Source organism: Mustela lutreola, chromosome 5 (genome assembly GCF_030435805.1).
Source record: "Mustela lutreola isolate mMusLut2 chromosome 5, mMusLut2.pri, whole genome shotgun sequence".
Taxonomy (NCBI): Eukaryota; Metazoa; Chordata; class Mammalia; order Carnivora; family Mustelidae; genus Mustela; species Mustela lutreola.
The window spans coordinates 160,874,541-160,945,789 of NC_081294.1; the positions used below are offsets into that span (position 1 = coordinate 160,874,541).

The following is a 71,249-nucleotide window of genomic DNA, read 5'->3' on the forward strand; positions in this document are numbered from 1 at the left end:
CACGCGTTCTTAAATTGAAAGCCAAAGAAACTCATTTCACACTGTATTTATGTAAGTGCAACCGCGTGTATGTGTCCAATGAGAACAAATGTCCCGGACTACCCTGACACTGAGGAGAAAAAGCAGCCCCTCCAACATCAGAACTAAGCCACTAGTTCCAAGAGTTGAAAAACCACAACAAAATTCCTTACATTCTCTTTGTTCTGAAGAAACCCCAGACTCCTCTCACTCCTCTTTGAAATGTATATTTGAATCGCTTTTTGGCGTTTGGCGACGTTTCTGGAAGAGGGAGGAGAGAGAAACAGCACTCTCGCTAGTTAGCAGAACCCGGGGAGCAGCTGTAGTTGAAGCCCGAGGGTGAGAGTTCGCAACTGCAGGCGATTCCCCCTGCAGCGAGGGCTCTCCAGCCTGGGACTGAGTTTGCATTTGCGAAGGTGCGGATTCTCTTAAGGCGCAGGAAGCCGGCGCCGCTCCGTGCCTAGTCGGGCCCCTTAGGACCTTAAATGGTCGCTAACAATGCATTGGAACAATCTCGCGCCAGGGACCCCCTAGCTTCCCTTCCAAAGGAGATGCCCTAGGAACAAGATTTTCTTGTACAATTTTATTTAAACCACCTTCGGCCCTAGCAATGGGAGAACTGACCTTTGGTTTACTTTGTATTTCAAATATCTGCATGACAATTTGGAATTAAGCACGCGCCCTGGGAGGCTCTGGGGCTCGTCTCTGGGGGAGGGGTGGAGCTATTTGAGACTTCCATTCCTGCCCTCAGACGGTGCTGGAGGCTGAGCCAGCCCCTACTTTCCAGTCCCGACACCGAAGTCGGTCGGTGATTGATGGTGGGTCCAGCCAGATGCCGAGTCACCAAAGAGAGCCTGGCAGAGATGCAAACATTACAGAGATGCTCCCACTCGCCGACCCTTGGCTTCCCAGGGAAGGCCCGCCCGGAGGAGGAGGTCTGCTTCTAGACACTCCCCTGGGCTCGACCACCGCGGGTTCCACCCCGGAGGCCCTTCGCCCTAGTGATGAAGTCCCAGAACCTAATTCAGGTTCGGTGGGGTGAGGAGGTTCGGAGCCGACGACTAAAGAAAGAATTCTTAAGACGTCATTGGTGCAAAATGGTGGTTTATTAAAGCACGGGGACAGGACCCGTGGGCAGGAAGAGCTGCTGCGCTGGGTTGTGAAGGTGGGCATGTTATATACCCCACGGTTGGGGGGAGGTGGTGAAGGAATGGGAGATTTCAACAGAGTTCTCACATGCTAGGGAGGGCCTACAAGGTGCCGGGGGTGGGGGGGGGGGAAGTCTTTGCCCTTATGGCTTGATCAATGTCGTCTTTAGGTCAGGCACTAACATCAAGATAATGGGGGATTCTTGGTGGGGCATTATGATCTGGCTATCATTTACATTCCCTTCTACCCCAGTCTCCTCCAGTTTATGGTGGGAGGGGGACATTAGGGCTTCAGGAACCAAGAGTTATTTGCCTCTGGAAATTTGTGCTATTGATAAGGTAACCTCCCTGTTTAGGTCTCTAGGACATCTTGTAGGGCAAGGGAGATTCCTGTTCTGCAGGACTGTGATCCCTGCAAGTTAACTATTTATCTTTTTATGGCAGTCAGGGGTGCCTGAGGAATGCTACACATATGGAGGGGAGCGGGTGAAGAGGGGGTGCAAGGCGCCAGCTTTTGCTTTGTCCTCAGCCAGCCTCCTGCTCCCTCATCACTAGGACGCACCGCATGCAGGGCGGGCCCCCAGAAACTCCTGGAGCCGGGGCAGGGACCCCGACTGTAACAGGGCCCCGCGTGGCAAAGGAACTGCCGAAGCCAGGCGTCCCGTGGAGAGGACAGGGGAGAGGAATGTCATGACGGGTTTGGCTCAACACACGTGTAAGGGTCTGGAATCCTAGAGAGACTACCTGGAAATGATCCCGGAACAGAGAGGGGAATCTAAAGTCAAAGGCACTGTGTGTCCCCAGAAATCCCTCGAAGTTTTCCAGGCCTTAGTTTCAACAGTTCAGAAATTTGATACTCGGCTAGTTGGTGAGGATTTATCATGGCATTAACTCTGTTAGTAGAAGCAGCAAATTAAAAATTAAAAAAAAAAACTGTTTAAAGAAATTGTATCATAGCTGTGGGCGTAAATAATTGATCTTGAAACATGGAGGTGTGTGTGAGAGAGAGGCTAAGGATACAAGTAAATTCTCAACTTCCACACAAGAATATGTAAAGAAAGATAACGAGAATGCAAAGGAACATTTAAGCTATCTATTCCCGGAGTTGGAAACCTGGATCATGGCAGGCATGGCTCACACGGAGTCCATTATAGCTAGCTAGCCAGCTGGTTCATCTGTCCCTCCTGCCCAAGCTGTGACCAGATCCAGAACCTGGGTGAGGGTTAAGGGCCAGAACTACCACATTTCCCACAATGCAGTCCTCACAAAAGGCTAAAGAGGTTTTGGCTCCCAGGCATCCCACAGTTCTGGGAGAGAATTTTTACCTGACACTGTCTTTCCACAACCTGTTGGTGGCTGAGACATATAAAGGGCCCCTTCAGGTACTGCTGGATTCAGTCCCAGTTAAGAAGCAGCTGTCTTTCCAGCCTTCAATTCCTGTGCTGACAATTGTCTATTTTCTTGTCAGTGAGCCAGCAACCCACACTTCTCTTCCCTGGCCTTTTCCAAAATGCTACCTGTCAAGATCCTCCCAGCCTTCTGTGAACCCATCATCAAGACCCCCATTATATTAAAAAGTGCGTTACAGTCAGTGCCAGTGTTAAAGGGAAAAAAAAAATCCATGACACTTGTTAAAACACTGTAAGGCAGTCTATTCAAAGGACTAGAGAGATAGTTGTAGGGGTCTGACAATGGAATCTCGCATTGGGGCAGAGAGATTGGGCTCCAGTCTGAAAACAACAAGGAAAAGTGGAAATTTATGGCCATAGAGCAGGGCGTGAGTCAGTGGATAGAAAGCTACTAAAAGGAAATTTTAGGAGTCAAAGGGGATCCTGGCCACAGCTACATGACCCAAGGGGATTCCCACAGCAGGGTGATCTGACATCACCCAAGGGACACCTCATCAGGCATCTCTGGGGTGATCAGGCATCTCCAGGGGCAGTTGCTAAAATTGGACGATGCAGACATGAACGGGGAAGGCCAGAAGCCAGGTCTACTTGAAATAATGCCCAGGAAGCCTGAGAGGAGTTGCACTGAGGAGAGAATGTTTGCCTACAACAGCCCAACCTTTTCTAGCAAAATAGAATGAAAATTATCAGAGTGCAACATGAGGCATGTGCTTTGTTTAGTCTTCCTGCAAAACAAACAAACAAACAAACAAAAACCAAGAGAAATGCTGACCCGCAGAATGAAATGCATGTTCTTTAACCTGGTGACTTTGTCTACGGGTCACAGAGTTCCATCCAAACAGCAAGAGTTTTCAGGAGACCTCACCTTTCTGTTAGCTTCCTAGGTACCCCTACCTCCTACTTTTAAGCTGTTGAGCTCCCCTGATAACCCTAAACCAAACATAACTGATGCCACCTTGGAGCCCTTATTGCAGGCCGACCATGGAGGGAAGTCTGAAGCTGGGAGGGGTGCACTTCAAAGTACGCTGGGCCCCTGGTCACCTGCAAGTTCCTTCTTGGCTGTGAACACCTCTGTGGGGGTTGGGGTGGGGAGGCTTCTGCAGACTGTCCTGGTTGGGCAAGAGGAGCCCTCAACAGGGAAGTATTTTGTTTCTCTCCAGGAAAGCTGATCACTGCCCTCCTCAACTAATGGCCCCGTGTTCCCTTAGTTCATCTTCGTGTCGTGCCTATGAGGTTTTCAGGTCATCCACTCTGAGTTGATAACCATAAATGACACTCATAAAATGCTCTGAATTAATCCATAGAGGATAGAGACAAAGAGGACAGCAGATGTGCTGGCAATAAGATCCCTTTTCCAAAGAGTTGGCTCTCAACCAAGATGGACAGGAATGCAAAGATGGCTAGGGGAACAGTTCTCAAGTCTGCCTGGTTAGATGTGGCAAAGAAAGGGCAGGAAAAAGCTGACAGTGAAAAGTTTCAAGTCCCACTGAAGGTTCTCATTTATCTACAAGAGACTGTGCACAGGAGACTGGAAATAATCATTATAAAACAAAGACGATCAGACAAAATTCCTAGTTTGGCAAGTCAAGTTAGTGGGTGTGTGTTTGGTGTGGGGGGGTCTTTCCAGGTCTTAGAAGCCCATCACCCCAATCTCAACCTCTGTTGTCATGAGGCTTTCTGTGGGTCTACTTACTTTTGTTGTTGTTGTTGTTTTAAGATTTCATTTTTAGGGGAGCTTGCTTGGCTCAGTTGGAAAGGCACCAACTCTTGATCGTGGGTTGTGCGTTCAGCCCACATTGGATCTAGAGATTAATCAATACAATAAATAAACTTTGAAAAGCTATTTTATTTTTAAATAATCTCTATGTCCAATGTGGTACTTGAACTCATGACCCCGAGATCCACAGTCACATGCCTCACCATCGGAGCCAGCCAGGTGCCCCACATGGCCTATGTGTAAGGCATCACTAGAATTAGGGTTCACCCTATGATGTCTGGGTAGTTCAGTCGGTGAGGCATCTGCCTTTGGCTCAGTTCATGATCCCAGGGTCCTGGGACTGAGTCCCACATCAGGCCGCCTGCTCTTTGGGGAGTCTGCTTCTCCCTTTGCCTCTGTTGCTCCCCCAGCTTGTGCCCCCTCTGTTGAATAAACAAACAAAATCTTTAAATAAAAGAAAATAAATAAATAAAAATAAAAATAAAATAAAATACTTAGGGCTCCGTGTAATTCAGTATAACCTACTCTGAACTTGATTACATCTTTGAAGATGTAATCAGATGAATCAGTGGATAGAAAGCTATCACATTCATAGGCATGAAGGGTCATCGCTTCAACCTATCTTGCTGGGGAGACACAGTGGTGCCCAGTCTGACCTCAGTGTCACCTGGACGTGCACATGAGGTAATGAACTTGAGGAAGAGGCCAGCACACGTGGAAGGGCTCGTATCTACAGTATCAGGAAATTCCGGAAGACGTGGCACTAAGTTCCCCTTGCAGTCATTCAGAATTCACATCTGGAGCAAAACTCTGTAGATAGATCCAGGGGTTTTCCACAGCATAAGAATAAACAGATAAACACTAAAATGAGAGGGTTCGAGGTTCACAGGCAGCTAATGGAGGAGAGGAAAAGTACCCACTTGGTATCACTGGCTTTGTGCTGGATACTTAGGTAACATTTTGTTGTTTGATCCATGGGAGCCAGGAGCTATATCACCAGATCTTCACAGAGAAACATCTCTACACCTCTCAGCAACACTTAAGTACCTTACACAGTGTGGGGGCAGGTACCGGATTTCCCTGGTCCTGGGACTGAAAGAAAACACCACAATTATAGGACTCAGTGCTCAGGGTGGATGAAGATGGAGGTGCCAGAATAGTGTCTGTGCTCTGAGAGGAGTTCAGGGTGTGGGTTCCAGGATGGGGTGTGTGCTTTGAGAGGAGGGTCGGGACACACAGGGGGTGGGATCCAGGATGGAGTGTGTGCTCTGAGAAGGGATCAGGTCACACAGGAGGTGGAATCCAGGATGGGGTCTAGGCTCTGAGAAGAGGACTGGGACACACAGGAGATGAGATCCAGGATGGGATGTATGCTCTGAGAAGGGATCATGTCACACAGGCGGTGGGATCCAGGATGGGGTCTGTGCCCTGAGAAGGATTCTCAGGGTGTGGGTTCTAGGATGGGGTCTAGGCTCTAAGAGGAGGGTCAGGACACAAAGTGAGTGGGATCCAGGATCAGGCTGTGCTCTGAGAGGGTCAGGATACACATAAGAATGAGGACACACAGCATACACTGGTTCCTCCTGTCCTGTAGGACAAACTATGCGGTTCTTTGGCTCCAGCTTCCTGGGATTCCAGGGTGCACTATGATAAAATGCTGGTGGTTCGCCTAGCAGATGCCAAACAGAACTTATACAATGTCTCTGTTCATCACTCCTCTCTCTCTCTCTCTCTCTCACATACACACACACACACACACACACACACACACCCCTGTCTCATCCCATGCGGCCCTTGACCACTTTCCTCTCCCTGAGTCTCAGGGGCCATCCTGAAATTCCAGCATTCTGGGATCCACCTGACTTGAGCAGACAGAAAGGAAACCTTCTAAGGGCCAAAGCATGAAAATCAACAGGACGGAGGTCCAGCAGGGAAGAGAGACCCAGCAGAGCAGCCGTGCTGTGTTCCCAGGAAACACGGTCTCGTGGCAGCCAGGAAACAGACCTGCAGCATCAGGTGTGTGTGGGTGGGGGGTAGAAGAGAGTGATTTAGGATACCTATGCAGAGAGATATGTAGGGTATGCATATAGAGATATTTAGGGTGTGTGTGTGTAGAGATATTTAGGGTGTTTGTTTAGAGATATTTAGGCTGTGTGTAGAGATATTTAGGGTAAGTGTGTAGATGGAGAGATTTAGAGAGACGGGGACTGGCTTTCAAGACTGTGGAGGCTGGATGAGGCCCACCCACATTATGGAGGGTAAGCTGCTTTACCCAGGGCTTACTGATTTCAGTGTGAATCTCATCTACAACCACCTTCACAGGGGCACCTGGGTGGCTCAGGTCATAATCTGAGGGGCTTGAGATGGAGTTCCGAGGGCTCCCCGCTCAGCAGAGCGTCTGTCTGCTTGAGTCTCCCTCTTCTTCTGCCCCTCCCACCACTCATGGGCACATTCTCTTTCTCTGAAATAAATCTTTAAAAATACCTTCCTAGCAAATCTAAACCAGTGTTTGATCACAATCTGGGCACCTGGGCACAGTCAAGCTGACACATAAAATAAGACATTACACCTGCTTCTGTTAGTGCAGTGTGTCACCGGGACTCCCAGATGGCCACACACCCGCAGCCTGTGAGCTCTCGGCCCTTCACGGCCTCCAGTCGGCTCAGGAGCATCTCTACCCAACCCCAGGCCAGTGTTTTCCTCACCCAATTCAGACTCCAACCACAGCCCTTCCATCAGTGGGAAATCTGGGCCACCACCGGCCCCGCCAGCCAGAGGCACCTCCAGCAGCCAATAAGGGAACCGCCACTTCCTGCCTGTGCTTCCCTGACAGCTTCGAACATAGCGTCTGCCTTCTCTGTCTCACTCCAATCGGCTCTGCACAGTGACCACAGAAGATGAAAGTCCCTTCAGCCTCGACCCTACTGGACCTGCTGAGTATAAAGAGCAGTCGCTCTGTTCCCCCACCTCCCTGCTCTCTCACTGTTCCCTCAGCTGGAATGCTCTTCCCCACAGCCCCTGCTCTGCTGTCAGAGCACCGGCTGAGCCCTCCCCCTGCTCTCTGTTAAAACGTGTCCTCATGCAGCTCCTTCCAGACTTCCCTGGCGGGCTCCTCCTCACCCTGCTGTATTTTACGCCTTTCATTTTCATGGCATGTATCACCAATGTTTCATTTTCTATCTGATTTCCCTTCAAGCCTCCAGAAGCCAGGATCTTCTGTACACTGTGGTCTCTCCAAGGACGGAAGAATTGGTGGCAGATGGAAAGTATCACATAGAAATATACATGCTCAGCAACAGTCCTGTAAATCAAATAAATGTTCACATTGGGTGCAAGATGATGGATGTTCCTTTTTTTATTATTATTCTTTTATTTATTAAATTTCTTTTCAGCGTAACAGTACTCATTGTTTTTGCACCACACCCAGTGCTCCATGTAATACGTGCCCTCCTTAATACCCACCACCCAGCTCTTCCCCCCCCACCCCCCGCGCCCCTTCAAAAGATGGTCAACGTTCCTTGAGCAGGGCCTCCACTCAGGCTCATCCCATGCTGCTGCACACTACTGTACCTGACAAACCCATCTGGGGCAGAAAGAGACGTGGCCCTGGCTCCAAGCCCCGCCTGCCCACGAAGAGCCCACTCTTCCGGCTCCCTGGCCACCTCCCTGTAGCTCCCCATTAGGCCTCCACTTGGGACACTGTTCTCACCCCTGCTTGAGCTTGACCAACTCAGATATCCCAGTCACACGGGATCCTGCCCTGACCTCTCCAATACCGCAAGCACCACCAGCCCCTCTCCAGCCCCACGTTCCTTGACACTGCTCACTTCTGCACCAGGCATCAAACACAGCAGATCCTGTTACAGAGTCTGCTAACTGCTAGCCAGCACCGTGCCCCTACGAACCGGTTGTGTTCATGGATGTGCCCCGAGTGCCAGGCAGGGGCTCAGGTGTTTATCGAGTGCCTTAAGGACCCCAAATGCACTAAGTGAGGTGGACAGCTTCATCTCCATCTCCTGGATGAAGACAAACTTGTCACAGAAAGGTGGAGGCGCACAGTTTACGAGGATGGGGAGGGAATGGGGCTAAGCAGCATTGATCTGATGCTGTATGCTAGCCATTTCTGGGCTCCACGTTTCATCTGGTGTGAGCTGCACTGGGCAGAGCCATGTGCACAAGATTCCCAGCCCTCAGCAGCTCGTTCCACAGCCAGTCACAGAGCTCGAACTCCTGAGGAGAATGTGGACTCCCCCTGAGGATGTGGATATCCAGAGCAGTGCCAGAGACCCAAGCCCAGCATACCTTTGGGGTGATCCTTGGTCCTTCCCTGGGGGCATCTCCCCTCCAAACCACGGTGCCTAGCTGGTGCTCCTGAGATTCCTGGTGTGCATGAAGCCTGCTCACGGGGAGTCTGGTCAAGTCTGAAGGCAGCGGCCCTGCCTGTGTCTGTCATTTGGGGGAGCACTCACTGTTCACAAAAAGCTCCACTCCTTCACTTTGGTGCATCTCCTACTAATGTCAGAATCCAGACGTTTGGCAAATGGTGGTTGCCAGTAACCCCACTAGTCAGGAGCAATTATTTGCAGTTTATGGGAAATGGGAGGCAGCCAGGCGCACCAACTGAGAATACACAGAAAAGGGTCCAGATTCTCATCCCTTCGCCTTCCTCTGCTCTGTTCTTCCAGACCACATGGTCTTTGGGCGAACTGGTTTTATTTCTGCTTGGCTTCAAACAGTGATCTGCAGTCAGGCGCCCCTCTGGGACGTGGAACCTTTCCTTTGCCTTCTCTTCCGTGGGAGAGGCCAGCATCAGAGGGGAGCAGGGTATGTGGAAGGGTTGGTGCCAGTCAGGCCTGCACAGGGACCCAACATGCTTTCACCCAAGCTAGGGAACCTGGAAGATGCGGGATGGACCCAGGAAGACCCTGCTGAGTCACTGGGCTATGTTCAGCATAGGGTAGAGGCCAAGTAGCCCTGTCTGGGGTACAGTGGCCCCGATTCCCGCTTGCCCCTCACTGCCACCGGACTTAAAAGGCCCATAACCTCTTTCTCTGCTACAATAGGAACGTCTAGCTGCTTCCTCCACTGAAACCAGCAGCCCACCCACTGGGGTCGAGACTGACCCCGGCCTCTTTGCGCATTCCACAGCGTTGTCCTGATGCTCAGAAGGGCCATACAACAGGCGTCCTTTCTTAAACTGTTAACTCTGAAAACCCAAGAAACCGCGGGCTTCATCCAGAGAAAGCCTGGCGTCCCAGAATGAACGAGGCGGGGAGGAGGGGTCTGTCGAGCGGCCGCGAGCCGGGCGGAAGGGAGGGGTTCTGGCGGCGAGGGGGTTGCATCCGCCAAGGCGTGGGGTCGGAAAGGTCACAGGCGGGCCGGGAGATGGAGTGGCCCAAGGCGCGCGGGAGCGGGGCGCACCTCCTTCCGCTCTCCGCTCCCACTTCCAGCATCTGGGCGCGGCTCGGGGGTCGCGCTCCGCCGTTCACGGCGCCCGCAGTCCCGGGAAAGGCCGGGCTGCGGAGACCAGCAGCGGAAAGAACCCCAACACGGCCCTTTCGGCACAAGCGCGCCCGGCCGCCGCCGCCCGCGTCCCCGCTCGCCCGCCCCCGGCGCGCGTCCCCCAACGGGCCCCGGGTCGTCCAGGCCGCCGCGGCGCGCTGGGCCCACAAAGCCCCCGGCCGGACGCCCAGGCCCGGACGCGCGGAGCCGGGGCGGGGCGGGGCGGGGCGCGCCGGCCGGGCCGGGCCGGGGGTGTCGGATGTCACCCCCCCGCGCACACCTCGGCCGGGGGGCGGGGGAGCGAACCACTGAGATGCGGAGACCTCCCCGGTCCTAGAGCGGAGCAGGAAGTGTCCCAGGGGAGGGAGCCGGAGGGCTCCGGCCTTTCCTTTCTTGCGCGTCCGGCGGGCTCCGCGGCGGCCAGGCTCGCGCGGCCCGCCACCGGGGACGCGCCGCGGGGGTGAGTGCGGCCTGGGCGGCCCGGCTACTCGCGCACCCCAGCCCCGCGCGCACGGCTCCCCGCGCGCCCCGGCTGTCCGCGCTCCCCGGCCGCCCTGCCCCGAGCCGTGCGGCGGGGACGGTGCGGGCGGGGCCGTAAGGCGACACAAATGCTGTTTTGCAGGCGCCTCCATTTGCTCCCACCTCTCCACTACCGAGCGCAGCCGCGGTTTTCTGAATGAGCCGGGGACGGCGTCGGCCCCTGCGAGGAACCGGCCGGCCTCAGGAGGGACGCCCGGGGGAGCGGGCTGGAAGGATGCGGAGCTGCTGCCGTAGGCTTCCGCCGCAGCAGGAGGGACTCGAGTTGGGCGCCTGGCAGGAGTTCCGAGCGGTGAGGTGAGCAGCCGGGAGCTGGCGGGATTGCGGTCTGGCGGGGAGGCGGCGAAGAAAGCTGGCCCCTGCGCCTGGCCTGGCCTGCGGTCCTCCTTCCTCGCCGCTGCTCCCGCGGAGTCCTCCCGGAGCTGCTTTCCGCACGCCCCGCCCCTCCGGCAGTGCCCCGGGGACGAAAGTGAGTTCATTCATCAGGCATCTTCTCCGAGCCGCCTGCGTGCCGGGTGCCCTGTTGACAAAAAGGGCCCCGGCTGTGCGCTTGAGGGTGCCCCGTAGCATCCTGAGCGGTGAAGGTGGGGCACGAGTCTGGGGCAGCCCTGAGCGCTCTAGAGACCCTGCAGCTGTGGGATGGCCGAGCTCCTGGGAGGTGGGGGCAATTCGGGCTAGGCTGGTGCTCCAGCGGCTGGTGTACACACCGTCAGAGCCCTTCGGTGTCCTACTCTGTTCTTACGTGAAGCCAAGAGGTCCAGAGCCTGGAGTCTGGTGGCAGGTCAGGGGCCTTTGCTGTTACTGTGGCCTCGCATGCTGTTGTGCGAAGCGTGGGTGAGGGGTAGCCTTATGCAGTCTGCTGTCCAAGAGTGGCAGAAGCCTGAGGATGAGGGAAGGGGCTATGGGCTTCATGCACCCTTCACTTTCTTGGAGTCCCCCAGTCTAGAGTAGCCTTGGCTGCTCTCGGATGTCCCTGGAGAGGTGTGGGGGCTCCCCGGAATCCCTGTGCCTGAACACTGTCCTGCCTGAGGAAGCTGGGAGCTGTGTGCTGTCGCCTTCACCATTTGGGGTTTGGGGATGACACGGGGGTGAGGAGCACAGGCTGATAGGCAGCACTGCTGTTTCTTTTCTTTTCTTTTTTTTTTTTTTTAAATATTTTATTTTTATTTACTTGACAGAGAGAGATCACAAGTAGGCAGAGAGGCAGGCAGAGAGAGGAAGGGAAGCAGGCTCCCTGCTGAGCAAAGAGCCCGAAGCGGGGCTCGATCCCAGGACCCTGAGATCATGACCTGAGCTGAAGGCAGAGGCTTTAACCCACTGAGCCACTCAGGCGCCCCAGCACTGCTGTTTCTAAATACACAGTTATTTTCTCTGGTTACATGCAGGATGTGGCTGCATCTCTCGTCTGCTGTCTTGGGGGCTGTCTGCTTCATCCTCTCCACGCTGCTGGCTGGGACTCACTCTGGCAGGTCCAGCACCGGTCCTTGGCCCTGGCCAGACATGGGGTTGACTTCTGGTCCTGGGTCTGCTATGAAGGCTCTTCCCAGGAATGTCTCTCTTTGTCTTTCCAGCTCTTTTTGCAAAAGTCTCAAGGGCAAGGACGGCGACTTTGGCTCCAAAGCCTCAAGATAGCGTCTTGCTTGGCGTGTGCGTCTCAGGTCCTGTCCAGGAGAACCTGGCTCCTGAAGGTACCACAGCACCTTCACTCCATCTGTCTCCTGCCTGTGGTCCATCCATGATTCTGGTTGCTTGAAACACTGGTGTCCTGTCCTGCTAGCGCTTTTCTTCCAGACTCCCCACCCCCCGCCCCCGCCTCACGTGTCTGGTCACCGGCTAGAGGAATCACATGATGGTGCTGTTGAGGGGCAGAGGGTGGTACTTCCCTCTCCCGCCTTGTGTAAGGAACAGCCATGCTGACCCCTCTCCCATGTCCCAGAACTCCTCCTGAGGGCTGGTCTCTGGGGGCTTTGCCACACTCCCCATCACCACCCCCAAAAACCTACCACAGGAGACCAGAACATTGAAGCCAGTGATTTCTGTTTGGAAATAGGGTCGTCTTCTGCTGCTGACCCCCATCAAATCCCATCATGCCCACAGCCCTGTGCCCCCGAGTCTTGGCTCCAAAGGAAAGTGAGGAACCCAGGAAAATGAGGAGCCCACCGGGAGAGAACCCTAGCCCCCAGGGGGAGCTTCCCAGCCCTGAGTCCTCCCGCCGCCTCTTCCGCCGCTTCCGCTACCAGGAGGCTGCGGGCCCCCGGGAGGCCTTGCACCGCCTCTGGGACCTGTGCCGGGGCTGGCTGCGGCCGGAGAGGCACACCAAGGAGCAGATCCTGGAGCTGCTGGTGCTGGAGCAGTTTCTGGCCATCCTACCCCGGGAGATCCAGGGCTGGGTGCGGGCCCAGGAGCCCGAGAGTGGTGACCAGGCTGTGGCAGCCGTGGAGGCGCTGGAGCGGGAGCCAGGGAGACCCTGGCAGTGGGTGAGCAGGGGTTGCTACGCCAGGCTAGTGGGTGTTGGGGGGTTGCTGGGTGGGAGAGGCAAGGAGCGGGTCTGGACAACATTTGTGGAGAGGGGCAGCCGTGTCCTTGGATGTTCGGCAGTATCACATGTTCTCTGGCCAGGGGTGAGAAACTGTGGAGCTCCAGGCTTCAGTGAGGCTCAGGTTGGAGTTCGGTTTCCTCAGAAAATGGGTTCTGTGACTTGTGACCTCACAGCCCTGTAGAAGGCCCTGTCTGAGCCTCTAGCGCTTCACCAGGAGGGTGTTCAGCAGGTCCAGGGATGGGTGGTATCGGTCCAGTCTCTGGCCGCCAGCTCTCTCCTGGCCGGGGACCTCTCCACCTGGCCCTGAAAAACCCTCTCTGGAACTGAAGCTCAAGCACTGTGAAGACCCTGTGGTGATCGAGGATGGGGACAGCCCTCCAGACCAGGAGCAGGAGCGGCTGCCAGCAGAAGCCCAGAGCGACCTTGCCAAGAGCCAGGACACGCAGTCTGTGGCCCTGGCGCCAGGCCCCGGGCTCCCGAGCAGACCACCAGGCCAGCTCAGTGGGGAACCAGGTACTGCCAAGGGGATGGGGGAGGGGCATGCATACCCCACCGTGTCTGTATTTCCTCCTCCTCTGCTGAAGAGCCATGAACTATGTTGGGGATCTGGGTCCTTTCCTAAAGTGATTCAGTTAGAATCTGATGAGCATGTCTGTCCTCTTCACTGTGTTAGGCCCTCCCAGGGGGACCACTGCCCATCTCTTGGAGGGTGCATTTCTGGATCTTGTAGGCTTGGGGGCCAGCCAGTCACCATCACCCAGCAGGGCCTGTGTGGGCAGCTGTGCACGGCCATGCCTTGTCTCCCTGAACCGCTCTTTCCTCAGCTACAGAACAGCTGCCCTCGGGATGTGTCATAGGAAATATAAAATTTGCCTCACAGGGAACGGGCTGGTGTTTTCAGGGTGCAGGGCCTGGGTGTCACCTAGGTGCATTTGGCTCTCTGTGGGAAGAGCGCCCATGGCTGGAGGCAGGTGGTTTTGACAGCTTTGAATCCTTGAGCTCTGACCTAGGGCATAATCCAAGTCCCGATTTCCAGTGAAATCTAGAGACATTTTTTAAGAGACATCTGCACAATTAGGAACTGTATGGCTTTTACTGGAGGCGCATCCCCAGTAACAAATCAAGCACCCTTCCTGGGTTTGTTGAGGATTGAAGGATGAGACTCACAGAATGCTGAGAGCAGGGACCCGAGCTGCCCATGATCATCACGGGAGTTGAGTGCCTTCAGGGTGAGGGAGGTGATATCCACGATGGGAGGGTCAGTTTGGGAGGACTTGCCACATTGTCCTGTAATTACAGCTGGAGAAAGCCAGGAGTGCATGCTTGTGATTCACACAAGTGGTCCTTTGAAATGTAGTAAGGTTTTTAGTTTCCAAAAAAAATCTTAAATTTCTCTCAGTGTGTAATTAATCTGCCTTCTGTGTAAGGTTTCATTTTTCTTTTTTAACATCAGGGCTGCTGGCCATTGGGGCTTGCTGGGGCTTCTGTGACCAAGCATCATCCACTGGGCAGTTCACACAACAGGAATGCATATTCTCACAGTTCTGGGGGGCCAGTGCCCTCCATCAGGGCATGGGTGTGTGGCTTTCTCAAGAGGCTCCTCTCTGTGGCTTGTAGGCTCCTCCCTGCGTCTTCACAGAGTTGTCTCTGAATGTCCATCTGTGTCCTAATCCCTTTTGATCAGGACACGAGTCACTGGATCGGGACCCACCCGTGGGACTTCACTGTAGCTCAGTTACCCCTTGGAAGACCTCATCTCCAAGTGCAGTCATACTCTGAAGTTACACGTTCATGATTGGTCACTGGGGGATGAACCTCCAGTAGAAGCCATATAGGTTCTAGTCTTGCTGGTCTTTCTAGAAAGGTAGATTTTGTTGGAGACTGAGAGCTCTCCAGTGATTCTCATGGCGTCCCTGTACTCATTTCTCTTGCGGACGAGTGAGGGAGGGCTGTAGTTAACCTGGAAGGAAGCACGTGTGAAACTGGAAATACAACGGTCCTCCCACATCCGAGCCCACGCAGCCTGCACTTGGGCCACTGGGGCGGTCACCTGTCACTGCTCTTGAGCTCTCCCTGTCTGACCCTCATTGTGTTGGAGGCTGGTATCCCAGACCTGCAAGAGGCACACCGGATGCTGGTATCAGCTTGGATGGGAGGGATTCAGCATGTGAGGTAGGCTTCTGGATTTGTTCTGACCCTGCAGATGCCGGCTTTCCAAGTCTTCCTTTGCGGAAGAAGCAGATTTCAAAACAACTCGTTTTTCAGGGTGGCCCCACAGGCCAGGCATGTGGCTCACCATCTGCAGTGTGGTTTGGTGTAGGCAGGAGAGGGGTCCTCCTGCAGCTGAGCGGAGGGGTTGGCCGGGCTGCTGGTGGGCCACGCTGCCGTGCCTGCTAGCCCTTAAAGCACTTGGCCCACGGCTCTGCTGGGAGCTGCTCGTGGTTGGTAGCCATCTTTCTTCCGGAGCTGTGTGATTTCTCAACTTGTAAATAAGTGACCACGGGTCATGCAGTGATGTTTGTTGCTGGCAGCTCTTAGGGACATCTCGATGCCGTAGAGCTTAAACCTTTATTTTCCCGGTATTGGGTCTCTCGACCTGTGGGAGGCAGCGGAGTGTGTTGAGTAATAGATTGTTGAATCTCGAATAGGTAGATGGTCCTCCTGATGCAGATAGAACAGTGTGTGTTCACTGTACTGGGAGGGACAGCAAACAAGAAGAGAAAGTAGGCGTCACTCATGCACGGAAAGCTGCCTTGAACCCAGGTATGCCCTCCCTGCTCAGGCCTCTCCTGGCTACATCGGAAAGCACAGTGACAAAGATTCCTGTGGTTTGCAGTACTCTTCATGTGCATTGTCTTGTACTCCCCCTTCCTGTGGATGAGGAAGGAGACGCGTTTTCCCTGTCTTTCAGTTCTGCAAGACACCCCCCTTCTTCAGGAAGCAAATTTGAGGGATACACAGCCCGTGGCGGAACTCCAGCTACCCCTGGTGAGTGACTTCTTCCAGAGCCCTTGAACTCCACAGTGCTGCCCCTCCCTTCTCCCACCGCACTATGTGAGCAGAGACAGCCTCAGGTCAATGTATGCCATCCTCTGGACACCTTAGGGTCCCCCTGGGAAAGATGGGGGAACCTCACAGCATATCCGTTTCTGTCCTAATCATCACAGTGATTATATTCCAGAAGTGTTAGGAGATGAGGGGAGAAGGCACATGTCATTTCAGTACTGTACACAGCCAGGCACACTCATCAGGACTTTTCGTGGTATGTTACCATGTGATACTGCACACAGCCAAGCAAGGAGTCCTTGCTCATGTGCCCTCGTGCAATAGAGAGCCCATCCGATAGGGGTCTCCCTCCCTTCTTTCCTGCCGTTTTGCTGCCTTTGGCTGCAGCTGCTCATCATGCCTCCTCCATTTTCCTGACACGTTCCCTGCCTGGCAGCCAATATGGTCTTGCCCCATGGAGAAGTGGGTGATGTGAGGTGTGGACCTGGCAGATAGAGGACTGTCTGGTGGTCCCAGGTATGCCTCAGCACCATGCATCCTGCAGGACTTGGGACCTGGGAGTGGGGTCGGCTCACGGTGGGGAGGAGCTGGCAGGTATGTGGCTTGGGATGTGTGTCTTCCCTTTCAAGCGGTATCCAAGGGCTCTTGTGTGCAACGTGCACTCCCATATCACCGATGTCCTGTGACAGTTGTGGAACAGACTGACCCAGAGGTAAAATGCCCAGTTTTTACTAAAGATAGAGATGTTTGACTGGTACGACATGCAGAGAAGCACTGTGAGCTCAGATCTGATGAGCCTGGTATCCTTCTGAGTCTCTACGTCCTCCTCTACAAAAGGAAGATGGATTTCGGTGAGTCGGTACCATCTTGTCACTCCCCTGAAGACAGTTTCTGCTCAGTGCACTGGAAGTCACCATCACAGAGGTCTTATTTTTTCAGAATCATTTTGAAATTTTTAAATTTTTAATTGTGGTAAAATACATACTACATAAAATTTACCATCTTAACTATTTTTAATGTAGAGCAGTGTCTTTAAGGGCTCAGGGAGTGTAGGTATGTTCACACCACTGTGCAGACAGCCTTCAGAACTTTCTTATCTTCCGAAATGGAAACCCCTTGCTGGTTAGGATGTTAGGATATAACTCCCCTCTCCCCCACACCCCCAGCAAAATGGCTGCTCTGCCTCCTTTGTGAATTTGGCTACTCCCTATAGTTCATGTAAGTGCAGTTACACCTTTACAGCATTTGTGTCTTCATGACTGGCTTGTTACACACAGTGTGGTGTCCTCAAGGTTCCGTCACACTTTTCTGTGGTGGGCTTTCCTTCCTTTCTGAGGCTGGATAAGATTGAACAGCGTGTATGTGATACATTCTGGTCAGCTGGGTAATACTGCACGGCACGTGTGTGAGAAATTCTGGTCAGCCGGGTAAGAGTGCATAGTGTGTGTGTGATGCGTTCTGGTCAGCCAGGTCAGAGTGCTTGGTGTGTATGTGATGCATTCTGGTCAGCCAGATAATACTGCATTGCGTGTGTGTAACGCATTCTGGACAGCCGGGTAAGAGCATGGCGCGTGTGTGACACATTCTGGTCAGCCAGATAATACTGCACAGCATGTGTGTGAGGCATTCTGGTCAGCCAGATAATACTGCACCACGTATGTGTGGCATGTTCTGGTCACCCGGCCAAGAGTACACAACATGTATGTGGCATGGTCTGGTCAGCCAGATAATATTGCACCATGTGTGTGTGATGTGTTCTGGACAGCCAGATAACACTCACGGTGTGTGTGTGACTTGTTCTGGTCAGCTAGGTAAGAGTGCACGGCGTGTATGTGGCGCATTCTGGTCAGCCGGGTAAGAGTGTATGTGATGCGTTTTGGTCAGCCAGGTAAGAGTGCACGGCGTTTGTGTGACTTGTTCTGGTCAGCCGGGTAACAGTGCACAGTGTGTATGTGATGAGTTCTCTTCACTCACTTGTCCCTGGTTTGCATCTGGATCTCGGCCCCTAGGAGCGGTGCTGTTGTGAACATAGGCAGACGCGCGTAAATGTGCTGTTGATCTTTTTCTGTCTGAGGTTAATTGCATTCATCTACAGCGGCCAGAAACGACAGAGCTCCCTTGTACTGTTCACACTATGCGGTCGTGTATGGTGAAAATACTGTAGAAAGTCGTGGCCAGCCTATTTGTGTGGAGGCACACAAGATGCAGACCATGCGCTTCCTCGGAACCATCCTTTCCTTTGCCCTTGACAGCGGCCTGTGTTCAGTCTGCAAACAGTGGAGCCGTGACGGGCTTTGCAGGTGTCTGGCTCGAGTCCTGCTGTGTGCGATGAGATTCCACAGCATGGATTCGCCGCAGTGTGCCTGACCTCTCCCCTGTTGAAACCTCTGGCTTGTTTCTAGTCTGGGGCTGCGTTGCATAAAGCTGATGTACATATCGGCTTGCGGGCTGTTGTAGGAGCGTCAGCTTCTTGCTCTGGGAGGAAGGCCCAGGTTTGCACTTGCTGCGTTGTATGGTATGTGCCTGTTTTATTTTGTGGGAAACTGCTGCGTCCTTTTCCAGAAGGAGTGCTCATTTCTAATAGAAAAAGTGCAGTTGGTTTTTGTTGTTTCTCTTGATTCTGTCACCTTGCTGGATCAGTTTGTTTTTAAACGGCATGCTCTAGATTTTCCGTGTACGCAGTCACACTCTCTGCCCATGAAGACAATTTTACTTTTTTCCAGTCTAAGTCTTTGTTCCCTGTCCTGGCTTCCTTTCACTGAGAACTCCCGGCACAAAGTTGGGAGGCAGTGCTGAGCTCCTTGTCCCTGCCTGTCCCCAGGATTCATGGGAAAGAGTTCATTCAGTCTTTCACTGTCCCTGACCTGGCAGCCTTAGGGGTTTGGAAATACTCTTAGAAAATTTTTTTTTAAAGATTCCTTTTATTTGACAGAGAGAGAGAAATCACAAGTAGGCAGAGAGGCAGGCAGAGAGAGAGAGAGGGGAGGAAGCAGGCTCCCTGCAGAGCAGAGAGCCCTACATGGGGCTCGATCCCAGGACTCTGGGATCATGACCTGAGCCAAAGGTAGAAGCTTTAACCCACTGAGCCACCCAGACGCCCCTGGAAATACACTTGATGCAGTTGCGAAAGTTCCTCGATCCCTGTTTTCCTGTAGTTTTTATTATAATGGGTAGCTGTTGAAATTTGTTGAAACTTTTTCTGTTGCTGTTGGTCAGGTGTATTTTCTGTAGATTGTTAATGTTGTGGATTATATTTATCGATTTGTGGATATCGAACCAGTCTTGCATCCCTGGAACAAAACCTCTCCTGGTCACAGAGTAACATTCTATGGGTATATTGCCATATTTTATTTGCATTTACAGGTGACCCTTGAACATGAATTTGAACTGTGCTTGTCCATTTACATTTTTTTTTTTTTTTGACATACAGTATAGTAACCTCAGTGTGCTTTCTCTTATGGTTTTTTAAATAATAGTCCTTTTTGTTGCTTAATTTATTGTAAGAATACAGCATGGAATACATATAACATATAAAATGTGTGTTCATCAACTCTTTATGTCAAGTTTTGGGGAAGTCAGAAGGTATACATGGGGTGTGTGTTGCAGGGGGAGGGTTGTGCCCCTGACCCCTGCATAGTCCAAGGGTCGCCTACATTTCGTTAAGGATTTCTATAGCTGCCGTTTGGGGAGAGAACAGTCTGAGTTTGGTATCAGGGTAATAATAGGTTTGTAAGACGAGTCTGATTGTGTCCACTCTTGATTTCTAAAGGAGATTGTTTAGAATTGGTTTTCATTCTTTGACATTTGGTAGAGTTCTCAGATGACACCATGGGAAGCCAAAGGTTTCATAGGGTGGAGGGGAAGTGGTGTTTTAATCATAGACCTGAGTTCCTTGGCAGTCCTAGAGCCATCCACGCTGCCTCTGTGATGGTGGAGGTGCTGGTCTTTCTCAGTCAGCTCCTTCCTTCGAGCTTGTCAGATCCATGTGCACAGACAAGCTCATGCTGTTCTGTATCATCCATCTGGTTTGGCTGCAAAACCCATTTCACTTCTGATACTGGAAATTGGTATCTTCTGTCTTTTCCATGTCAGTCTTATTAGAGGTTTTCAATGTTGGTGATCTTTTCAGAGAACTAGCTCATTGTTTCATTGATTTTTCTCTGTGATTTCTTTTTCTGGTTTCATTGATTTCTGCTGTCATCTTGACTGTTTCTTCTGCCTGCCTGCTTACTGTTTGTGATCTTGGCTCTTGAGGTGGGATCTTCGGTTATGGATCTGAGACCTCCCCTCACATGGAGGAATTTTAATATAAGTGTTTCCATGCAGTGACCATCCCCCTGAGAACTACTTCAGCTGTATCCCACAGATTGTAATGATGTAACTTTACTTTCATTCATTTCAGTGACTTTTTAAAATTTCCCTGACCCTTCTTCTTTGACCCAAGCTTTGTTTTAAAATGCGCTGTTTAATTTCCAAGGGCTTGGAGATTCTCCCTTTATTTTCTATCCCTGATGTCTGGTTTGATTGCATTGTGATCCAGGAATGCGATTCCAGGATCTGGTGAGCGCAGCATGTCTGGCCAAGCCGTGTGTGTGGGTTGGGAACAGTGTAGGTGCTGTGGGTGGTGTGGACTGGAACACACAAGTTGTGTGCTTCTGCTCTTGCGTATTTTCTTTCGCTTGACAGAAGTCAAATTGAGGCCCCCGTCAGTAATGGTCGATTCCTCTCTTCCTTCCAGTTCTGTCACTCTTTGTGTCCGTTTCTCAGCTCTCTGGTTTGGGACACACACAGTGAGGGTTGCTGTCCCTTCTTGGGGGACGACCCTTTTATTAGTATAAAATGTTCTGTCTCGTTTTCTTTGCTCTAAAGTCGGCCTTATCTGGCGTTTGACTCCTCCTCCTCCCTTTGATCAATGGTTGTGTCATACATACCTTCCATCTTTTTACTTCCAACCTGCCTGTACCATTATGTTTGAAGTGAGTTTCTTTTCTTTTTAAAGATTTATTTATTTATTTGAAAGAGAGAGGGAGAGCACACGAATGGTGGGGGGCGGGGATAGAAAAAGAATCCCAACCACACTCCGCCCACATGTGCAGTCTCTCTCAAATAAATCAATCCTTAGGAAGAAGTAACTACATTAAAATATATATGGTCTAAATACATCTTTAAGTGAAACTCTGCACCACACATGGGGTTTGAACACACGACCCTGAGATAAGAGTCCCATGCTCTTAGAACTAAGCCAGTTAGGTACCCTTAAACACATCCATTAAATCACAGCGAGTGATTGGCAGAGTAGACTAAGAAACCTGACCTAACTCTGCTGTCTCAAAGAAACTCACTTCTGGGATGCCCCAGTGACACAGTCGGTTAAGAAACAATTCTTGGTTTCGGCTCTGGTCGTGATCTTGGGATGGAGGGCTCCATGCTTCCTTATCAAAGCTCTGAAGGGTCTTTGCTCCTGCAGGAAAAGGATCTTCCTTCCCTGGCCACTTCTGGGTTGCTCGTGCCCATCCTGTCTCCAGAGTCCCCAGTCCACGTATGGTGTGTTTGCCACGATTTCTCTGGACGGCCTGTCTCCGGTTCCCTCCGCCTGGGTCTGCGGGGCTGTGTGTTTTAACATATACAGGAATTCTGGAGTTGGTTTCTCGTCCCGTCAATTCCAAGCACCCCCTCTGCCTGCAGGACTTGGCCAATAGGACTTCGGCTCTCCCGAGGCCCTTGCCCAGGCTCCTGACGCTCTGCTCACTTGTTCGCAGTCTGTTCTCTGCCCATCGTTCAGATTGCACGTCAGGTTTCTCCGTCTCCTCCCCACGGGCAGGTTCTGTCCTCTGTCCCCTTCTTGTTGCCGTCAGCAGTTGCTGAGCCCTCGTTCTGCAGCTCTGCTATTTCCACTTAACTCTCTATTCACGTCTTCTGTGTTCAGTCCGGTTCTTGGTACTTGGTGTAGGCTGATTTTCTACAGACACACGCACTCTTCCTAGGTCTCCTTGAAACCATCTGTCCAGCTGGGTTTTCCCTTCAGACACTGTTCCAGCAGAAGATAGGATCAAGCTGCCTCGGGGTCCCCACTGGCACAGCCATGGTGGGGCTCCTGCATGGGACTAGGGCATTGAGGGGGGCATAGCCATGGGGGGTTTCCTGCATGGGGCGCGGGAGTGGGGGGAGAGCACTGCCATAGGAGGGGCTCCTGAGTAGGGCTAGGGCACGGGGTGGGGGGGGTGGCACAGCCACGGCGGGGGCTCCTGCGTGGGTCAGGCGTGCAGGGGGAGAGGGGCTTTGGGAAGCTCACGGTGCCCCACTGAAGGCACAAGGCATGACTCCCATGTGCTCCCTGCTGGCACGAGCAGGGCTAGGGGCTCATTGCTGTAGTTCTTTGGTCCAAGGCCAAAAGCCCATCTTCTCTCCACCTTTCAGAGTCTTGAGTGTGGGTTTTAGGTATCAATGGCCTGGGATTTCTGTTCTGGAGGCAAGAGTTAGGGAAAATATATCTGTTCCATGTGTCAGAAGGACGCAGAAGTCTCTGAAAATCCATTCTCCTGATGAAACTTGGCAAGGTTGAGAAATGGAAAGCCTGTGATACATTCCCGGTTACCTGAGATCTCCACGTGTTCTATAACGTTCTTCCAGACTCTTCTGTGTCCTTTGTTTCTGCCTAGCTAGGATGATATGTGGGGTCAGTGTATACCACGGCTGCTGCCAACATGTGAGCACATGTCCCTGCAGTGCAGAATTCCCCAGGTCTTTGTGGCCGAGTCTGTGACCCCACCCACGTGGCATCGGGGCTCAGTTTTGCATCAGTGAGGCCATGAGTGTCTCTGCCCACTGTGTTTCGTTCCTTCTTCCAGGCTTTGGTCCATTCTCGGGCACTGATCCAAGGGTCAAGGGAAGGAAACCCATAACTCTTGCCTTGCTGTGTAGTCTGTTGTTTTCTCCAGAACCTGCAGAGCCAGCAGGCACTGCTGTAAGACAGCTCTGATTTCCTTCGGTCTCACCAGCTGTGGCGCTTCCCATGTCTTGCTCCTCCGCAGGCCGTCGGGAGCAAGCCCCTTCCTGTGCTCTCCTGGGCTCAGTGCTGGCCTGCACAGGGGCTGACGGGCGGAATGCAGGCGAGAAGGGGGCACTTCATGTGTCTGTGTGAGAACCCCAGGCAGGCAGGTAAGTCCGTGGCTGAAGGACTGTTTAGCCGGGGACCACACGGTTGGTGATGGACACTAAGGTGACGTTTGATGTTGTCTGAGCCAACCAGAATGCTGTCCTTTCTGGGGGTTAAGGGCTGTTGGCCCTTCCGGGCAGGGGAGAGTCAAGGGGGCTCTTGATGAGGAAGAACAGTGCTGGCTTTAGGCAGAGATGGGGCAAGCAGAGCACATTGTCTGTTCTCATTCTTCAGTTTCCCTCAGCTGGAAAGTCTTGATTCCAAAGTGGCGTCCCCAGGTGGGGATGGCCCTTTGTGACCCACTCTGAGACCAACACCTGGTTCTATGCTGCAAGCCCATGGCTTCCCCGCAGTCTGTCATCCGTTCTGTGGACTGTGTGCTGCCCCCACACTGGCCTCCTCTTCGTGGCCGTTGAGACGCAGCTGCTCAGGCTCTGTGGACCTCCTTAGACAAGGCGTGTTTGTATGGAGACACTGAGTGGTTCATCCATGTCTGTGAGATTTGGAAGCCGGTTCCCAACTCCTGTTCAACCCTAGACATTTCTGAACTATTCTGTTTATTTTAATTTTTATTGTGGAATGGACTCCAAACTTGAGGAAGATTGCGAGAGTAGGACAAGAGACTTGCAAATGCCCTTCACTTTAGTTTCTGTGTTGTCTCCCTGCCCCCACCTTCCCGCCTAGGCTCATCTTTTCCCCAACCCTGCAGAGTGTCAGACGCATCTTTACCTCTCCGGCCACAGCATGCCCAGCTGCATACATGAGTGTGATATATGTATCACGTTCTGGAAGTTTCAGTTGAGATAATGAGCAACCAGGGTTATGCTTCTGGGTTTGCGTCTGATGTCCAGCATCCCCCCTGCACCCCCGGTGAGCTTTCCTAGTCTGTAATGCCCATATTCCAACAGGTGGAGACTGGCCCTCCTCACTCAGCGGCAACTCTGCGCAGATGCAGGCCGCACACTATGGCAAACCCATGGGCTGCGCTGTGTCCACCCCGGCACACATGCCCCACAGGGTCATGTGGTTCTCTCGCTGGAGTACAGGTCTCCAGGGGTTAACACCTTGTACAGGGAGAGTGTGTGTATATGATTGTTCCACAGAGAGCTGTTCTTTTATATTAGAATTGTTTATCATCTTCACCAGAATGATGGTGGAAAATGCTGTCTATATTTGTACTTCCTTAAATCTAATTTTGAGGAGCACCAGGGTGATAACCTCAGGGTCCTGAGTTCAAGCCCTGATTTTAAAAAACAAGCTGATTTGGGGCTATAATCTGCATATAGTGCAGCTGTTTCAGCATCTGGCTTGCAGAATGTTGGACAAGTGTGTGCATTGCTGTCCTGGTTGCCCCAGTCAGGATAGGGAGCATCTCTGCACCACCTTTGAGGCTCCCTGGTGCCCCTTTGTGGTGGAGCCAGGCCCTCACGCCTGCGCCTCGCCTCTCTCCATTGCTACTGAACATGAGCTTCTCTCCTGAAACTGTACATGAACAGAATCCTATGGGATGTGGCCTAGGGGCGGCTCCTGTTACCAACCCAGTGATCCAGGCATGACTCACGTGCGCGAGTCAGTGGTGAGGCCCTGTTCATTGCTGAGTAGCATCGCATGTGGTGACAGCCAGTCTGTCGTCCCCTGTCCATGGGGATTTCAGTCACTTCATTTTCAGCATTACAAAGGATCTTCTAGAACATTTGCATGTCTTCATGCAGAGACACGTTTTTATTTCTCTGGGAGTGAAGTTGTTGGAGGGTAAGTGTGTGATCGGTTCTACAAAAGATGGCTGTTTTCCCTGGACCACTTAGGCTCCCACCTAGTGAATGCACCTCTTCCCCACTTTTCATTTTCTTAGAAAAAGTATGTTTTTGGTCATTAAAATATTCATTATGGTTTTCGTTTGCATTTGACTCAACGAAGTGTATCTATCTTTTGTGAAGTGTCCCATAGCCTGTCTATGACGGGGTTCCTTGTCTTACTGTGTAGTTTTAAATAAGCTGCACACTCAGCATGAGGCCAACATTCATGACCTGAGATCAGGACTCACCCTCTGTGACTGTGTACCCATCTTACCATGTTTTAAGAACTTTGTATAAATCATATATTCTGGAGGACAGTAGTTTGTCCTATACATGTACTGGAAGTTCGTGGTTTCCTTGTTTTAATGGTGTCTTTAATTTTCACGAGGTCAAGTTTATCACTTTGTTTTCTTTTGTCACTTAGCTTTTTATGTCCTAAGAAATCTTTGCCCCAAAATCATAAAGAATTTCTCCTGGAAGTTTTAGAGTTGTGGCTTAGTTACATTTTTAGGTCTTTGGTTCATTTCAGGTTATTTTTTTGTGTTTGGTATGAGGTGTAGAGTTATTTTTTTAATGTTGATATTTAGTTATTAATCACCACTCACTGAAAAGATTTTCCTGGGGTGCCTGGGTGGCTCAGTGGGTTAAAGCCTCTGCCTTCGGCTCAGGTCATGATCTCGGGGTCCTGGGATCGAGCCCCACATTGGGCTCTCTGCTCAGTGGGGAGCCTACTTCCCTTCCTCTCTCTGCCTGCCCCTCTGCCTACTTGTGATCTCTGTCTGTCAAGCAAGTATATAAAATCTTGAAAAAAAAGTGCATCTGAATGTTTAAAAAAAAAAATATTTTTCCTTTAGTGGCCTTGATACCTTCATCAAAAATCAGTGGTCTGGGAGCGCCTGGGTGGCTCAGTCAGTTAAGTGGCTGCCTTCGGCTCAGGTCATGATCCCGGAGTCCTGGGATCGAGCCCCACATCGGGCTCCCTGCTCTGTGGAGAGCCTGCTTCTCCCTCTACCTCTGCCTGCTACTTTGCCTACTTGTACTTCTGTCTCTGTGTCAAATAAATAAAACCTTTAAAAAATTTTCTTCTGATAATAAAAAAAACAAAATCAGTTGCGCACGTACATCTGGATATCCTGGCCGCACCGTGGTTTATCCGTGCTCTGATTCTTTACACCAAACCACCGTAACTTCATGGAAGGTTTGCAGCTGGGTAGTGTGAGTCCTCCTGTTTGATTCCTTATTTTCAGAATTCTTTCCACTGGTCTGAATGCTTGCTTGTCCACATTCATTTCAGAATTAGTACATCAGTTTCTATAAAACTGCCCCCTAGGGTTTTTGTGTGGGATCGCCTAGAATCTGTAGGTCATGGTGGGGTGAGCTGACGGTCTAGAAATATGTTCAACCCTTCCGTGTTCAGGCAACATGCAGAGTAGAGTTTGTATGTGTTTTCCTTAAGAAGTCCATGGTTTTGATTTTGTAAGTGGTCTAGCCTTTTTTTTTTTTTTTAATTTCATCTTCTAGTTATTGCTCATACACAGTGATATAGAAATACAGATGATTATTGTATATTGGCCTGCTGTCCAGAAACCTTGTTAATTTTACCTATCAGGATAAAACCTTTCCAGAATATTCCAGACCATGTCCTGTGATTGGGTGGTGGGAGTTTTGGCCTCTCCAGTGAGGCAGTGGTTCAAGGGTTTGAGAGGAGATACAGGTTTATTGAATCCAGGGCCAGGGAGTGGCGGGCTGGACGGCAGAGCCGAGACCATGTGCCAGGAGGGTGAGGGGTGGTTCAGGAGGAAGGTGGAATGGTGAGGAGGTTTGGGAACATAAGGAATATTCCCTTGTTTGTGCTCAGTGGTAAGTAGCCCGTTGGCCTACTCTGGCCTGTGGCTGTTCTGAGGTGGGCTGCCCGATGGCCCTGCTTGCAGCCAACCCAGGGGCTACCATGGGCCCTTCTGTCTTACTTAGCCTTCCTGAAGTAGCCTCTGCATGTCCCCCGACAGATAGATAAGGACAGATCCTTGGCATTGGTTGGAGGCCTCAGTAGCTGCTTCCTCCTGAATGGGGGCAGGGAGTGGGGGGCATCTGTCTAGCAGGAGTTCATTTATAGACCAGAGTGTGGTTTGAGGTTAGGAAGCTGGCGGGCCATTGGAGTGATATTACTTGGTGGTCAGGGCCATGGGATTTAGGGGAAGGGACCCTTCCAGTGGCATGGGCTGGAATCCCTGTTCAGCAGTCCTTCCCATACAGAATTGTTGGATTCAAGATGAGACCAGTTAACAAAGATTAAAGAGGGGACCAAAATGAGGAGTATGAGTATTGAGGGCAGAAGTGCTAAGAAGAGAAGAAGTGGGGAGAGCCGTAACTGGTTTCCAGGAAAAGCAGGCAGGTGATTGAAGGTGAAACAAAGGGACAAGGGCCATGGAAGAAGGAGCAAGGCAGCTGGGAACAGCAACCTGAGGACAGCGTCCCAGCCGGCTCCTAACACAGGCAGATTCACCCTGGTCCAGTTTCTGTGCACACTGGGAAACGGAGACTCGGGGGACCGAGCAGGAGAGCCAGGGAAAGCGGTCCTGACCCACCCCCCCGCCAGGGGCTCGCAGCCCACCTGTTTGCCCTGGCATCTTCAGACCACCCCATAGAGCCGCCCTGGTTGAAGAACAGTGGCTCTGCTGCTGCAGAGCTGGTGGGGAAAGGGAGGGAGGGAGGGTTCCCTCTGAAGGGTGGGAGGGGACACCCATCATCCTTGTGGGCAGGGGCCATGTGGCGGGTTCACCCCGGGCTTTGGGTCCTCACCCAAGAATCACCCAGACAGGAGGTCATCAGTGTACCAGGGAGAGTCCCTAGAGATCCCTGGGAAATCAGGGGAGAGTCCTAGGGCCAAGGTCCTCCAAAAGTGGGGCATCCCAGTTGGATGTGGGATGACTGGATTGGGTAGAGGGGACCCCGGCTGGCATAGGGGGGGTCCCAGCTGGTACAGTTGTCCCTGGCAGGTAGAGGTGACCCCAGCTGGTGTAGGGCAATCCTGGCAGGTAGAGGGGGACCCCAGAGGGCGGAGGCCAGCAGGAGGTGGTGAGGGGACAGAAGTTCTCTGGGTATAACTACAGGGGCTGTGGCTTCTGCCAGGAGTTTCCAGCATATGCTGAATGGTCAGGATTGCAGACAGATCTCCTCACCTGTCTTCCAGTCTTCATCAGATGGTTTCATAGGCGTGTTTTCATGCACGAGTCAAGGTGAACTTTTTCTCATACACTTCAAAGTATTTACTTTCTTGACTCCCTCTGTAACGGATATGGAAGGCTCTCTAGACAGGTGCTCTGTATATTCTCAGCCCCTCTTCTCGTTCATTCATGGTGGACCTGTGTACCCGTTTGTCATTTGTCTCATTCATGCTGTGTCATTACTGAGCATACTTCTAAGTTTTATGTGTCTGCCCATTATTTCTTTACATGGTCTTTATTTTTACTCCCTGGAAGCCATTTTTTGCCCTTCTGGTACTTTAAGGTTTTTAGGGGTTTTTTTGTGTGTTTTTGTTTTTGTTTTTAATTTTTAAATTTGTTTTCAGCAACCTATACACTCAACATGGGCTCAGTCTCACTGCCCCAGATGAGAGTCACAGGCTCCATCAACTGAGCCAACCAGGTACCCCTAGGGTTTTTATTTTTATATTAGTTTGGTCAAGGAACAGGATCTAGTTTTATTTCCAGTCAACCAACTATATCAAATACGTTAGATAAAAATTATCTTTTCCGGGGCACCTGGGTTGCTCAATCATTAAGTGTCGCCTTCAGCTCGTCATGACCTCAGGGTCCTAGGATTGAACCCCACAATGGGTTCTCTGCTCAGCGGGGGGCCTGCTCCCCCCTCTCTCTCTCTGCCTACTTGTGATCTGTCTTTGTCAAATAAATAAATAAAATCTTTTTTAAAAAATTAAATAAAATTAAAATAATACTATGCTTTCTTTTGTAAGAGTGAAGTATATCCACAATTATAAAGCAGACAAACACAGGTTGGCCACTAAACCGAGAGGAGAGGTTGGTGGAGAGCAGGGTGGGCCCCCACGAGGACAGCTACTCACCTGGTTATTGGAACCATGATAGTATTGCCGCCCAGTGCTGGCAAGATGGTGGGGAGACAAGACATAGGTGCGCAGTCTGGAGCAAGAACCATGCGGGGGTATTTAATATAGGGGAAGATACGTGTCAACAGGGTCCAGCACTCCTCTGCTGCGTGTCCCTAGAGTCCCTTGCCCATGGACAGGGGAGGCCCATGAGAGAACTCCCTGAACCATTGCTGTAGCAGCAAACTGTTGGGGGCCACCCAATGCTACTGACAGAAGAAGGGGTGAATCAGCGGCGTTCTGAAATCACACCTTTGGGTAAGTGCGTGGAGTAGACACACGTGCATGGAAATACAGCTGAATGGGAGTGCAAGCGAAAGCCAAGTTCAGCATTGAAGTGTGCAGAACGGTGCTGTGGTTTGATTTAAGGCTGGGTTCACCTCTGATGGCTGTCCTGAGGTAGGCACGGACCATGTAGCTCTAGGCCCACACTGTGTCCTCCCTCCACCAGCCCTAGGGGTGGGGCTTGGGGCCACAGCTGCACAGAGGAGACCACAGGCCCCTGTGGGGCTCACCGACCTGAAGCAAAGGCTATCAGTATTTGTAGTTTTTACACCTCTGTGCTGGGGACCTGCATATTTTGTCTCTTTGATCGTAGACGATGCATGCTCAGGGCCCCGTCAGACACGAGGGAAAAGCATGCAAAGGAAACTTCATGTGGTTCCACACAGTGGGTGTTCCACACACATTTTTGTGTTTGACACATTCCTTCCTGCGCCTCTGAATCTCCTGGAAACAGTGGGCGTGCTTGTGACATCTTCCCAGAGGTCCACAAACATGCGTTTCCACTCAGTGTGCATGAGGTCCTGTTTCCCAAATTCTTGAGGACACAGGGGAGCATGATACTTATAATCCTTTTCAATCAGCTGCTCCCTGGGGTGGGGGGGGGACCTGAAACAAAACCAAGTAAGCGCAAAACTGGGACTGTTTCCACTTGAACCCCTGATGGTAGATGTGTTTAGCATGTTTAGCATAGATGGTAGTTTAGCAAGGTTTCTGGGGTCCCCATTAGAAAGTTAACACAGCGGTTCCCCATCCTAACTGCTTGTTACAGGCACCTCTGCAACTCTTAATTTTTTTTTCCTTAAAAAGGAAGACCCATAATTCACACAACACAAGATGAGGTTACTGAACCCTGGGCAGTTTGGGGGTGTTGTGGAGTGGTCTGTCTGCTGTGGCTCTGTGGACATAGTGGCTGGGTCACTGTTTGCTGCGTGGGGCTGTCCGAGGCTCGGCAGTCGATGCCAGGGCAGCCCACCCCACGGTGGTGGGAGGCAGTCCCTCTGGGCTGGTGCAGACCAGCCCCACTGGGCCAGAGTCACCTCGCTCAAAGAATCACGCTGGTAGATGTTGAGTTGACACATGCCTGCAGTTCCTCGGTGGTCAGGGGAACGAGAATCTGGCACCATATATGAATGGGGGTAACTTGGTACATCTGCCTGAGTGGCTCTGTACCCCTCATGTTTGCTGCCTCAATCTCTTGTCTCCAGATTCAGTTTTAAGAATTAAGAAGTGTGTATGTGGGATGCCTGGGGTCTCGGTCAGTTAAGTGTCTGCCTTCAGCTCAGGTCATGATCCCAGGATCCTGGGATCAAGCCCCACATTGGGCTCCCTGCTCTGCTTCTCCCTCTTCCACTCCCCCTGCTTGTTTTCCTATTCTGTCTGTCTCTGTGTGTCAAATCAATAAAATCTTAAAAAAAAAAAAAAAAAGAAGTGTGTATGTGAGGGAATAATAAGAGGCATGTTACATGGATATGCCATCAGATTTTAGATTAAAATCAATTTTGACACATTCCTGGGGTCCATGACTCAAAAGTGTCAGAAATGTCTCCTTGCAGTAGTAACCTGCGGTCCCTGTAGCAGTTGCTGGCGTCCCAGATGGTGAGACTCCTCCCTGTGGGGACAGGCTGGACAGCCCTCTGCACAGGAGCTTTTCATGCACCAGCAGACCGTGGAGGGTCCCTTCTGTGTGCACTTCCTCACGGGTGTGTGCTGTGCCCGGCAGCTTGCCCCATTCAGAGGCCGTGTTCAGTATGCTGCTATTACCCAATATCACTAATGCTGCCATGAAAAGTCCCGCATGCAGAATGAACTCTGGAAGTGGGATGTCAGCATGGGTACTGGGGTTGGGCGTCCCGCGTCTGCCCACCTGACAGTTGCGGGTATCATGCACCGAGTTGGAGGTCTGTCCCTGTGCACCCCCAGCCACTCTGTGAGGCACCTGCCTGACGAGAGGGGCGGGAGGAGGATGCCAGCTGGAGCAAGGGAGGGGGGCGCCGGGCAGCCTCCCGGCTCACTTGTCTTGCTGGAGGCTCTGCCCTTCGCCCCGCAAGCCTGCCCGAGCTTGACCCAGGATTGAGGTATCGCCGTTCTGCGGTTTCAGAACCGGGTGTCCCCCTTCAAGGATATGATCTTCTGCTTCTCGCAAGAGGACTGGTCCCTTCTAGACCCTGCACAGACTGGCTTCTACGGAGAGTTCATCATTGGGGAGGACTGTGGAGTCTCCTTGCCTCCAAGTAAGGCTTCCTTGCCTCTGTCCTGAAATCAGAGAACTGCAGGGCCAGTCTCTGCTTCAGTGTTCACCCCTGAACCCTCAGGCCTACTGACTGCACATACATCAGGCCTAGCTGGCTGGTTTGCATACTAAGCCAAATATAACATGCTTTCCATGCGCCTGGTTTTCTGTTGTGTGTAGGCTATGGCTCGTTTTGCTTCTGTTTCCCTGATGGTCCTGAAGGAGACCCCCCTAACCACAGCTCCTCCCTTCAAATTCTCCTCCTGTCCCCTCCCTGTTTCCTCTCAGTGGCCCTTCCTGGCCCCCTTGGGGGCTGTGACAGGGTGTGCATGTCTCCGGCTCTCCTTTCTGGACCTGTGTGGGGTCAGCCCTCCACCCTCCCTGGCTTCCTGTGAGAACACATAGCTGATGGGTGTGTGTCCTCCCCTTCGTGAACAGATGACCCAGGCACCCAGCTGGATCTCTCCCAGGGAGAGGAGAATGAACCCCGGGTCCCTGAGTTGCAGGACCTCCAAGGAAAGGATGTGACCCAGGTCTCATACTTGGGTGAGTAATGGTTCCAGAACTGGGTAGAAGGTTGCCACCGGCCAGAGGCAGGCCTGCTCCCACCACCATCTCTCTGCAGCTCGGTGTTACTCCTACACCTTGTCTGGCCTCCTTCCTGACTCTTGCCAGAAAGCACGTTGCCATTCCCCTCAGCCAGAGGAGAGAGTATGACAGGAATCCCCTGTGCTGCAAGTGGGGCCTGGCTTATGCTAACTAGGTGGCCCATCCACAGGTGATCTTAGATCCTCTCCAGAAGTCAGGTTGGGGAGGAGGAGTGGATGCTCACTCAGACTGTCTGGCTCCCAGCCACACGGGGAGGAGCTGGGGCTCGGCCATGGTGTTTTTTCACATCCTCCTCCACGCCGTGTCCATCGAGCTCATGTCTGTAGCCTCCGTGCCCTGGAAATGTCTGCTCCTTCATGGGAATGGGCTCTGTGCGGTATCAACAGCAACCCCCATCCCCTTGGAACCCTAAAGCTGGCATGGAGCAGACCAGGTTTGCGCCCCATGCCCGCCTCGAACAAGCATGCACATGCCCTGGCTAACTCTGCACGCTGCGTATATGCAGCATCTGTGTGAGGCGGGGGACCTTGTAGACACCCAGCACAGAAAGTGGGAGTGAGCGCTGGGAGTTCTGTTGAGTTCAGCACCCAGGTTCGGGGAGTGACCTGTCTTGTCTACAACACTTGACTGAACCCAGGGCTATTCTCCAACCAATTTCTCCAGACTTCCCAAGCCTCCAGCCATTCCAGATAGAAGAGAGACGAAAAAGGGATGAGCTACAGGTGCCAGAGTTCCAGACCTGCCAGCAGATGACACTTACTCAGAACACCTGCCCAGGTACTGGGTTGGGGAGGCTGCACACCTGTGTGTGCGGTATATGTGTGTGTGTGTGTGTGTGTGTGTGTGTCTGTGTGTGTCTGTGTGTATGCGTGCTGCTCGGGGGAGGGCGTCCCTAGGTCTCTAAGATCCCTGCTGACGGCTCCTGTGGACTATATGCTATAGCGCTATTCTCCCAGTCTGGGACCCTCCCCTCCTTGCCTTCCCTCTGCAGGTGAGAGCCAGGGCTCCGCCAGTGGACAAGGGTTCTGTGTGCTGAGAGGGTGGTCATGGCTTGAGGAGTACCCAGGACAGGCCTTGGCATCCTTGCTGGCTTCTGCGTGCCTTCAGCACCTCTTTAGAAGGTAGATGATAACCAACCTGGGTTGTTCTCAGCTCCACCTCCTCCTCCCCAGGCCCTGTGGGGGATTTGGCTCTGAATGGGCAAGACACTGAGTGTGGCTGTCTGAGAACAAGGAGGGATGCTTGGTTTCCAAGCGCGTTGGTCGCCCATGGCCTCTGAGCAGGGGAGGGACTTGGTCCCCCGCCGTTCGCATGCAGGGTGCTCCAGGCCTGGTCGCTGTAATGCGTCACTGGACTCTCTCTTCATGCATTGCCTGCATAATACTCTGCAGTCCTGGTGTTGGCTTGTGTTCCTCTCCTCTCCCACGGGGTGAGCTCTGCTTGGACCCAAGCCTTATGGAAGCATGTAGTCTGTGTGAGGTGCTGTGTGTGCACCTTGTGTGCTGATGACACTTCCCAAGAGGTCTGCCGAGACAGCAGACATTTCCCTCCTCCCGGTCCTGGAATGGGGTCAGGGCCAGCCTCGGAGGTGCTGGCAGGCTCTGTGGATGGTGAAGACACGCTCTGCCATGGAATGCCTGCCCTCCCCCTGTGTGCTCACGTGGCCTTTCACTACGCCTGCTGTTGGAGACAGAAGTTGATGCTCTCCCATCTCTTCCTTTCCTTATAAGTGCTCATCCCAGCACAAGGCTCCCACCCTCAAGACTGCTTCTAGGCCCAGCTACCTCTCAAAGGCTCCAGTGCCTGATGCCCTCACACTGGGGCTTAGGGCCTCCTGGCTCTTGTCTGTACCTCACTGAGCCATTGCATGTCCTCTCTGGGAATATCCTAGAAACTCTCAGTTATGGGCCTGGATCTGTTCCTAGAAACTCTCAGTTATGGGCCTGGATCTGTTCCTAGAAACTCTCAGTTATGGGCCTGGATCTGTTGCCTCTTAGGTATTTGCACACAATTTCTCCCCATTTTATAAAACTTTATATGTCAGCCCATAACTTCTCCCCTACATTTATTTTTTTTTTAAGATCTTATTTATTTATGTGAGGGGGCACAAGGAGGAGGAGAAGCAGGCTCTACGATGAGCAGGGAGCCTGATGCAGGACTCGATCCGGCCGGGACTCTGGGATCATAATCTGAGCTGAAGGCAGATGCTTAACCGACTGAGCCACCCAGGCATCCCTTTCTACATTTAAAAAATGTAGAAAACCTTTCAGGTTTTGTGTCTTATAAGAAAGCCTCCCATTTTTTTAAGCTTTTATTTATTTATTTGACAGAGACAGAACACAAGCAAGGGGAGTGTGAGAGGCAGAAGCAGGCTTCCTGCTGAGCAGGGAGCCTGATGAGGAGCTCGATCCCAGAACCCTGGGATCATGACCTGAGCCAAAGGCAGACGTTTAATGGCTGAGCCACCCAAGCGCCCCAAAAGCCTCCCCATTCTAACATGACAAGAATGTATTTCTTATAACGCCTGGATTTCTATTTGTTTATTTTCTCATCTGTCTCTCTGACCCTGCCGTGACTCAGCCCTCCATCTCAGGGAGCGAGCGGTGCGTTTGCAGACCATGAGTGAGTGCCCTTCCCAAGGCAGGAGCTGTGCTCCCAGCACACCCCATGGTCTGGTATTTCCCACCTGCAGCTAGCCAAGCACAGGCTACATTTCTGTTCTTCTGAAACCCTGGGCAACTTTGTCTCTCCGAGATAACAGTCTTGGCTGCCAGGTGGTTTCTGTTGAGGATTAACTAATGGACGAAAGAGCTCTCAGACCAGTAATTTCTCCCGTCTTTCCTCCTGTAATCCTGTGCGCCCCCACTCATACACCCCGAGTTACTTCTCAGTGCTGAGCCCTGAGCTCCTGTCCCTCTTCCCCTGGTATTTGGGCACTCCTCTGAGTCTCAGCTTTTCTACTAGGAGTTCTTCACGTTGTTGTGTTGATAACATGTGACGGCATTATTGCTGATTTATTCCTCCCTCTGTAGAAGCTCTGCATTTGTTTCTGTTTACTCTGATTGGAGTGGATGTGACCCCATATGCATTATGTTAGTCTCCTAGGGCTGCATACCAAAGAACCACAGACGGGGAGGCTCAAGCAGCACTGATTTTCTCAGAAATCTGGGGGCTCAAAGCATAGGCTGAAGGGGGCAGCACAGTTACCTTCCCCTGAGGCTTCCCTTGGCCTGCGGACAGAGGTCTCCTCCCTGCATCTACACATGGCCCATCTCTGGATGTCTATGCCCTGATCTTTTGAAGGACACCTGCTAGAGTAGGACCTGCCCTGATGACCTCATTCTAACTTCTTTACCCCTTGAAATGCCTTATTTCCAAATAGTGTCGTATTCGAGGTACTGGGCTTAGGACTTCAATATACAGATTTTTAAGGGGATGCATTTCGGTTCATTGCATTCTGCCTTCAGGTGCCCCAAAATTCCTGTCCTCTTCATATGTAGCAGATAATCACCCTCTCCAAACATCCCTTAGTCTATTCTACATCCGTCCTATATCCATCTCACCTAAATATCCTGTAGATCAGGTGTAGGTAGGTGAAACCCAGGCATGTTCCTCTCTAGCTGTGAACCTGTGCAACCAGACATCATGTTATGTACCTCCCAAAATGCATTTGTGGGACAGGCATAGAATGGACCTTTTTATTTCAAAAGGGAGAAATTGTCAGTGCCTGGGTGGCTCAGTTGGTTAAGCATCTGCCTTCAGCTCTTGGGGTCCTGGGATGGAGCCTCGTGTCGGCCTCCTTGCTCAGCGGGGAGCCTGCTTCTCTCTCTCCCACTCCCCCTGCTCATGCTCTCTGTCAAATAAAATCTTGAAAAGGGAGAAATTAGGAAGAAGAAAGGCTGATGGCCCCCAGGCAAAGGTTGGAATTCCATGAGAAGGTACAGTTTACAGGTAGCAGTGGGCTCAGGGCTCTGTCGCTGTCGGGCTCAGGGAAGCAGTTGGAGTCCTGTCTCCCGAAGGACAGCCTTGGCGGCCAGTCTTCCTTGGGCATGAAGGATAAGTAGCTCTCTGGCCTATTGTGTAGAATGCCAGATGTCTGAACCCCAAGGTTCATCCATCTCTTGCTCTTTAGTCTAGGCTGGCAGTGTTTCTACTCAGACACAAGTCTCAGAACCAGTGTTGGGCCCTTGCAGTCCCCAGGAGCTCAGGCCATGCAACAGGAGGGTCCTTTACAGATCTTTCCTGGATTATTTCATCTCTGTTGCCTGCCTGGATCTGTGGCTCACATCCATAATCCCTTTACCTGGTGGTTCCCCAGCCCTTCTGTGTTCTCTCCAAAACATGCTTTGTCATCTTCAGTATGGAAGAAACTGGGAATTTTCCAGATATTCTCGTCTTTTCCCACCCCCTAGCCTCATATCAAGCTGAACCCCGTGACCTTTGTCTTCTGAGGAACAGATGCGCCCATGGCTCTGCTCTTGCCTGCTGTCTCCTGCTTTCTGGCTTCTCGGTCTCCCTGCCCTGCTTCTGTCTCTCTGGCTTCACCTGCCCTCAGGTGCCCTAACCTCACAGAACTCTCCTTGTTCCAGAGATTACATCCAGAACACCCGAGTGGTTGCTGTGTGTGGGCTGCGGGCTGGGACCTCATGCCAGGCACTCCACTGCCCGCCCACTTCTTCTAAATCACAGATTTGGGATTCAGTGAGTCTGCTTCAGACTAGGTTATAAACTCCAGAACCACTACTTATCCCCACGGTGGCTGCTGGTGGGGCATCAGAAGTGACATAGTTGACCTGGGTGGTAGGAACGCTCAGATAGTCATGATATCATCAGCACAGCGAGGCTAACTCTGTCCTCAACCCTGAGCCCGGAGTGTGTCACCCCAGTTGGCTTGTGTGTATAATTTGGCAAAGAATAGGTCATTGGGTGGTGTCCAGGAGCCAGTGGGGCTATTGGTGTCCGAAGTCTTGCAGAGACTCTGAAGGATTTCAGTGCTCAGCCCCTTAGTAGCTGGCAGCTTCCTGCCACTGCCTTTGTAGGATATAGGGTCTTTCTCTCTACCATGGTCTTTAAGGTGCCCGATTTCTGGTTAAGTAGGGCAGTGCTAACTGATGTGCATGGCCACGACTTGACTGACACTGATAGAAACAAGTCGTTAGGGCTTGAAGAGTCTTAGTGCCTAGAGAGGAAAAATAAAGATTGGGATTGGGGTCCTAGTGGGAAAGAATCAAGTGGAGCCTTCCGGGTTGGTGTTTCTAGGTGTGGGGATGTGACTGATGCAGCACCGCTGACCCTCCCTGTGGCTTTCCCATAGCTGGAGGTGACGCGCTGACCCCTGAGAACGGCCTAGATGAGGAGGTGACCATCGAGATCGTCCTGTCCAGCTCTGGGGACGAGGACTCCCAGCACGGCCCCTACTGTGCAGATGAACCACGGAGCCCCACAGAAAAGCCACGCAGTCTCCCCGCCTCCCACCGGAGTGGCGCTGAGGCCGGGGGCGAGGTGCAGACTTCGACCTCCAAGAAGTCCTACATTTGCCCGAACTGTGGGAAGATCTTCCGCTGGAGGGTCAACTTCATCCGGCACCTGCGGAGCCGCAGAGAGCAGGAGAAGCCACACGAGTGCTCAGTGTGCGGGGAGCTGTTCAGTGACAGCGAGGACCTGGACGGGCACCTGGAGAGCCATGAGGCCCAGAAACCTCACCGCTGCGGCGCCTGCGGAAAGAGCTTCCGCCTCAACTCACACCTGCTGTCGCACAGGCGCATCCACCTGCAGACCCGGGGACTGGAGCCGTCGCAGAAGCGAGAGGCAGCTGCTGCGGGAGCGGGGCCCGGCGGGCTGCTGGCCGAGGGACCGCCCAAGCTCAGCTGCCAGTGCCGCGAGTGCGGGAAGGCGTTCCAGAGGCCCGAGCACCTGGCGCGCCACCGCAGCAGCGCGCATGTGAAGGACAAGGCACGGCCCTTCCAGTGCCGCTACTGTGTCAAAAGCTTCTCGCAGAACTGCGACCTCCTCCGCCACCAGCGTCTGCACATGAAGCGCCGCTCCAAGCAGGCTCTGAACTCCTACTGAGAAGGCCTGCCGGACTGGCAGCATGTCCCCTCCCCCTTCCTGGGACAGGGCTCCTTCCCCAGGCAGGGCGGCCTCCCATCCAGTTCCCTTTCCTGATCCTGTCTCCCTCCTCCCACCCCAGGGCAGGGTGAGGCTCTCCATTCGGACTGGTCCCACACCCCGCCCACCACGCACCTCCCCCAGGACAGAGTCACACCTTCCTGCCCTTTGCTCTCAGGTAGAAACGAGATAGTGGCCGAATGAGCATTTGTTCTGTCTCTGCTGTGCCAAAAAGCAGGGAGGGCTTGTCTCCACCAGTTTTGACTTTTCCATCTTTCCAGGTCTTAGAGAACCCAGCACTGCTTTCCAAGCGGGGAAGGACCTGGGGTCTCCTCCACTATGGTGACCCCACAGGGGTCTATCCCTTGCCAACCAGTCTTCAATACACTCTTCATAAGTACCTATTGCACATCCTCCCTTCCCCCATCCTGCAGTCTGGGAGTAACTGTACTTCTGTGTGCCAACAAGAAGCTTCCAGTGTGGGGGTGGGCTGGGAGGAAGGCTGGGAGGCAGGTGTCCTCTGGTGCCTGTGGGCAGCAGGCCAAGCACTCCAAGCCATGTCCAATCCTCAGAAGTCAGTCCCTATCACCATCTGGCCCATAGGAGCAGTCCACCATCATCACGAGGCTTGGAGGGCGAAAAAGTCCCACCCTTTTATTTGTCATGGTGTCTGTGATTAGGGAATGTGAGTTCATTGAAGGCAAAGCCCACATTTTTACATTGTTGCACACTCTCCCCAAAATGTTTCTCTGTACCCTGGGAGGCCCTTGATAAAGGGTTGTGGGGTGGGAGCATGGTTATCGTTTGAAGAGCACTAAGGCACCCCATCCCACCCCACCGCATCTAGGAATGGGGTGCTCACCTGCCAGTCCCCCAGGTGGGCAAGGGACAGGATGTTCCATGAGCATTAACTCAGCCTGCCAGTCGTATCTGTAACAGTGGGATGGCTTAGACACATCTTCTGAGTTCTGGAGGAAGGAGTCCAAGATGGAGGTGTGAGCAGGCTTGGTTTTTTGAGAAGGAGGGTCTGTGTTACATGTCTCCTCTAGCAGGTAGTGGCTAGCAGTGGTTGACACTCTGTGACTTGTTGGAAGCATCACCCCATCCATGCTTTATCTTCACATGGTGTTCTGTGTATGTCTGTCTCCACACTTACCTTGTAAGGACACCAACCTAAGTCCTGCCCTTCTTAACTGATTAAGACCTCTGCCAGGTCTTTATTTCCAGTGTCACACCGACGTACCAGGGTTAGGACTTAAACCTGCACGTTGTGTAGTTAGACACAGTTCAGCCCACAACACCAGATAGACCTGCAGTGCTGCTGCTGTTCCAGTTCATGGAAGAATCAGTACAAATGAGCTTGCTTTCCCATCCATCAGAAGCAGGATTCAGACTCAACCTTCTGTTTCCAGGGTGGGTATCCAATGCACAAGAACCTTTGAAGTCTGCAGCCCGTGATTGTGGACTGGGAGCAACCACTGGTAGTGGAAACTTGAGCAGTGATCACTGGGCTCACTGTTGTGGACAAACGCAGTGTCCCTTAGTGTCCCAATGACAGGGAAATGTGGGGGCTGATGAGTCGCTGTGGCCAGTTGTAAAAGTCAGCAGTGACCAGGTAGGGGTTTTGTATAGTTTGTATGTCCGGGCCCCTCTGCTGCCATTGCACCATGTCAGATGACCCCTTCATGACCACATGGAGATGCTACTCCCCCAAACCAGTGAAAGGGTTACCAGGTCCTGTAGTTGAACTCTGTGCCTGCGTAGATGTACCTACCCACCCAGGGACAGTAAATGCAATAAAACCATTCGGTCATACCTTCAACAAAAAATAAACCGTTGGGCTCTTTGTTTCTAAATAGTTTGCCTCTTGTGTTGATCTGCCAGGAAGAGGGGGAAAATAACCCCCCAAATCTTTAAGGCTAGAAGAGAGGAAAATTCCAAGTAGAAATCGGACTCCGCACATTCATCCTTCTCCCATCCACCTGAGCTCTCGCGTTGCTGGGGAGTGTATTAACCCACCCATTTAAGAAACTTGTCCAGAAGAGGCATTGCTCAACTCAACTTGTGTATCTTATGGGTAAAATTGGGTCCTAAATAGAAAACAAATAGAACGTAACAGGCTGTGCATTTCTTTGAGTGTCCATCAAGTATTGTGAGGCCTTCTTACTTCAGTTACCCAAAACTGACCGAGGTGCCTAAGGAAACTGGGAGTTGACATTGCCCCTGGAAACTGCCCAGGCTGGTGTAGCTCAGATGCCAGGTTCATGCCATGCAGAAGCCAGGGCTTCCTACACTGGGGAAAACAGGAGAGCTGGCCCATCTGGTTCCTCCTTCCTCTGTGGGAGCTGGGCAGGCAGGTGAGATGTCTACCTTGCCATGAGGTTCAGAGACCACACATCTGAGAAGCATCTGCCCTCCCTGTTCCTCTCATCCCTTGGTACTGTTCCCACAAACGTAACAGGTGCATAATAAAAATTCTCTGGATTAATATTTGTGTTAGACTTACATTATTTAAAAAAAAAAAAAAGTAGAAGCACAGTCTGGTCAGTCGGAGAGCGTAGGTGTGCAAGGATATTGAAAATGGCCATTCTGCATTATATCGCCTTGCGAAATTTAAGTCTCAGATAGTTTCAGTCATCTGATCTAGAGGAGAGAGGAAGGAAAGGTTTCCCAATACCAGGTGTAGGTTACACACCTGGTTACACCATAGCCATTTAACTCAAAACTGGCTAGGGTTTGGCGTATCCTATGTCTCCTGAACACTTGCCCCATCTGGGCAAAATAAAGATGAGACCAGTGGTGGGAGAGACTCACCATTGCAAAGTCCCACCATGACACAGATGGAAGAGAGGACACGCGTCCACACCGGCCTTAGACTTGGGAATTGGTCCAAGTTGCTCTCCCCCGAGATGGTTTCCCTCCTCCGCCAAAAACAGAATTTGGATGAGGCACAAGCTCTTCTGCTTCCATAATATAGGGGAATTAATGGTCTCCAGTCCTATCAAACAAGGCTAGGCACATTTTCTACTAACAACAAAATTTGATACTGTCAGTCAGGGTGCCTGGGGACTCAGTCAGTCAAACCACAGACTTGATTTGGGCTCAGGTCATGATGTCAGGGTCCTGGGATCAAGCCCTGGAGGGCTCTATGCTCAGAGGATGGTTCGCTTGAGGATTCTCCCTCTCCCTCTGCCGCCTGTTCACACATGCTTTCTAAAATAAATGAATAGAGCTTTGAAAAAAAAAAAAAAAAGATGGTCACTGCCCACCAGTGCTCCATGCAACAAGGCTACAAGTTAAGAACAGGGATCAAGAAGGCAGACTGGACAGGAAAGGAGCGATAGGAGGAAGCCTGGATGATCTGCCACCCCACCCCACATGCAGGGCACCCAGTATCCAGAAGTTGGTTATTAGAGATCATGAGTTCATCAAGGGCAGACCCCTGGGGTTCTGTCCATACCTGCTGTGACCATCAAGTACCTGCTGGGAACTTGATTCTTTCTGGAAACCATAGCCTACAATCAGGGCACCATGATTAATGTACATATAATCACAGTACATCGAAGCCATAAAAAGTCCACATAAGATGCAGAATTCTCTGCAGAAGAAATGGGGAAGCAGATTCCTTGGGAACACACAGGTGTGAAGGGCCAGTGGCTTACCTCCAATATTTTCGCTACAGCCGAGGATCTCACAGGCATGCTGGTGACCTCTACAAGACAAAGGCTGTCTCACCACACAAGCGATTGGCAAGAGATTGCCCTTTTCTTCCTCTTCTGCTTAAAAAATAACTAGGTCTTGCTCCATCTTGTCAAAATATGGAGGTACTCAGATACCTGCTCAAAAAACATAGCAGGTCAGAAAAGACACAGCTGTAGTAGTGGCAAATTGATCCCACCCAAATTAACGTGCAGCTTTTTTTGAAAGCATGGCTCTAAGAAGAGACAGGACCTGCCTGCCTCCAGCGCACTGTGAAGAGTGAGATTTCTGGATAGTTTTAAGTGTTTTCCCTGAGTGTTTCCCCAGAGAATGATCTGACGTGGGAAAGAATATAAACTCAGGTGGAAATCATACCAGCACTTTGCATCTTCAGCAAACACTGACTCCTCCAGTTGTGGGGGTGAGAGAGTAGGAATGGGAGACAGGGATGGTGGGTAGGTAGCTGGACTATATTTGTATCATCTCCCTTTTGACACTCATGTTTTTCTAAAATGGCTTGGCTGGTGTTAGCATGATATTCTGTGGTCACGATCTGAAACCTTCACTAACAACTCCCTTTAATCTGTGCTCAGGAAGCCAAAAGTCTGGATGTGCACTCACCAAATTTATAGAAGCAGGCCCGGTGTTCCAGCAAATACAGCCACCTGGACAGGTGTTCAGGGGTGGGGGGGGCAGCATCTTGAAAGCAGTCTCTAATCCCTGTGTGGAGATTTTCATATAGCTGCCATTGGTGACACCCCCTGTCCTGTGAAAAGCTGTTAGGGAGGTAGGCAGTCTTAGGGCACGGAGAAGGCGAGCACAGACCCACATTGTAGCTGGGAAGAAGAGAGCACATAGATACATAGTGCATCTTCTCAAAATTTTCTCCACAGCTTCTCACCAAAGGCAGGAACCTCAATGTGTTCATCTGTTTATGTCATCCAGCTCAGCATCTGTTAACAAAATGGAACTTTGATTGTGTGTTCTAGAAGGCTGGACTATCATTTCTGCTGTCTAGAAACTGAAATAGAGGCCCCAGGTCCCCCAGGAAAGCTTGCCACTCACTGTCCTAATGCCAATTCTTTGACACCACATAAGTGTCCACCACGTAAGGTGTCTAACTACCTGGGATTAACATCAGATCCCACAGGTTAAAGGGCAAAATCCTGCACAAAACTCCCCACTTTGGGTGTCAGTCACATATCTCAGGGGCCACTGACACTTCTTCTGGGCTGGCAGCAAATTAGGGCTCCAATGACCCCTCATTTTCCAATGAACTTACTGAGAACATTGTCCTTATAGTTAGTTTTTATTATAAAGGATACAGTGACGACTGGTCACATGGAAGGAATGCACAGGGCAGGGTCAGGGAAGGTCTCTGTGCTCTTACCCTGTGGAGTCAGGGTGCATCCCCCTTCCAGCACAACACACTGGGTTCACTATCAGAAAGCTCCCCCAAGTGGAGCTATCCAGAACTGTTGGCAGGATTTCATTACAAGGCCCTGTGTAGCTGACATCACCTCTGCACTTCCCTCCCTCCTCCCTGCCCAAGAGCTGGATTTGGTCCAAAGTCCTTAGCCTTTGGTTAAGTGCTTGGTTTCCTGGTGACCAGCCCCACCCTGAGGCTACTGGCCCCCCTGTCCAGGAGAAGACACCTCACCAGCATAACAAAGACATTACCTCTCCAAATATTTGCAGGGTTTTTGAAGATCCGTGCCAGGAACCAGGGACAGAGACCAGATATATTCATTATTATGCCTCACTGTCTCTGGGAGGTTTCTTACAGAGCCTCCTTAAGAGAGGACTCCTCAGAGTGTGGGTCCTATTCTGCTCCTGTCTTGTCCCTACTGCCACTGTCTAGACCCCTGTGCTGGCTGCAGCCTGACCTCACTGGTTCATTTAAGGATGCCAGCTTGCTGGCTTCATAGAGATGCTGTTGTTCCCAGAACCCGCTGGAGCTGCAAGTCTGAAGAGAACTGCATGCTGGAGGAAATTTCCTAGGAATAGCTGGTTTTATTAGTACTAATACTGTGAATACTTCGCGATTTCAAGGAGCTAAAAGAATCAACCGATCATATACTAGGGGAACAACAAAGTGGCCATTGCTCTGAGGATTTTACTCAAAGATGGTGGGCTCTTACCCCCTTTGTCTCGACAGATGCCACTGCCCCCCCCCCATCCCCAGCACCCTATGTATGTCAGGGTGGCTGGCACTGGAGGGGTCAGTAGATCAGCCCCACTGATGTGGGAAATAAAGGCAGAAGGAAATGTAGGTAGAAGTCCTTAGGTCCTGCAGCCCATTGACAAATACTCGGAATAGACAGAGTGGAACATTCCTCCAAGAATCTGTACATCTTCAGCATATGAAAGGCCTTTTGGCACTTCCTTTATTTTACTCCCTTCCCTCACCCCACCCGAGCTGAAAGGTATATAATCAGTTGCTCCTCACCATGCTAGGACAACAGCTCTTTCTGCCCATGCATCCTGTCCCCTTGCTTTAACAAAACCACCTTTTGGGGGGTGCCTGGATGGCTCAGGTCATGATCCAGGGTCCTGGGATGGAGCCTGAGCCTGAGCCCCACATCAGGCTCTTTGCTCAGCAGGGAGCCTTTTTACTCCTCTCTCTGCCTGCCTCTCTGCCTACTTGTGATCTTTGTCTGTCAAATAAATAAATAAATAAATAAAATCTTTAAAACAAAAAACAAAGAACAAAAAAGCCCACTTTTTTGCATGGAAGCCATCTCAGGAATTCTTTCTCCAGACCCCACCAAAACACCCCCCCCCCAAAAAAAAAAAAACTACATCACCATGAGTTTAGTTTCCAGATGGAGAATCAAGTTCAAACTTTGAGAAGGAATGCATGCAGGTGAATATTCTCACACATGAGACCTTCACTCCTAAACATTTGTAACCAGAGACAACTCCTAGAAGAGAATTTTTCAAGAAATACTTCTTACTCAGGGAGTTAGCCTGGTGTGGTAAAGGGTTGCAGGTGTTTGGGTTTAATACCATGTGATTTTTGAGAAGGTATTTCTCTGCAGTCATCCCCTTTGTGTCTACAACAGAGAATGCCGGTCTGTACCTGTCTTAGGAAATTCCCAGATGTAAAGGAGCCATGAGTGGTGGTATGGGTGTGTTAAACACAAGAAAACAAACATGGAGCTAGCTATCTGTTGCTCTAGACAGACACCTTGTGGTTCCCATCCACAATTACCTTCCTTGGTTTGTGTTAAACTTTGCATTCTACTCCTTAGAAGTGGGAGCTGGAAACAGACACCTAGTCTTTGATAGCAGTGACCTAGTCATGCTTCTTTCGGTTCACAGCTGTGGAAACTCCCACCTAGTTGGGTTTTGGCAATGTGACCCCTTTCTTAGATGGTTTGCAGCCCAGGTGAATGTTTGCAAATTCTTCATTGGTCTAGAGAAGAATGCTCTGGATGAGCAGATTTATTCACTTTACGACATTCCCTAAGCATTTAGTATGACTTTTTGGGGTGGGGGAAGCAGCTCCATGTGGATTCTTCCAGATGCCACATTGCACAAAACTGTCAACAAAATAGCAGAGTCACAAGAAAGGCAGGCCCCTGCACCCCAAAGAAGTGACAGTCAGGGGGCCTCTTCTAGCCTCTCATTTTGAAGCAGATCAGGTAGAGAGGTTTATTAAGACATGAAATGACTCTGTTTCCTACTCCCAGGAAACCTGTCTTCCACCGCATTTGTAATCACAATTTATCTACAAAACCCTGGGAAACAGGAAACCAGCACAACCCTGAGCACAGAAGCACATTAGTAAAGGTCAAGGGATAGAAAGAGTGGGAAGGACATAAAAGAAATTTGCCTTGGGTGCCTGATGGCTCCTGAAGTGTCTGATTCATGATTTCATCTCAGGTCCCAATCTCAGGGTTGTGATTTTAGCTCTGTGCTGTGCATGGAACCTGCTTAAGATTCTCTCTCCTGCTGCCCCTCCCCACCCCTTTCCCTTTCAAAAAGAAGAAGAAGGAGGAGAGGAAGGAGAAGAAGAAGAAAGAAGAAGACTCATGAACTATGAACACCTTGGTCAGGGTCCTGATATAAGACCTCAGGGCTGTTCAGGGGGCTGATTTAATGTAGAATCATTTAGACCAGTGGCCACATCTCTTAAATGCTCTTCTTGGGACTCTCCATATGAGTAGGCACAAATATCCACCCCTCACTATCCAATGAGGCGCCATATGTTTCTTTTTCTTTTTTTTTTTTTTAAGTTTTATTCAAATTCAAGTTAGTTTATATAGAATAAAGTATTAGTTTCAAGTATAGAATTTAGTGATTTATCACTTACATAGAAACTCAATGCTCATCACAAGTGCCCTCCTTAATGCCTATCTCCCTGCCCATCACCCCTCCAGTAACCAGCAGTCTGTTCTCTATACTCAAGAGTCTGGGGGCACGTAGGTGGCTCAGTGAGCTAAGCCTCTGCCTTCAGTTTGGGTCATGGTCTCAGGGTCCTGTGATCGAGCCCCGAATCAGGCTCTCTGCTCCACATGTCCCTGCCTCCTTGTGATCTCTCTCTCTCTGCATGTCCCTGCCTCCTTGTGATCTCTGTCAAAAAAAAAAAAAAAAAAAAAAGTCTGATGCTTGGTTTGTCTATTTTTCCCCCATGCTTGTTTGTTTTGTTTCTTAAGTTCCAAATATAAGTGAAATCATATGGTGCTTGTCTTTTTTTTTTTTAAGATTTTATTTATTTACTTGACAGATCACAAGTAGGCAGAGAGGCAGAAGGAAACAGGCTCCCTGCTGAGCAGAGAGCCCCATATGGGGCTTGATCCCAGGATCCTGGGATCATGACCTGAGCCGAAGGTAGAGGCTTTAACTCACTGAGCCACCCAGGCACCCACCCCCATATGGTGTTTGTCTTTAACTAACTTATTACATTTAGCATAATAGTCTCTAGCTCCATCCACCTCATTGCAAATGGCAAGATTTCATTATTTTTGATGGCTGAGTAGTATTCGGTTGTGGCTTTTTATTTGTTTGTTTGGTGCAAAGCTGGTTTTATTAAAGCACAGGGACAGGATCCATATGCAGAAAAAGCTGCATGGAGTAAAAGTCCATTGTATGTGTATATCACATCTTCTTTATCCATTCACCTGTTGATGGACACTTGGGCTCTTTCCACTTTTTGGTTATTGTAGATAATGCTGCTATAAACATCAGTGTGCATGTGTCCCTTCAAATTAGTATTTTTGTATCCGTTGGGTAAATACCTACTAGTGCAATTGCTGGGTTGTAGGGTAGTTCTATTTTTAACTTCTTGAGGAACCCCAATACTGTTTTCCAGAGGGGCTGTGCCAGCATGCATTACCACCAACAGTGTGAGAGGGTTCCCCTTTCTCCATATCCTTGCCACTATCTGTTGCTTCTTATTACTAATCTTGAGACTCCACAGGAGACCTCACTACTAAGAATGAAATCTTAAGTTAAATAAATGTTCTTGGGAGAAAGAATGTTCATTAAGGATTCCTGAGAATCTGATATAAGCAAGACAACAATAAACTGCAAATAAAATGCAATAAAACATGGCCCCAGGGGAAAGCAAGAGAAGGCCCTAAGGAACTGGGTGGGAATGAGGGGCTTGAATTCTGTCCCTCAAAAAGGACATATGTCCATGGGGCACCTGGGTGGCTTAGTGGGTTAAGCCTCTGCCTTCGGCTTGGGTCATGGTCTCAGGGTCCTGGGATAGAGCCCCGCATCAGACTCTGCTCAGTGGGGAGCCTGCTTCCTCCTCTCTCTCTGCCTGCTTCTCTGCCTGTTTATTTTCTCTCTTTCTCTGTCAAATAAATAAATAAAATCTTAAAAAAAAAAAAAAGGCATATGTCCATGTCTGAACCTCCGGAACCTGTGAATGTGACCTTATTTAGGAAAAAGGGTCTTTGCTGATATAATCAAGTTAAACATTTTGGAATAGGTTATCCAGGATTACCTGAAATCCAATGACAAGTGTTCTTAGAAGAAGAGACACAGATAGAAGAGGATACACCTGGGAGCAAGGTCTGTCAGGACAGAGGCAGAGGTTGGAGTGAGTGTCTACAAGATGAGAGAGCCTCGAGCCAATGCAAGCTAGAAGAAGCAAGAAATGATTGGACCCTAAGCCTTCAACACCTTGATTTCAGACTTTGAGCCAATAGAGCTGTGTCAGAACACGTTCTGAATGTTTTAAGCCACAGAGTTTGTGACAATTTGTTGTGATATCCCCCAGTTACACCAGCTTTGGATGGCTCTAGGCATCCCTTGGCTGGTGACTGCAGGATCCCAAACCCTGCCTTTGTCTCTTTACCACATCTTCTGTTTCACTGGAATTAAGAACAACCATAATCCTTGATTGTCTCATCTCAAAAGCCCTAATTTAGTTAATCTTCAGAGACCCTTTCTCCAAATAAGCTTACATTCATAAGTTCCAGGGAACAGATCTTTGAGGGGGGGCCTGTTGAACTCACTATGGTGATTACTGAGGATCTGATTCTTTCAAGGGAGGATTATAATCAAATCCAGCCAGTTAATCGGTAATGTTCTACCATGCTAACAAATTAAACCAACCTTGAGAGTCTGGTTTTCAACATTAAAAAAATACTCCCCCAAGAAATGATCGCCTCTGTCAAGAGCTCGGAGTGTTAAACCTGAAAGATCTTTGGATAGTTACCTGAACCCTCCTTGTCAGGAGGGGACAATTTGGCTTTCTGTGAGATCCTAGACTAGGAGAAAGAACCCAGGATGTCTGCTGGTGGGCCAGGATCCCAGTCTGCAACACTGGGGTTGGTGAGAGGAGAGACAGGATGCTATCTCAGTGTCTTAATAAAAAGAAACAAGCTCAAAGTGGATTCCCTCTTGCTAAGCCGGATCAAGACTTAATAACTAACCTAACCCAATTCTAGAGTAGAATTTTCAACCACTCAGTCTAGAATTTCCTGATCAACGCTAGTAAGGTAAATTGCATGATAGGTCCTCACCCTTACCACAAAAGTGACCTCGCCTGAAATAATAAATTCTTTTCTTTATGACTTCCTTGCTATTCTGCCTATTAAGGTCTTTCATTTTATATAGCACCTCAGAGTTCCTTCCCTTCTATCCATTAGACAATGCTGACTAATTCATAAATCATTGACTAAAGTCAATTAAATCTTTGAATTTACTCAGTTGAGGGTTTTGTTTTTGTTTTTGTTTTTGTTTTCAAAGATTTATGTGGGGAGCAGCAGGCAGAGGGAGAGGGAGAAGCACACTCCCCGTTGAGCAGAGAGCCTGACCTGGGGCTCTTTCCCAGGGCCCTGGTATCATGATCTGAGCTAAAGGCAGATGCCCAACCCACTGAGTTACCCAGGAGTCTCTTGGGTTTTTGTTTGCTGGTTTGTTTGTTTGTTTTGTTTTGTTTTTTTATTGGATGGTATCTGTCAAGAGGGGCACCTGGCTGGCTCAGTCACTGGAGTGTGCAAATCCTGATCTTGGGGTTGTGAATTTGAGATCCATGTTAAATGAGTGTAGAGATTATTTAAATAAAAAGTAAGAAGTCTTGGAGTGCCTGGGTGGCTCAGTCAGCTAAGCATCTGCCTTTCGCTCAGGTCATGATCCCAGGGTCCTGGGATCAAGACCAGGTCAGGCTCCCAGCAGGGAGCCTGCTTCTCCCTCTCCTCTTCTCTCTCTCTCTCTCAAATAAATAATAAAATATTTAGAAAATTAAAAAATAATAAAAATAAAAATAAAAAATAAACCTTAGTAGTATCTATCAGGATTTTCCACAGAAATGGCACCAATATAGGATGTGTATATATACATATATAGAAAGGAACTTATTTTAAGGATATTGCACACCTGATTGTGAGGGCTGGCAAATCTGAAATCTACAGGATGTACTGGCTGTCTGGATGCTCAGGAAAACTTGCAGTTATAGTCCAAAGGCAATCTGCTCCCAGAATTCCTTCTTTCTTGGGAAAAGTCAGGCTTTTATTAAGGCTTTTGTCTTAATCTGGGCTACAATAACAAAAGTGCCAGAGACTGAGTGGCGAAACAATGTTTCTTAAACATTGCTCACAGTTATGGAGGTTGGAAAGTCCAAGATGGAGGCTCCAGCAGATCTGGTGTCTGGTGAGAACCCACTTCCTAGTTCATAAGCATACATCTTGCTGTGTCTTTAGGGTAGAAAGGGTGATGGGGCTCTCTGGATCTCCCTATAGGGTGCACTAATCCCATCATAGGCTCATAACCTAATCACTTCCCAAGGCTTCACTTCCTCATAGCATTAGGCTGAGGTTAGGTTAGTTTTCAATATATAAATTAGGGGCAGATACAGTCCATAGCGGCCTTCGTCTGATTGCCTGAGGCCCACCCACATTACAGAGAGCAATCTGCTTTTCTCAGTGCCTACTGATTTAGATGTTAACCTCACCCAAGAACACCTTCCCAGAAACATCCAAAAATTTTTTTCCACTCTTTTTTTTTTAAGATTTTTATTTATTTATTTGACAGAGAGAGACAGCAAGAGAGGGAACACAAGCAGAGGGAGTAGGAGAGGAAGGAGCAGGCTTCCCACAGAGCAGGAAGCCCAACACAGGGCTCAATCCCAGGAACCTGTGATCACAACCCAAGCCAAAGGCAGATGCCTAATTACTGAGCCACACAGGCAAAAAAAAAATTTTTTTTAAAGATTTTATTTATTCATTTGACACAGAAAGAGAGATCACAAGTAGGCAGGGAGGCAGGCAGAGAGAGAGGAGGAAGCAGGCCCTCTGTGGAGCAGAGAGCCCGATGTGGGGCTCTATCCCAGAACCCTGGGATCATGACCCAAGCTGAAGGCAGAGGCTTTAACACACTGAGCCACCCTGGTGCCCCTCCAAAAAATTTTTGACCAGATATCTGTCCCCTATAGCCTTGCCATGTTGACACATAATCAATCATCACACTTAAATTCCCACTTCTTTTTATCTTTTTAAGATTTTATTTATGTAAGGGCCTCCTTAGACAGAGTGAGCCATTTTGTTGTTTATGCAGTAAACTTAGATTGAACCTGCACCTTCCCCACAAGAGAAAAGTGCTTAGAAACAGAACTGGTGAAATATAACTGGCCAGCCCCTGATAACGGAGCCCACATACAAGGATGTGTCTGGCCAGGTGGAAACGTCCAATCAAGGGAAAGCGCACATATTACCCGCCAAGGAGTGTGAGCCCCGCCTATCAGGCACCAGACAAAGGCGCCGATTCCAGCCAAGGTTATAGGCTGAATTAAATGACTATCATGGGGTGAATTGTAATTCAATTGGCCACCTATGTGTGGCCAGGCTCAACCACACAGCCTTTACTCTATAAAAGTTAGTCTGTGAGACTGGGAGGGGTCGCATCTTTGCAAGAGACGGCCCTCGCTGGTCAGTTTGATTCTCGATGCTTAGCGGGAAATAAAGCCCTGCTTAACTTCCGCTTTGTATCGGTCTCGTCCTTTTGTCTACGGACCCTTTCATTTATTTATTTTTTTGACAGACAGTGATCACAAGGAGGCAGAGAGGCAGGCAGAGAGAGAGAGGATGAAACAGGCTCCCCACTGAGCACAGAGAGCCCGACTTGGGCCTCAACCCCAGGACCCAGAGACCATGACCTGAGCCGAATGCAGAGGCTTTAACCCACTGAGCCACCCAGGTGCCCCTAGATTCCCACTTCTTTGACCAATTCTGTGCTGCAAAGGCAAAATCCCCACTTTCTCAGGTAACTGGTGGCAAGAAGTCTAGAATGAGTTAAAAATGTAACCTTATGGCAAGGTTAACAGTTGGTCAGGCCTATAGTTGCTTTTCCTCATGAAAGTAAATTTAGGTCTGCTTAAGACAGAGGTCTGTTCCAAGCCTCTCAATTCATGCTGAAATTTTCCAAGTCCCTTGAGTGTCCTGGGCATATCATGATGAAGTCAGCCAGAATAAACCATAGCACAGCCAGAGGAAGTCATGGGTCAGGGTTATATAGAGCTCTGGACATCCCCATTCTGGTGCTTCTGGCCACTCACCAGTCCCACCTCTTGCTAGAGTCCTGCCATTCCCCTCCTTGCTGACTTTGCTCCCCATTTAGAGAAGGAAGAAGGGGGTGGGAGGAAGTGTATGTTATATATTATGTATTATCTATGCACAATCTACAGGCACTTCTTAGGATGTGACTTTTCAAAGAATGACTGAACCTCAAAAGGGTAAATAATTGGGAGCCAAGAGAATAACCTTTAGAGATGAGATGAGCCATTACTGAGGTTCTGATATGCTGCATGGATGTAACTGACTCTGCCCTAGCTGACAGAAAGGCCTCCTTGGTTTCTCTCAGGATGGTTCTGTACAGACCCAGGGTGTCCCTGGCTCCCTGATGGCACCCATGCCATGGTTTGGATAGTATTCAAGGCAGCTTATAGTGGACATGTGAACATGATGTCCCTGGTGAGCACCTTACCTCTGGGCTCCAGAAGCTGGTGCCCTTGACCACTTACCATGCTCCATACTTGGGTGTCCACCTAGAAGCCTAAACAAACACCTGCCCTCTTTTCTTTTCTTTCTTTTTTTTTTTTTTTAAGATTTTATTATTTATTTGACAGACAGAGATCACAAGTACTCAGAGGCAGAGAGAGAGAGGAGGAAGCAGGCTCCCTGCTGAGCAGAGACCCCGATGTGGGACTGGATCCCAGGACCCTGGGATCATGACCTGAGCCGAAGGCAGAGGCTTTAACCCACTGAGCCACCCAGGTGCCCCTCTGCCCTCTTTTCTTTTCCGTAACTTCCATAACCCACTGCCTTGAGCTGACAGATAGAAAACAGAGGCCCCATGAATGTTTTCTTCCTTTCCTTCCTGCCCCCCTATTACCACCAGCTGCCCACCATCCTGATACCTCCTATTCTGCATCTCTCTGCTTAGGAGCTTACCCAAGCCCACCTACTAGAGAAGCAGGAAGGTGGGCTGAGAAGAATATTGTGGCCTGTTTTTCTCCATTCAGAGGCTGCTATGCTCCAAATCAGGACATCACTCCCAACTCTAGAAACTACCATTGTTTCTACTTTGAGTGGCAAGATTGAAACTTCATACTTCCCACCCTCTTCTCCTACCCAACATCCCGAGATTAAATTGTCTTGACTATGAATGTGCCTTTCACAAGCTGAGCAAAACTCAACACAGGGAAGGGATGATGTGGGAAACAAAGGCAGAATAAAAATTTTCTAATTTCCTTACTACCTAGAGCACACTGACAAGTCCTTGAAACAGGTAGAATGACATTCCTCTTCGGACTCAACTGCTTAGATGCTTTTACTTTGCTTACTTACTGCTTACTTTGCTAAGGGCAAAAGGCAATCTTAGCCCAACCCCCCAAGATCCTGTAAGTCTACTCTAACATATAAAAATTCCTTTGGAAACTTCCTTTATCTCTGCCCCACAAGATACATGTTGACAATCATTCCGCAAGCATACAACCCATTGATATATACCTCAAGGGTCTCATGACTAAGGTCTTATTAGACAGTAAAAAATGACATTTTTTCAACAACTCGCCTCCTTAAGGTCCTGGAAACCTTGTTTCCAAATTGCTTAGTTTTCTGCTCTTCCTAACTCCTTCCCAACTTGAAAGTATATAATGGGCCACTTCTCATGACCCCAGTGCAGCTCTTTCTGCTCACAGGTATTTTCCCTGTGCTTTAATAAAACCACCTTTTTGCACCAAAGACACCTCAAGAATTCTTTCTTGGCTGTTAGCTTCAAACCCTACTTCTTTCCTACATCAGGGGGACCCTTCATTTGCGGACTCTGGTTTTAAAATCCCTTTATACTATTCCCTTATCTTAGATGGAATTAGAGGGACAAGAGTCAAAACAGTGGCATAACAAGGAATTCTCCCTAAAGAATTCACCGTCTCCTAAGAGGTTAATTATTCTCACTGCTATTGATATTTGCATAAAGGTGTATCCTTGGCTTTGGTGGTCAGGATAGAGCTGATGTGGGAAACAAAGGAAGAATAAAAATTATTAAATTTCCTTATTATCTACAGCCCATTGACAAGTCCCTGAAACAGGCAGACATTCCTCTAGGAACTCAACTGCCTCAAGGTTGATACTTTGCTAAAGGCAAAAGGCAATCTTAGCCTAAACCCCCCAACCCCCACCCCAGGATCCTGTAAGTCTCCTTTAAACATATATATATATATATATATATATATATATATATATCCCTTTAGAAACTTTCTTTATATCTAGCTTTCCAAGATACATGTTGACAATCCTCTCCCAAACATAAGACCCACTCCTATATCTGAAGGGTCTCATGACTGAGGTTTTATTAGACAGTAATAAATGACCTTTCCTAAACCTCTCGGGATCCTGGAAACCTTGTTTCCAAAAGGACTTTCATATGTTAAAGAAGACTCCCAGGATCCTGGAGGTCTCACTATTGTCAAGGTAGGGTTTCACTTTGCTTCCTGTGAAACATTAAAAAGAAGGCAGTTAGTTGTGAGTTTCTGGAGGAATGCCATACTCTGCCAGTCTAAAGTACTGGTCAATGGGCTGCAAATTGTGAGGAAATTTAATTTCATCCTCATTTCTTTTGCCTTTGTTCTTCACATCACTTGCAGCAGATTCCTTCAGCTTCAGAGCACCTCTGCAGCTTGCAGGGGGGCATCTCTTCCTGAAGCTCAGTTTCCCTCATCCAGGGCTGGCATCTGCTCTGGGTCCATGGTCATCTGTACCATCCTGTTCTTTTTGTCCCAATTTCCTGTCTTCTCTCCATGTTTCAAAGCCGGGTTTCTGTGCCTGGTCTCAGCTGGTCTTTACTGAGCACTGCTAGGGAGAAAAAAACTCTCTCTTTACCTTCCTCTATTCATTAATTAGGAACCTCCAGATTAAACTGCCAAAATATAGATAAGCAAGAGAAAAGACAGATTTTTATGCATGTGTAGACAGAAATTCATAGAGAAATGTGATTCAAAAGTTGGTGGTTAGACTTTGGGACTTATATACCATCTTAATAGTTGGTGGGGAGGGCCAGAGGGGAGAAAAAATTACTTCTTAGAAGTCTTACTTCTATAATACTTCCATAAGATTTACTTATGGACACACAAATGACTTACAGGGCCCTTAGGAAAACAGATGGGAGGTACGACAGTTTGTAGCAAAGTCTGTGTCCATGTGTTGATTTCTAATCTGCTTTCTTGTGATAAAAGTCAATCTTTATTGACTTTTGGTGAAGCTCCCAGGAGGGGAGGGGATTTAGGATATCAGTTCATTTGCAAAGCACTGCTTTTAGGCAAATAAGGAATTCCAGGAACTCAAATGCCTTTAGCTCAAAATTGTACTTACCCCACCGTGGCATATTTTGGGGTGGCATATCCTAATGTCCTTCAGTGCTTACTGTAAATTGCACCTGTGTGGGATTTCCATCGTTCTGCTAATCGTGATGTCCCAGGATGTGGGCTGCAAAGTGCCTCACCCATGGTGTGCTTTACTTAGCCATGTTGAGCAAGGTGCTGGGTGGCTGAGAAGGCCTTGTGTGTTACCACTGCCTCCACCCCAGCCCAGGAAGTCTCCTTGGAGGGGGAATAAATGTCATAGATACAGTTTTCTCCCTCTAGGCTGGACAGTCTGAGAACATGGAACACATGATTTTTGTCACTATTTTTTGAGATTTTGAGCTAGGTTTTAAGAGGCAGAGGAAAGAAAATTGTTTTTCTGCATCTTCCTGAATGATGTAGGAAACAAAGGCAGAATAAAAATTATTACATTTCTTTACTACCTAGAGCCCACTGACAAGTCCTTGAAACAGGCAGAGTGACATTCCTCTAGGGACTCAATCACCTCAATGTTAATACTTTGCTAAGGGCAAAAGGCAATCCCAGGTCGACCAAGCCCCTCCCCCCAGCAGGATCCTGTGAATCTACTTTAATATATAAAAATTCCTCTGGAAACTTCCCTTATCTCTAAACCTCCACAAGATGCATGTTGGCAATCATTCCCCAAGCATATGGCCTACCAATATACATCTAAAGGGTCTCATGACTAATGTTTCATAAGAAAATTATAAATGACATTTTCCCAACAATAGCTAGGCCCCTCAAGATCCTGAAAGTTTTGCTTCCAAAATTCCTTAGAGGCTTCTGCTCTCCCTAAGCCCCTTCCAACTTGAAAGTATATAATGGGCCACTCCTATGGCCCTAGTACAGCTCTTTTTGCCCATAGGTCCTGTCCCTGTGCTTTAATAAAACCACCTTTTGCACCAAAGACATCTCAAGAATTTTTTCTTGGCCATTGGCTTTGAACCTTAATGTTCTTTACTACATCAATGGACACCTGGGAAGAAGTATAAGACAAATGTTTGTTTGTTGGAAACCAGACAACCTGCTCCTCCCCCAGTTTGAGTTCATCCCCCTAAGCCTGGGGGAAGGTCATTCTGGAAAGACTAGTGTGTGTATGTGTTGCAGGGGGGTTGATCTAGCCAGCAAGTTTCCTCCAGGTATGTCAGGGTCCAGGTCACAAGGTGTAGCTGAAAACTGAGTTACAGCCTTGGTGAGCTTCAGGCTCTGGGAAGTAAGGGTTTATTTGATGTTGTTTTGGAATGGTGGTGAGGTTCAGTGGAGTGGAGTCTGGAGTCAGTGACCAAGAATGAATACTTGAGACATCTGGTGCAAAATGGTGGTTTATAGATAGTATGGGGACAGTACCTGTGGGCACAAAGAGCTGCTGCCTTGGGATTATGTGGGGTGACTGATAATATACTATGGGGTTGGGGAAGGTATGGAAAAAAAGGAGGTTTTGAAAGAAACTTTCATGTATTAAGGAAGACACACAGGATACCAGAGGTTTTGCTATTTGTCAAGTAAAGGTTGTTTTTCCTTCTAGTAAGGCATTAACAGTAAGATAGTTGGGAGCTTCCTAGAGGAATGTGACATTTCTCTTATCACAGGCCCTTATCAATGGGCTATAGGTTTAAAAGAAATTCAATTTTATTTGCATTTCCTTTCACCTCAGCTTCCCTCAATTTTATGGAGGGGAGGGTGTTGTTAGAGCTTCAGGAACTGAGTTATGGGTCTCTGGAAGTTAGGCCATTGATAAGAAACCTTCTTTCTTAGTCACTAGGACATTTGTAAACTGAGGAAAACTCAAGTCTTGCAGGATTGTGATCTCTACAAGTTAAATATTTGTTTTTGTTTTTCCTTTAGGGCACCCAGAGGGCCTGAGGAATGTCACATATATCCCATGGGGTGGAGGGGAGGTTGGTTGCCTGGTGTCAGCTTCAGCTTTGTTCTCAACTTGCCTTCTGTTCCCTCATAATAGTCATGACAAATCCAGAGAAGGAAAAAATATAATTTCTAATCAAAAGATCCCAATGTGCTTTGAAATGAGGTGAGGGGAGACTATGGGAAGAGAGAACTGGTTTTACCTGGAAGACTTAGGAGCTGTCCTCATTGTGTCTCACTCAACTTTGCCACCTCAGCAGCTGGCCAGGTGGTGAGGAACTTCTAAAAGGCCAGAACCCCTTGACTTGGCTGCTGTATGCTGGTAGATGGACATAAACTCCTTAGTGCCAGCTACTCAGAGTGATGGCTCTTTTTGGAAATCCAGGGCACTGCTTTCAGGGTTACAGCAGAAGCTGGGTGGTGGTGCCCATTTCTGGGTATCTAGTATTCCAGTGCACCTTTTTGTCTTGATAATCAGATCAAATGCCCAGGGAGAGCCATGGAAACACTGACCACAGATATCTTGAAGGTATATAGTTCTCCCACCTCTAATCTCCTGCCCCTCCCCAGCCTCTGTCTTTTTATCTGTTTTCCCAAAGAACACATGAGTGTAGTGGAGAGACCTAAGAAGGAGACCTGACCAGATTCTGGCCTCACTACTTTCTGATGGCTGTAGGTGGTTTTCTGGGACTCATTTAACTGCTCTAAGCCTAAGAGGTTTGCTCAGTAACTGCTTCCTGGGCTTGGTAGACAGAGGTGTATATAAAACCCATAACCTGAGCTCTTCCCTAGGTCAGGATCATTGGACCTAGGAAGGGAAAGCTACCTGCATTGGGCAACACTTTATCTAAACCACAGTATGCCACCCTCCCTTTGGTTGATGAACTAAGAAGCAGAAAAAGAAGTTCAGGAACTATCCTATGACCTGCAAGAAACTTGCAACTGCTCCATGTCAATTAGAAAAGCCTGGAAAATCTTTCTACAAGCCAACTTGAATCTGCACGATCATCCTGTAGAACAGGCACAATTAGTCCCTCATTTCACAAGTGAGGCACAATGGTTAAGAAATAGGTTTAAGAGACACAGATGACCCAAGAATCCAATTCAGGTAGCCTGTCTAGGTAGTCTGGGCATTTCTAACATGCTGAACCCACTTCTGCAATCTCAGGCATTAGATCACAAATTGCACAAATAACTTTTAAATTACTGCTGTGATAGGATCACAGATTAGGAATACAGAGAGAATATATCAGGGAAGTTTCCCTTACTCTGTGGGGTCAGGGAATGAAAATGGATTTAGGATGCCTCCATTTTGACCTCAAACTTTCTAGTTGGGCTCTTATTTCCAACTTGTCTCTTGGCTTAGGTGGAAGACCCTGAGGACAAAGCATCCTCCATAACTACCCCTTCAAGTAAATAAGGATTGCCCTGAGCCATCAAGAACACACTCTTGACTGACAGCAAGACAATAATGGCTTGACCTTCACTGCCTTCCTGCATATACCCACTCACCTTAATCCCACGTTTTCCTTATATAAACATGTAAGTATTTTTGGCATTTGGGAAACTGTCTCTGAGACATTAGTTGGCTGTCTTCCTTGCAGTGAAATCACTGAAATAAAATCCTTTCTTATTTTATCACCACTTGTCTCTCTGCGTTTGGATTTTGTGAGAAGCGAGTGGGTGAACTTGGTCTGTTTGGGAATCCCAGAGCAGGTGATCTTGCACCCTGGTGCCCTGCCTACAGGAAGGCTTCTGTGAGAAGTAGTTTCATTTTTTTTTTAAGATTTCATTTATTTATTTGAGAGAGAGAATGTGCAAGGGGAGAAACAGACTCCTCTCTGAGCAAGGATCCCGACTCAGGGCTCAATCCCAGGACCCTGGGATCATGACCTGAGCTGAAGGCAGACATTTAACTATCTGAGCCACCAAGGGGCCCTGAGAAGTAACTTTAGAAGTGAGATGAAGGGAAGAAATAGTAGGCTGAGATGACATCAGGCAGTAGGAGATCAGCTAGATAGCTTATCAAAACATTGTAAATACCTACAAACCCAACAGGAGATTGAAGAGAAGAAGAGCAACAATTCTAGAAACAGAAAATTGACCACTTTCTGAAAGGTAGGGCAGGTGCAGAAGTGAATCCAAAGCGACGGGAAGATAGATCACGGGGGGAGGGGCCAGCTCCCGGGAAGCGGCAGAACAACAGAGCACAAAATCAAGACTTTTTTTAAATATTAAAAACTTTTTTTATAATTTATTTTTTATTTATTTTCAGCATAACAGTATTCATTATTTTTGCAACACACCCAGTGCTCCATGCAATCCGTGCCCTCTCTAATACCCACCACCTGGTTCCCCCAACCTCCCACCCCTCCCGCCATTTCAAACCCCTCAGATTGATTTTCAGAGTCCATAGTCTCTCATGGTTCACCTCCCCTTCCAATTTACCCCAACTTCCTTCACCTCTCTAACTCCCCATGTCCTCCATGATATTTGATATGCTCCACAAATAAGTGAAACCATATGATAATTGACTCTCTCTGCTTGACTTATTTCACTCAGCATAATCTCTTCCAGTCCCATCCATGTTGCTACAAAAGTTGGGTATTCATCCTCTCTGATGGAGGCATAATACTCCATAGTGTATATGGACCACATCTTCCTTATCCATTCCTCCGTTGAAGGGCATCTTGGTTCTTTCCACAGTTTGGCGAACATGGCCATTGCTGCTATAAACATTGGGGTACAGATGGCCCTTCTTTTCACGACATCTGTATCTTTGGGGTAAATACCCAGGAGTGCAATTGCAGGGTCATAGGGAAGTTCTATTTTTAATTTCTTGAGGAATCTCCACACTGTCCTCCAAAGAGGCTGCACCAACTTGCACTCTCACCAACAGTGGAAGAGGGTTCCCCTTTCTCCACATCCCCTCCAACACATGTTGCTTCCTGTCTTGTTAATTTTGGCCATTCTAACTGGTGTAAAGTGGTATCTCAATGTGGTTTTGATTTGAATCTCCCTGAGGGCTAGTGATGATGAACATTTTTTCATGTTTCTGATAGCCATTTGTATGTCTTCATTGGAGAAGTGTCTGTTCATATCTTCTTCCCATTTTTTGATATGATTATCTGTTTTGTGTGTGTTGAGTTGAGGAGTTCTTTATAGATCCTGGATATCAACCTTTTGTCTGTACTGTCATTTGCAAATATCTTCTCCCATTCTGTGGGTTGCCTCTTTGTTTTATTGACTGTTTCATTTGCTGTGCAGAAACTTTTGAAAATCAAGACTTTTTAAAAAAAAGTCTGCTCCACTGAGGACATTGCTCCAGAGGCTAAGCCAGGGAGAAGCCCGCGTGGAGACAGGCCATTCAGGTCTGGAGGGGTCACAGAAGGAGCATGGGTATCTGAGTGTCACAGAGCTCACAGGTATTAGAGTGGGGAAGCTGGCTACAGAAACAGAGCCGAGGAGTGAGCTCTCAACTCAGGGTTACCTCGAACTGTAATCCGTGGCACAGGCCACTGCTCTGTGATTGGTGTCCCCACAAGATCTGGGGAGACCCCTCAAGAGGAGCTCAGAGACCTGTGGGGTTTGGAGAATCCAGGCGGAGCTGTGTGCCAGAGACAAAGATGCTTGGTCACAGGCTGGGTGAGCTCAGAGCACAGGTAGAGCAAGGGATACTGGAGTGACTGACATCTTTTCTCTGAGGGCACACTGAGGAGTGGGGCTCCAAGCTCTTGGCTCCTCTGGGCCAGAGATTGGGAGACTGCCATTTTTATTCCCATCCTCCAGAACTCTACAGAGAGCATTCAGGAAACAAAAGCTCCCAAAAGCGAACCCCAGCGGATTACTTACTTAGCCTGGCCCCTGGTAAGGACAGTGCAATTCTGCCTTGGGCAGATACTTGAGAATCACTACAACAGGCCCCTCCCCCAGAAAATAAATAAGAAATCCAGCCAAGACCAAGTTCACTTACCAAGGAGAACAGCAGAATTCAAGAGGAGGAGAGAGCAGAGCATGGAATTCATAGCATTCTCCCCAAGATTCTTTAGTCTTGAAAAGTTAATAAACATTTATATTTTTATTTTTTTCTTCCACTTTCTTTTTAACTTTTACCCTTTTCTCCTTTAACATTTTTTTTAACTAGTTTATCTTAACAATACCTTTCATTAAAAAAAAATCTTTTTTGGCGGCGGCTGGGTGGTTCAGTGAGTTAAGCCTCTGCCTTCGGCTCAGGTCATGCTCTCAGAGTCCTGGGATTGAGCCCCACATTGGTCTCTCTGCTCAGAAGGGAGCCTGCTTCCTCCTCTCTCTCTGCCTGCCTCTCTGCCTGTTTTTGATCTTTCTGCCAAATAATTAAATAAAATCTTTTTAAAAATAACCTTTTTTGAACCTTCATTATTATATCATATTTTATCCTTCATTGTGTCTAACTTTACTTTTTGTATACACATAGTGGTTTTTTCTTCTAAAAATTTTAGGGTACAACTGCTAATAGATCAAAATATACCTTAAGTCTAGCACCGGGCTTGTTCTAGTCTCCAGCCCAAGCAAATACTCTCCACTTTATTTTTCTTTTTTCTCCCAACCAACTTGATTTATCAAATCCTGTTTTAGAAATTAAAAAAAAAAATTACTCATCATTATAGTCATACTCCATTCCTTCACTGTGTTTACCCTTATATATGTTTTTCATTCTTTAAAATTTGGGGAGGTAGTTTCTTCAAGAGACCAAAATACTCCCAAAATTAAGTGGGTGACTTTGTTCTAGTCACCAGTCTTTTAGATATATATTGTTTTTTTATATTTTTCCTTTATTTGTTTTCTTTTTAAAATTATTCTTTTTATGTACTTCTTTTTACCGCCTTTCTCCACCCCAACCCCCATGATTTGTGGTCTCTTCTGATTTGATTAAAGCACATTTTCCTGGGGTCTTTGCCACCCTTTTAATATTTTATTTGCTCCTTCATATACTCTTATCTGGACAAAATGACAAGGCAGAAAAATTCACCACAAAAAAAAAAAAAAGAAGAAGAAGAAGAGACATTACTGAAGGCTAGGGATCTAATCAATACAGACATTGGGAATACGTCAGATCTAGAGTTCAGAATGACGATTCCCAAGGTTCTAGCCGGGCTCGAAAAAGGAATGGAAGATATTAGAGAAACGCTGTCTGGAGAAATAAAAGTCCTTTCTGGAGAAATTAAAGAACTAAAATCTAACCAAGTTGAAATTTAAAAAGCTACTAATGAGGTGCAATCAAAAATGGAGGCTCTCACTGCTAGGATAAATGAGGCTGAAGAAAGAATTAGTGATACAGAAGACCAAATGGCAGAGAATAAAGAAGCTGAGCAAAAGAGAGACAAACAACTACTGGACCATGAGGGGAGAATTTGAGTGATACCATAAGACGAAACAACCTTAGAATAATTGGGATTCCAGAAGAAGAAGAAAGAGAGAGGGGAGCAGAAGGTATATTGGAGAGAATCATTGGAGAGAATTTCCCTAATATGGCAAAGGGAACAAACATCAAAATCCAGGAGGTGCAGAGAATCCCCCTCAAAGTCAATAAGAATAGGTCCACACCCCTCCATCTAATAGTAAAATTTAAAAGAGAAAATCCTAAAAGCAGCCCGGGACAAGAAGTCTGTAACATACAAGGGTAAAAATATTAGGTTGGCAGTGGACTTATCCACAGAGACCTGGCAGGCCAGAAAGAGCTGGCATGATATATTCAGAGCACTAAATGAGAAAAACATGCAGCCAAGAATACTCTATCCAGCTAGGCTATCATTGAAAATAGAAGGAGAGATAAAAAGCTTCCAGGACAAGCAAACACTGAAAGAATTTGCAAACACCAAACCAGCTCTACAGGAAACGTTGAAAGGGGTCCTCTAAGAAAAGAGAGAGCCTAAAAGTAGTAGATCAGAAAGGAACAGAGACAATATACAGTAACAGTCACCTTACAGGCAATATAGTTGCACTAAATTCATATCTCTCAATAGATACCCTGAATGTAAATGGGCTAAATGCCCCAATCAAAAGACACAGGGTATCAGAATGGATTAAAAAAAAAATCAAAAACTAAAACCCATCAATATGCTGCCTACAAGAAACTCATTTTAGACCCAAAGACACCTCCAGATTCAAAGTGAGGGGGTGGAAAACAGTTTGTCATGCTAATGGACATCCAAAGAAAGCTGGGGTGGCAATCCTTAGATCAATTAGATTTTAAGCCAAAGACTATAGTAAGAGATGAAGGAGGACACTATATCACACTCAAAGTGTCTGTCCAAAAAGAAGATCTAACAATTTTAAATCTCTACGCCCCTAACATGGGAACAGCCAACTATATAAGCCAATTAATAACAAAATCAAACAAACACATCGACAATAATACAATGATAGTAGGGGACTCTAACACTCCCCTCACTGAAATGGACAGATCATGCAAGCAAAATATCAACAAGGAAATAAAGGCCTTAAATGACACACTGGACCAGATGGACATCACAGATATATTCAGAACATTCCATCCCAAAGCAACAGAATACACATTCTTCTCTAGTGCACATGAAACATTCTCCAGAATAAATCACATCCTGGGTCATAAATCAGGTCTCCACCGGTATCAAAAGATTGGGATCATTCCCTGCATATTTTCAGACCACAATGCTCTGAAGCTAGAACTCAATCACAAGAGGAAATTTGGAAAGAACCCAAATACATGGAGACTAAACAGCATCCAGGAAATTAAACAAGAATTGAAAAAAAATTCATGGAAACAAATAATAATGAAAACACAACGGTTCAAAATCTGTGGGACACAGCAAAGGCAGCCCTGAGAGGAAAATATATAGCGATACAAGCCTTTCTCGAAAAACAAGAAAGGTCTCAAATACACAACCTAACCCTACACCTAAAGGAGCTAGAGAAAGAACAACAAAGAAAGCTTAAACCCAGCAGGAGAGGAAAAATCATAAAGATCAGAGCAGAAATCAATGAAATAGAAACAAACAAACAAACAATAGAACAAATCAACGAAACTTGGAGCTGGTTCTTTGAAAGAATTAATAAGATTGATAAACCCCTGGCCAGACTTATCAAAAAGAGAAGAGAAAGGACCCAAATAAATAAAATCATGAATGAACGAGGAGAGATCACAACCAACACCAAAGAAATACAAACAAGTATGAGAACATATTACGAGCAACTCTACACCACCATATTTGACAATCTGGAAGAAATGGATGCATTCCTAGAGACATATAAACCAGCACAACTGAACCAGGCAGAAATAGAAAACCTGAACAGACCCATAACCAGAAAGAAGATTGAAGCAGTCATCAAAAATCTCCAAACAAACAAAAGCCCAAGGCCAGACGGCTTCCCAGGGGAATTCTACCAAACAGTTAAAGAAGAATTCATTCCTATGCTCCTGAAACTGTTCCAAAAAATAGAAATGGAAGGAAAACTTCCAAACTCATTTTATGAGGCCAGCATCACCTTGATCCCAAAACCAGACAAGGATCCCATCCGAAAAGAGAATTACAGACCAATATCCTTGATGAACACAGATGCGAAAATTCTCACCAATATACTAGCCAATAGGATCCAACAGTACATTAAAAGGATTTTCACCACGACCAAGTGGGATTTATTCCAGGGCTGCAAGCTTGGTTCAACATCTGCAGATTAATCAATGTGATACAATACATTAACAAAAGAAAGAACAAGAACCATATGATACTCTCGGTAGATGCTGAAAAAAGCATTTGACAAAGTGCAGAATCCCTTCCTGATCAAAACTCTTCAAAGTGTAGGGATAGAGGGCACATACCTCAATATCATCAAAGCCATCTATGAAAAACCCACCACAAATATCATTCTCAAAGGAGAAAAACTGGAAGCTTTTCCGCTAAGGTCAGGAACATGGCAGGGATGTCCGTTATCACCGCTGCTATTCAACACAATACTAGAAGTCCTAGCCTCAGAAGTCAGACAACAAAAAGAAATTAAAGGGATCCAACTTGGTAAAGAAGAAGTCAAACTATCACTCTTTGCAGATGATATGATACTATATGTGGAGAACCCAAAAGACTCCACTCCAAATCTGCTAGAACTTGTACAGCAATTCAGTAAAGTGTCAGGATATAAAATCAGTGCACAGAAATCAGTTGCATTTCTTTACACCAACAACAGGACAGAAGAAAGAGAAATTAAGGAGTCAATCCCATTTACAATTGCACTCAAAACCAGAAGATACCTAGGAATAAACCTAACCAAAGAGGCAAATAATCTATACTCAGAAAACTATAAAGTACTTATGACAGAAATTGAGGAAGACACAAAGAAATGGAAAAATGTTCCATGCTCATGGATTGGAAGAACAAATTGTAAGGTTTTGCTGGCAAGGTAAACACAACACCAGGCAAGGTAGGCACAAGGCAAGATTTATTAAAGGCTCTCTCCAGCGAAGTTTCAGGGCTCAGGAGAAGGGCAGCCAGGAAAGTCACACCGGGAGGAGGTGGGCGCCCTCGGGCGAGGTTCCTTGACTCCGGAAAGGGGAGTGGGGAAGTCGCACTGGGAGGGAGTTGGCGGGGGTCTTTTATCGGGCCAAGGTAGGGCATGGGCTCACATCCATATTTGGTGATCAGAAGGTAAGGGGTGAGGGCTCCTGATACTCTTGTTTCCTGCATAGGTATCGGGTTACCTATGGAGACGTGACCTGGACGTACACCCTTTTGGCGGGAGAGTCTAGGGTTAAGGAAGGAGGGGGAGGGGACTGTAAGATGGCGGCCCCGGCAGTCATTTCTATTGTTCCTCCTGCATTCCCAGAACCGCGGATCCAACACAAATATTGTGAAAATGTCTATGCTATCTGAAGCACTCCATTCATTTAATGCAATCCCTATCAAAACCCCATCCATTTTCTCAAAGAAATGGAACAAATAATCCTAAAAATTTATATGGAACCAGAAAAGACCTCGAATAGCCAAAGGAATATTGAAAAAGAAAGCCAAAGTTGGTGGCGTCACAATTCCGGACTTCAAGCTCTATTACAAAGCTGTCATCATCAAGACAGTATGGTACTGGCACAAAAACAGACACATAGATCATTGGGACAGAACAGACAGCCCAGAAATAGACCCTCAAATCTATGGTCAACTAATCTTCAACAAAGCAGGAAAGAATGTTCAATGGAACAAAGACAGCCTCTTCAACAAATGGTGTTGGGAAAATTGGACAGCCACATGCAGAAATTTAAATTGGACCATTTCCTTACACCACATGAAAATAGACTCAAAATGGATGAAATACCTCAATGTGAGAAAGGAATCCATCCAAATCCCTGAGGAGAACACAGGCAGCAACTTCTTGGACCTCAGCCGCAGCAACTTCTTCCTAGGAACATCGCCAAAGGCAAGGGAAGCAAGGGCAAAAATGGACTATTGGGACTTCATCAAGATCAAAAGCCTCTGCACAGCAAAGGAAACAGTTAACAAAACCAAAAGACAACGGACAGAATGGGAGAAGATATTGGCAAACCACATATCAGATAAAGGGCTAGTATCCAAAATCCATAAAGAGCTTAGCAAACTCAACACCCAAAGAACAAATAATCCAATCAAGAAATGGGCAGAAGACATGAACAGACATTTCTGCAAAGAAGACATCCAGATGGCCAACAGACGCATGAAAAAGTGCTCCATATCTCTCGGCATCAGGGAAATACGAATCAAAACCACAATGAGATATCACCTCACACCAGTCAGAATGGCTAAAATCAACAAGTCAGGAAATGACAGATGCTGGCGAGGATGCAGAGAAAGGGGAACCCTCCTACACTGTGGGTGGGAATGCAAGCTGGTGCAACCACTCTGGAAAACAGCATGGAGTTTTCCTCTAAAAGTAGAAAATAGAGCTACCCTACGACCCAGCAATTGCACTACTAGATATTTACCCTAAAGATGCAAACGTAGTGATCCGGAGGGGCACGTGCACCCGAATGTTTATAGCAGCAATGTCCACAGTAGCGAAACTATGGAAAGAACCTAGATGTCCATCAACAGATGAATGGATAAAGAAGAAGTGGTGTATATATACAATGGAATACTATGCAGCCATCAAAAGAAATGAAATCTTACCATTCAGAATGACGTAGATGGAATTAGAGGGTATTATGCTTAGGGAAATGAGTCAATTGGAGAAAGACAACTATCATATGATCTCCCTGATATGAGGAAGCAGAGATGCAATGTACGGGTTTAGGGGAGTAGGAAGGGAGGGAGACAAACCTTAAGAGACTCTTAATCTCACAAAACAAAATGAGGGTGGCTGGCAGAGAGGGGATAGGGTGAGGGTGGTGGTTTTATGGACTTTGGGGAGGGTACCTTTGCCCCTGGGACTAATAATACTTTATATGTATATAAAAAATAAAAATAATAAATGTTTTTAAAAAAGGAAAAAGAATGTTTGGTAGAATTTACCTGTGATGGCATCTGGTCCTGAACTTTTGTTTCATATTGAGTGATTCAATTTCATTGCTAGTAATAGATCTGTACAATTTTTCTATGTGTTCCTTATCAGTTTGGGTAGATAAAATGTTTCCAGAAATTTATCCATTTATTTTAGTTTGTCTAATTTGCCGGCATATAATTTTTAATTCTCTTATTCTTCATTTTTGTGGCATTTTTTTATTTCTCCTCTTTCATTTTTTATTTGATTTATGTGGCAATTTTTATTTCTCCTCTTTCATTTTTTATTTGATTTATTTGAGTAATACTTATCATCTATCTATCCATCTATCATCTATCTTCCTATCTATCATTTCTATCTCTTTTTTTATGAGTTTTGTCTTGCTAAAGATTTATCAATTTTGTTGCTCTTTTCAAGGAGCCAGCTTCTAGTTTTCTTGATCCATACTTTTTTCTTCTTTCTTTCTTTTTCTTTCTTTCATTTTTTGTCCCTATTTTATTTATTTCTCCTCTAATAGTTATTCTTTCTTTCTTTCTTTCTCCTGGCTTCGACTTTGTTGTCTTCTCTATTTTTAACTTTTTTCCCCCTAGTTCCTTTAGATGTAAAGGAAGATTGTTTATTTGAAATTTTTCTTTTTTTTTTTTTTTGAGGTACGTTTGTATTGTTATAATCTTTCATCTTAGAACAGCTTTTGTTGCAGCCCAAATTGTTGTGTGTTGTTTATTATTTGTCTTCATGTATATTTTGTTTCACTTAACTGTTCATTATTTAGTAGCACATTATTTTTTAACTGATTTTTTTAAAAAGGTTTTATTTACATATTTGAGAGAGAGAGAGAACACACAAGCAAAGAGAAGGGCAGAGGGAGAATGAGACGCAGGCTCCCTGCTGAGTAGGGAACCTGTCTTAGGGCTCCATCCCAGGACCCCGAGATCACGACCTGAGCTGAAAGCAGATGCTTAACCAGCTGAGCCACCCTGGCACCCCAAGTAGCACATTATTTAACCTCTACATTTTTATGTCCTTTCCAGATTTTTTCTTGTGATTTATATTCAGTTTCTTACTGCTGTGGTCAGAGAGAGTACATGACATTATTTCAGTCTTTTTGAATTTATTGAGACTTGTTTTGTGGCATAACTTGTGATCTATTCTGGAGATTGTTCCATGTGCACCTAAAAGAATGTATGTTCTGCTGTTTTAGGATGAAATTTTCTGAATGTAGCTGTTAGATCCTTCTGGTCCGATATGTCACTCGAAGCCATAGTTTCCTTATTTTTTTTTCTGGATGATTTATCCATTGATATAAGTGGACATTTAAGTCCATTACTACTATTGTATTATTATTGATTTCATCCCTTATGTTTGTTATTAGTTTACTGGGTATTTGGATGCTCCTATGTTGGGTGCATAAATATTTACAACTGTTATATCTTATAGAATTGCTGTCTTTATGATTAGAAAGTGTTTTTCTTTGGCTCTTGTTACAGTCTTTGTTTTAGTATATTTTGTTTAATATAAGCATTGTTACCCCAACTTTCTTTTTGCTTTAATTTGCATGACAAATGTTTTCCATCCCTTTTCTTTCAATATGCTGGTGTCTTTAGGTCTTAAATGAATCTCTAGTAGGCAGCATATAAATCAGTCTTGTTTTTGTATTCATTCAGTAACCCCACATCTTTTGATTGGAGCATTTAGTCCATTTAATTTCAAAGTAATTATTGGTAGGTATATACTTACTGACATCTTGTTCTTTGTTTTAGTTATTTTTGTAGTTTTACTCTTTTTATTTCTTCTCTTGCTCTCTTCCCTTATAATATGCTTTATTTTATGATATGCTTGGATTTTTTTCCTCTCATTTTTAATGTCTATCACAAGTTTTTGATTTTTGGTTACTCTTAGGTTAGTGTATAACATTTTATGTACATAGCAGTCTATATTAAGTTGTGAATCATTTAATGTTTGTTTGTTTGTAAAGATTTTATTTATTTATTTGACAGAGACAGACACAGTGAGAGAAGGAACACAAGCAGGGGGAGTGGGAGAGGGAGAAGAAGGCTTCCTGCTGAACAGGGAGCCTGGTGCAGGACTCAATCCCAGGACGCTGGGATCATGACCTGAGCCAAAGGCTCGATGATGGAGCTACCCAAGTGCCCTGATAATCACTTAATATTTGAACTCATTCAAGAAGTTCTGATTTTTTTTTTTTTTGCTTCCCCCAACACATTTCATATGTATGTCACTTTACATCTTCTTCTGTGAACCCTTTGACTAATTTTTTTAAAGATTTTTTTTAAGTAATCTTTACACCCAACACAGAGCTCAAACTCATAACCCTGAGGTCAAGAGTCATATGTTCCACCAAGTGAAGTAGCTAGACCTCCTTGACTAATTTTTACAGATATGATTTATTATTGATTTTGTAATTTAACTAGTTTTAAAGCGTTTAATCTTCAACTACTTTTATTATGGTTTTATTTACCTGTAAATTTTTTCCCTTTATTAAATTTCATACACCTGATTATGACTTTTTCTTTCCAAAGAATTCCCTTTAACATTTCTTGTAAGGCTAATTTAATGGTGATATGAATTCATTTAATTTTTGTTTGTCCTGAAAATTTTTGTTTCTCTTTTTTTTTTTAATTAAATTTTATTTTTTTAGTGTTCCAAGGTTCATTGTTTATGCATCACACCTAGTGATCCATGCAATACATTCCCTCCTTAATACCCGCCACCAGGCTCAGCCATTCCCTCATCCCCTTCACTTCCAAAACCCTCAGTTTGTTTCTCAGAGTCCACAGTCTTTCATACTTCATCTCCCCCTCTGATTTACCCCAATTCAATTTTCCTTTTCTTCTCCTAATGTCCTCCATATTATTCCTTATGCTCCACAAGTAAGTGAAACCATATAATTGACTTTCTCTCCTTGACTTATTTCACTCAGCATAATCTCCTCTGAACCCGCACATGTTGATACAAAAGTTGGGTATTCATCCTTTCTGGTGGCTGCATAATATTCCATTGTATATATGGCCTCTATCTTCTTTTTTTTTATTTAATTTAATTTTTCTCAGTGTCCCAAGATTCGTTGTTTATGCACCACACCCAGTGTTCTATGCAATACGTGCCCTTTTTAATACCCACCACCAGGCTCATCCAACCTCCCAACCACACTCCCTCTAAAACCCTCAGTTTCTTTTTCAGAGTCCACAGTCTCTTTTGGGTCATCTCCCCCTCTGATTTCACCCATCTCACTTCTCCTGTCCAACTCCCAATGTCCTCCGTGTTATTCCTTATGTTCCACAAGTAAGTGAAACCATATGATCATTGACTGTCTCTGCTTGACTTATTTCACTCAGCATAATCTCCTTAGGTCATGTCCATGTTGATACAAAAGTTGGGTATTCATCATTTCTGATGGAGACATATATATGGACCATATCTTCTTTATACATGATCTGTTAATGGACATCTAGGTTCTTTCCATAGTTTGGCTTTTACGGACATCGCTCCTATAAACACTCAGGTGCCTATGCCCCTTCAGATCACTGCATTTGTATCTTTAGGGTAAATACCCAGTAGTTCAGTTGCTGGGTTGTAGGGTAGCTCTACTTTCAGCTGCTTGAGGAAACTCCATACTGTTTTCCAGAGTGACTGTACCAGCTTTCATTTCCTCAAAAGTGTAGGAAGGTTTC

General features: G+C 47.9%; 1 protein-coding gene across 2 annotated transcripts; it reads left to right on the plus strand.

Moving 5' to 3' along the window:
* The first annotated feature begins 10,486 nt into the window (after positions 1–10,486).
* Positions 10,487–40,039, plus strand: ZNF496 (zinc finger protein 496). 2 transcript variants are annotated; one of them, XM_059176042.1, is made up of 9 exons: positions 10,487–10,628; positions 11,903–12,019; positions 12,382–12,808; positions 13,200–13,383; positions 15,782–15,858; positions 31,335–31,467; positions 31,905–32,012; positions 32,739–32,852; positions 37,390–40,039. In XM_059176042.1, the coding sequence occupies exons 3-9, from the start codon at positions 12,419–12,421 to the stop codon at positions 38,142–38,144; spliced, it is 1,761 nt and encodes a 586-aa protein (XP_059032025.1). In that variant the 5' UTR covers positions 10,487–10,628; positions 11,903–12,019; positions 12,382–12,418; the 3' UTR covers positions 38,145–40,039. The 2 variants fall into 2 exon arrangements, with proteins under 2 accessions (XP_059032025.1, XP_059032026.1); XM_059176043.1 differs by having other exon boundaries at positions 12,429–12,808.
* Positions 40,040–71,249: the final 31,210 nt, after the last annotated feature.

Coding starts and splice junctions, on each gene's coding strand:
- ZNF496 (XM_059176042.1), top strand. CDS start 12,419: ATGCCCACAGCCCTGTGCCCCCGAGTCTTGGCTCCAAAGGAAAGTGAG. Junction 12,809..13,199: donor CAGGGAGACCCTGGCAGTGG/GTGAGCAGGGGT, acceptor CTGGAACTGAAG/CTCAAGCACTGTGAAGACCC. Junction 32,853..37,389: donor TACTCAGAACACCTGCCCAG/GTACTGGGTTGG, acceptor GCTTTCCCATAG/CTGGAGGTGACGCGCTGACC.